At 33.1% G+C, this 67,439-nt stretch overlaps 1 protein-coding gene across 1 annotated transcript; it reads right to left on the reverse strand.

Annotated features, from left to right (window-relative positions):
* Window positions 1-34,052: 34,052 nt before the first annotated feature.
* LOC108459064 (receptor-like protein 9DC3) lies at window positions 34,053-40,326 on the reverse strand. Its single transcript, XM_017758428.1, has 2 exons — window positions 39,788-40,326; window positions 34,053-34,143 (listed from the first exon to the last, which is right to left on the reverse strand). Exons 1-2 carry the CDS (start codon window positions 40,324-40,326, stop codon window positions 34,053-34,055), a joined length of 630 nt encoding a protein of 209 aa, XP_017613917.1.
* Window positions 40,327-67,439: the final 27,113 nt, after the last annotated feature.

Genomic DNA, 67,439 nt, shown 5'->3' on the forward strand with positions numbered 1-67,439 from the left:
TTTTTACCAAAAACCGCTAAAAAGAAGAATAGTGGCGTTTTTGGTAAAACGCCACTAAAATAAGAGAATTAGCGGCGCTTTTGGTAAAACGCCGCTAAAAATAAGAGAATTAGCGGAGCTTTTGGTAAAACGCCGCTAAAAAGTTTAGGGTTTACGATTTAGGTTGTATGATTTAAGGTTTAAAGTTTACGAGTTACTATTTTAAGGTTTATGTATTATGGTTTAAGGGTTGGGGTTTATGATTTAAGGGTTAGGGGTTAGGGGTTAGGGGTTAATACTTAGGGGTTTTTATTTTTTGGTTTAAGGTTTAGGGGATATAGTTTAGGTTGGTACTTTAGTAGGGGATATAGTTTGATGGTTTAAGGTTCAGAGTATTGATTAATTAGTGTTATTATTTTGTGGTTTAAGGATCAAGAGATATAGTTTAAGGTTGTGATTAATCTATACATTTTGTGGTTAAGGGTTAGGGGTTATTATTTTGTGGTTTATGGTTAGGGGATATAGTTTAGGGTTTAAGGGATATACTTTAGGGATTAAGGTTATAGGGATATAGTTTAATGGTTTAAGGTATAGAGTTTTGATTAATTAGTGTTAATAATATTAAGTATTTTGATTAATTAATAATATTATAAAAATATAAAGGCTAAATGATATTAAAATTTACTCGGCGTTTTATTGAAAAGCATACAATTATCCATGGAAGTAAAATGTCATCGTTTTATACTTTGTTGTTATTTTTATTAGTGGCGTTTTATGAAAACATACAAAATCTAAATTTTTAACTAAAAAATATCGTTTCTATGTGGCCCGAAATTGCTTTACTCTCTGCCAAAATCAATTTCCCCGATTTCCCCCAAATTTCCCCTAACTTCTTCTCTCCCAAATTTCCCCCAACTTCTTCTCCCCCAAAATTTTTACCCTAGTTTCCCAATATCCGGCGTATCTTCTCGGTTTTAGAAGGAAACAAATCAACTGTCTCTATAGATGAGTGGGGGCATCTTCTTGGATTTAGCTTTTTCCATGGATTCCCAATGACAGCCAAATTTTACAAGGTATGTTTTAACGTCTTCCTGCTTTCTGGGTCTTTCTGCTTTTCTTGTTTCAATCTTCCTTTCTCTCCTTGTTTTATTTTGCTAACATAGGCAAAACCTTATCAAGCTTGTATATTTCTGATATTTTATTATTGTTTTGAACAGGACCACAACCCACTGTTAAGGAAAAGATTAATGCGGCCTGATGGTACTTGAATGTTTCTAACTTGCTAAATGCTTGTTTATTTAACTATGTCAATGGTGCTTCTAGTTTTGAGATGCTTTCTTTTGTTTTTGCCCCCTTGATCTACTCATCGTCTAGGTAGTCATGTTTTGGTTGTGTAATATTAATTAATTGTTTTATATAAATTTTGATGTCAGTTGTTAAATCTCTATTAATGAAAGTCTTAGCACAGTTGGTAAGAGAGGAGGCTTGAGTTTTAAGTATCTAGATTCAAAATTCAGTATATAGGGTATCTGAATCCCACTATGAGTTGCAAGTTTTAGTTCATTTACTCAGTTGTAATTTAGATTATTCCAGTTTTTAGTTTGTTTGTGCTGCACTGTAAAAATTCGATTCTAAACTTTGTGATTATTAAGACATATTTGTATTGGTATCGTTGTGATTTTAAAAAAATTGGTTAAATCTAGTACGGTATACTTGTGTGTCATGTGAGGCTTAGATTTAAACATGATTCTTCAAATGTTGGTTTCATGGTATTGTTTCTTGATGTGCCCATTCTTTATGCTATGGCATTTAAAGAGATACTATTCTTCTTCCCTCAATAATTTGATGTTTATTCACTAACTGCATGCAAACCTAGTTTAAGAAGCAGCTATTTGGATGAAGTGACACCATGTGTTTTATGATATAAATAGCATCATGCATCATGGGATACAACTTGTAAGACATTAGTATCATCTGAATTTCACATATTAACATAAGCATAATGGCAAATTGTGGAAAAAGTTCGATTCAACTTTCTATTAGTATAAGATCTAAAGGGATACTTGAAGAAGCTACAAAACAACTCTAACATCAAATTAAATTTATGGAAATCATATGTATATATATTTTACTTTTGTATACTCATGTAAAAATAGATTTAATTATTTTATTTATTTCAATAAAATTAAGTAAATGTGTTTATTGGGAATAGAATTTAATTTTTTTTTACTATGTAATGATTAGGAATGTGGGATATACATATGAATAGATTCAAAGTTTGTACAGTTTAATAACAAAAGTTACTTTTAACATTAACATAACATACTTTAAAAATTACCCAAGTTACCTCAAAATCAACCTGAATTGAAATAAAATACCAAATTCAAAATATTTAAACATATAAATATATATGATTATCAATGTTTGATGAAAATATATTTAAAATAATTAAATCTATTTTCATTTTTCTTGTTAGTATTGGGTGGATTAGTTCATTCATGTAGTAGATATTTGATACAATGGTTAACATAATTGAATCAATGCACTTAACAAGATATTGATTAAAATTTTAAACCCCATTTTAATGGTAAAATATCATGGTGTCATGGGGTTGCAAATGCTGGTCCTCATCCATTGTTCAAAGTTCATAAAGTTAGAAACGTCTAATGAAAATTTCTTGGCCAATCAGTTCTATTGGCTAGATGGTTTGACCCATATTATCAGATCTGTTTGTTTTTAGCCTATTGTCTGTAATGTCTGTCAATGAGTTTCTTCTTATAAACTTCTTTTGATTCTTAGGCTCAGATGTGAACGACTAAAACATTTGCTTCCCCCATTTTCTTTTTCGTTTTATATGATTTTTTTTAACACTTAACTTATGTTGGAAACTTCTCATATCACATTACTTGTTAAGGATAGAGGCCAAAGTTTACTTCTTGCTAATATCAACGATCTTTTACAACAAGATTTTGATGTGCTGCAACAATCTGTTAACCAATATTTTCATGATTAGCTTTTGCAAACACTGCAGCTTGTAAACTTTTACTTATGTCTAAATATGGATGTCATTTCTATCCCTTTTTCTATATCTAGGAAAACTGACATGAAGTTTATTTTGACTGGATTATAAATATATGTAATGTAAAAACATTTGCAACAACTGCTGCATATTTTTGGGCTGAGAAGTTTATTTTGACTGAATTATATCGCAAAACTGACATGAAGTTTTACTAAGGATTACTCACATTATGCCTTATATCAATTTTCAATTTAGATGGTTGTAGTTTGAAGATGATCTATTTTGGTACAAATCAGTTGGATTTTGTTGACATTTAATTTTTAAACTTTTTCAGGGTCATTCTTCTGTATCTGTTTCTGAGACGCAAGTAAGTTTTATTATTAATTAATTTTACATTTATGTTCTGTGTATTGAATCTAATTTGATAAATCAATGCATTCCAGGGAGCAAATGAAAAAATGATCAGCCATTCAGATTGATAATTTTTGTATCAGTTTGTTAGCATCCTTATCAAGTATCAAATGCCTATCTCATTACTTCTTGTACACCGCAAGTTGGTTATATAATTCCTTCTTGTTTGGGTTATTCATCAAGATTTACTTAGTATTTGAATTAATTTTGTACAAAAATATTTTTTTGACCGCTTTTAACCAACACCTAATTTTTCTTCCCTATTTTTGTACAATGACGATTGTTAATAAATTTAATTATTACTATAATAATTATATGAAGTAATATATATGAAGTAAAATTATATTGTATACTAAATATGGTACATATACTTTAATTCCTTGTGTTTTGACTTTTAGGATATAGTTCCATGTGTCTATATTAGTGAATTAATGTTGTATATGTTTCGATTCTTCTTCTGCTCCTCCTGCAACTATTGGTTCAACTGAAGTCGCCATTTAATCTTCAAATTAATATTTGGTACTCGATATAGATAAAGTTTTCATATTTGCTTAAACTGAAATATATTTGGTGCTACTCTTATAATCTTACATGTGTCGTATTAGTGAATTAATGTTGTATGTATTTGATTCATCGCTTCTGCTCCTCCTGCAGCTATTGGTTCAACTGAAGCTACCATTTAATCTTCGAATTAATATTTGGTACTGATATAGATAAAGTTTTTATATTTGCTTAAACTGAAATATATTTGGTGCTACTCTTATAATCTTACATCTGTTCTAGGTACTATCGAGCACCTGAATTAATATTTGGTGCAACTAAATACACCACAGTCATTGACATTTGTTCTAGGTACGTATAGGTTTCGTTGCTAAATTTTTTTCCTTATTTCTATGCATTTTCACTTTAAATTACTTAACAAATATTACTTTTTGACTCCAACCTCTGTTTCTTTGGTGAGAGTGGAGTAGACCAGTGCGTTTTATTAAGGTGCGTTTTATTTCAAAATTCTAATCAATAATAGTTTTATCATGATGATTTTGGAAAAATATTATATTTTGGGGTTGCGATTTTGTAAAGATTTAATTGCTGGTTCTGTTGGAGCGAGAACTATTTTGTTACCAAATTAATTTTAAATATTTGGTTCAACTTAATTATTATTTGATTCAGCTTAAGTATGAATAAGTATGAATTAATTTTATTACCGTGTAGCTTGCTTGTCCATTAAAATTACAACAATGGATGACCTTCTCTCCAACCTTATTTTAAATATTTTAAAGATTCAAAGTATATAGGCTGGAAACCTGACGGGTTGCCTTATATCGAGCTGCAAGATATAATGGATCCTCCCTAGGTGTAACAACGCCACGTATGATGAATCTTACAAAATTCAAAAAAGAATTGAAAAAAGTTCTATCGCTATTGAATATTTATATAACCTTAATTTATATTATTATATTCAAATTACTATTTTTTTTATATTAATAATGTTTTATTTTAATATTTAATATTTTTAAATTTCTTTAAAAGTTATAACTACTTTTTATCAAAATTACAACAATAGCTGACCTTCTCTCCAACCTTATTTTAAATATTTTAAAGATTCAAAGTATATAGGTTGGAAACTTGACGGGTTGCCTTATATCGAGTGCAAGATATAATGGATCCTCCTAGGTGTAACAACGCCACGTATGATGAATCTTACAAAATTCAAAAAGAATTGAAAAAGTTCTATCGCTATTGAATATTTACATAACCTTAATTTATATTATTATATTCAAATTACTATTTTTATATTAATAATGTTTTATTTTAATATTTAATATTTTTAAATTTATTTAAAAGTTATAACTACTTTTATCAAAATTACAACAATAGTGACCTTCTCTCCAATCTTATTTTAAATATTTTAAAGATTCAAAGTATATAGGTTTGAAACTCCGACGGGTTGCCTTATATCGAGTGCAAGATATAATGGATCCTCCTAGGTGTAACAACGCCACGTATGATGAATCTTACAAAATTCAAAAAGAATTGAAAAAGTTCTATCGCTATTGAATATTTATATAACCTTAATTTATATTATTATATTCAAATTACTATTTTTTATATTAATAATGTTTTATTTTAATATTTAATATTTTTAAATTTCTTTAAAAGTTATAACTACTTTTTATCAAAATTACAACAATAGTGACCTTCTCTCCAACCTTATTTTAAATATTTTAAAGATTCAAAGTATATAGGTTGGAAACTTTGACGAGTTGCCTTATATCGAGTGCAAGATATAATGGATCCTCCTAGGTGTAACAACGCCACGTATGATGAATCTTAAAAATTTGTATGTTTCAATTTAATATGTCCCATCTAATATACAAATATTTAATAAAATATTTTATATAGTTTTTAACTTAAATTTAAATTATTATTGAAATATTCTCGTCTGCTTTTATCACAAATATTATTCTCCGTTTTATCACAAATATTATCGTCTGCTTTTACCGTTTAAGTTAAACTTTTATTCAAACTAAATCATAGCTTTTAAGCTAAATACGGATGTCCACACGATTGCTTTAATATGTACTTAAGAAAAGATGACTTGTAAAACATAAATTAAATTAAGTGTGGACTATTTTAACTGCACATGTGATTTGTCAAATAAAAGCGGACATGTATATTATTTAATTAAAATAATTTTTATAAATATTATTTAATCCCGCTACTTACCTGTAGATACTTGATATTTGATATGTATTATCCATGTGATTTTCCACATCGTGAAATAAAAACTTACATAATACATAAATATATTTGATATCATAATTTACATAACTTATATAACTTATATAACATACATAACTTATATAACATACATAACTTATATAACATACATAACTTATATAACTTATATAACTTAGATAAATATATAACTTACATAACTTACATAATACTTAAATATATTTTATATCATAATTTACATAACTTACATAACTTATATAACTTAGATAAATATATAATTTACATAAATATATATCATATCATAAATTACATAACTTACATAATACTTAAATATATATCATATCATACATAACTAGTTTACTTAAATTTACTTAACTTACATAATACATAAATCTATAGTCGAAAATCACGCAACTTGCCTAAATTAGTTTATACCCATTAGAGACTTGATATTTAGTATAATGATATGATTTAAATCAATTGAGAACATTTAAGTAACTGTAATATGTTGTCAACTTTAGATTTCAAGAACTACAAAATGGATAGGAGTTGGATGAAATTGTCAAGGGTAACCAATGCCTATCAAAATGGAGTACAAACTTTTCTAAATTTTGCATTTCAAAATGCAAGCCAAGAGAATATGATTCTTTGCCCGTGTAAGAAGTGTGGCAACATCTACGGCATTTTCGTGAAGTTGTCACTAACATCTAATTGTTGATGGCTTTATTCGGGGTATAAAAATGGATTTTCCATGGAGAGTGTACATCTAGTGGAACTTCTTCAACGATTAATCCGACTTATCCTGATACTGATTACCATCAGTATGTTAGACAAGATGACATGGAAGATATGTTGCGGTGAGCAATCGTTTCCACCTGACTTTATTATATCTGAGGATTGTAATATTGGTGGAAATGTTTTTTGCGAAACGGGAACAAGTGCACCTAATGAGGAGCCAAATGAAGAAGCGGCTAAGTTCTACAATTTACTTAATGAAATGAATGAAGAACTTTACGAGGGATCAAAATATTTGAAATTGTCCTTCTGCATTCGTCTATTTCATTTAAAATGTTTGGGAGGGTGGACCGGAAACTCTTTTACAATGCTGCTAGAGTTTCTAAGAGAGATGTTTCCGTTTGCAAAAATTCCCCAGTCTTGTCAAGACATGAAGAAACTAATAAAAGATTTGTGCCTTGGGTACGATAAAATTCATAGTTGCCCAAATGACTGCATGTTGTACTGGGGTGATAAAAAAAACCAACAATCTTGTCATGTTTGCGGTAAGTCTCGTTGGATGAATAGTAATCTGAAGATGTGAATACGGATGAAGGTGGGGCACGATTAAGAAAGAAGCCACCAAGGTCTTGCGATATTTTCCCTAATACCAAGACTTCAAAGGCTTTTCATGTCCTCAAAGACAGCCGAATCTATGACGTGGCATAATGATCAACGGACCGATGATGGATTATTAAGACATCCTGCGGATTCTTTAGCTTGGAAATCATTTGACAGTAAATTTCCAAGCTTTGCAAGCAATCCTCGGAATGTGAGGCTTGGGCTAGCAGCTGATGGCTTTAATCCATTTAAAATTATGAGTAGTTCGTACAGTACTTGGCCTGTAGTACTTGTTCCTTACAATTTGCCTCCATGGATTTGCATGAAGCAATCTTCATTTATTTTATCAATGATTATCCCTGGAGAGAAAGGTCCCAGAAATGATATTGACATCTATTTGCAGCCACTTATTGAAGAGTTAAAACAATTATGGTCGGGTGTTGAGACATATGATGTATTGAGAAAGGAGAACTTTAATTTACGTGCAGCTTTATTGTGGACAATTAATGATTTCCCGGCTTATGCTAATTTATCGGGTTGGAGTACTAAAGGACGTTATGCTGTCCTTGTTGTCTTCATAAACTTGTTCAAGTGGTTGTATAATGGGAAGAAGTTCTCTTACATGGGCCATCGTCGGTGGTTAGATGAAAATCATAAATTTAGATTTCAGAGGACTCTATTTGATCTTCAAGAGTACAGAGGAGCTCTGAAAGGCATCGTTGGATCTGAAATCTTGTTTATGTTAAAAGATATCAACTTTAGTTACGGAAGATGAATCAACCACCTATCACGCAAACAAGGAGAAGATCGAAGGATGAATCGATGATGAATCGACGAAGAGGATGATCCTAATGAGGCGAGTTGTGGAAGAAAAGGAGTATTTTTTGAGTTGCCTTATTGGGAGCACAACATTTTACGCCACAATCTTGATGTCATGCATATTGAGAAGAATGTCTGCGAGAACATAATTGGGACAATTTTAAATGTCGATGGAAAATCAAAAGACAATCTTCAAAGCCGACTTGATTTAGTTGACATGAGAATCCGGCGTGATCTTCATCCTCAAGTACTTCCGAATGGGAAATATCGGTTGCCGCTTTCTATTTTTTCAATGTCAAAGAAAGAGAAAGAAGTTTTGTAACATCCTGAATTTGGGGCCTAGAAGAGTTGGGTTTTGAGTCTGGGATTCGAATAGAAGAAAACCTAAATAATTAGGAAGTTTTAAATATTATCGTTTCGAAAAAAAAATTTATTTTATTAAATTACCACTAGAAAATTTTTACTGTATTTATTATTACGGATATTTTAAATTTTTATGAAATTTTAATTAGTATTATGAGATAAAATTATTATTATTAGAAAAATATTACTGTATGTATGTTTGAAAATTTTTATGAAAATTATTATTATTTATTGTATTATTGATATTTGAAATTTTTATTATTAGATATATTTATAAAATTATTATTATTATTGGAAAGGAAAAAATATTAGTTGTAACGCATACGATTTTCTGGGATTTTTTGGGTTTTGTGATTTTAGTAAATCTTGAAATTTTCATGTTCTAAATATTGGAATTATGTTTAAACATGTTAGTAGACCTTTAGAAGGCCCAAGACTAAGCTAAACACGGTAAAATATCAAGGTGGGATTTTTAAGTGAATAGGAGATTTGGTTAAGTGGGCTTTTAAGAAGAACTGCGTAAGTTATGACACAAATAAGGCCTTGGTAAAGTGGCAAGGTGACGCCACTAAGTTCCTAAAAAGTGGCGCTGGGAAGGAATTGGAGGTCCAGGGTTCAAGTTGTAAGGTAGGCATATTGTTTTTCTTTTAATTTTTAGGCATGTACTAGGCATGTGATCACACAAGTAAATTTCGACAAGGGCCTTAGAGAGATGGGTCGATTGCTCTAATTTAATATTAGGGTTAGGTTCTTTTCTTTTCTATCTTGGAGAATTAGGGTTAGCCACCTGAAAGCTTTCTTTCATCTTTTCTAAATTCTCACAAAAGCCGAAAACACAAGTCTATTTCTCATTGTGCCGAATTTTCTTCTTCTCTTTTCCTCCATGTTTTCTCTTCCTTTATGCTTCTCCTTCTATCCGAAACCTTCTGACCATCTTATTCACCTTCTTTGTCGATCCCATCTTCCATTAAACCTTCATCACCAATCGCCATTAAAAGGTCAAATCTCGAAAACTCACTACTTGTGCCGATTTCTCCAAAGCCAAATCCTTCAGTATTTTTGTTCCTTGTGATCAACATTCATCTTCTCTAAACCCTTAATATCTGTCGGCAACGTTACTCCAAGGTTATAGCCTCAAACCATCATCTTCTTCATCACCTAAAAAGTCGAAATACCATAGATTTAGGGACTTTTAGCCGAAACTTCAGATCTTCTAGATTTGAGTTCTACTATCATTTAAAGGATAAATCTACATCAGATCTGCGTAGAAATCAAAGAGGAACAAGTGGTAAGTGCTCATCACTTCAGATCAAGTCTTATTTTACAACTTCGAAAAAAGCCGAAGTCCCTAAAATCTAGGGAGGCTGTTGATTTGGGCATATGGCTCTAAGGGTCTTTAACTGATGTTTTCTTTCGGTGACTAGAGTCTTCTTAAGCGTTGAATTAAATGCGTGGTTCATTGGAGCAATCAGATTCGGAGCTAGCTATCGATTTTGGCAAAAAGGTAAGGTTTCAAAGGTTTTTAGGGATATGGTTCGATCATGGATAAGTAAGTTTTGGGGGTTTAGTGATTATGGTTTGTAAATAAGAACTGTGCTAATAAATTGTAGGACATCGAAAGGGATCTCAGAAGCAATCGTCGCGAATCAAGTGTGTAAACGACACCCACTCTAGACTAGATCGGTAAAAGCCGAAAAGCCGAAAAGCCGGCATTTAGGAACTTGCGAGCGTGCGAGTGCTTGTGAGGTGGTTTGGTTGTTAATTTTGATAATCGCAAACAGTATGATTGCAGAGTGCGTAATTTCGTGCACTTCGGTATATTTGGGCTTAATGGGCCGAAAACGGGTTAGTGGGCCAATGGGCCCAATTCGAAAAACGCTTCGTAAGTGCTTCATTAATGTGTTAATGGTTAGAATATGTATGTAAACCCTAAAATATTTAAATTACTAGAATACCCCTAAGTATGAAAATTACCATTTTACCCCTAGGTGCAAAATGACCGTTATACCCCTAGGGTTAATTTTGACTGAAATACATGATATTCTGATTCTGTTTGTTATATGCCATGACATGTATATCTCATTGCATGGGGTTGGGTTTTGTTATGGAGGAAGAACCTGCTCGGTGGTCGTGCCACATATTTCGATATAAGCGACTTTTGCGGATTATAGTTAGTCTTAAATCGGTGCTAACACCGTAAGTGTAGGGATGGCGTGGGTGATTTATTCTCTGTGAAGTGTAGGGATGGACGGAGGAAGTGCAGGTTGGATGGGGTTATCATGCATTAATCATATGAGACTGCTTTTATTATGGGCCAATCTGATTAAAATGGGCCCAATCGTGTTAATATGGGCAAGGCCCAATATATCTCGACTTGTAATAGGGCTACTACCCGATTGATCTTGATATGGGCTAGGCCCAGATACTCTGATATCGTAAGGGCTATGGCCCAGATTAATATTGATATGGGCTAAGGCCCAGTTAACACTAAATTCTAAATAGGGCTTAAGTAAAGCTTGAACTGATTTGGGCTCTGGTTGGGATACTTTACACACTGAGTTTTCCAAACTCACCCCCCTTTTTCCCATCTTTGCAGGCGAGCCTTAGATCGATGGACTTGGAGATGGGCGAGATTCAGAGTGGCCACAAAGATTAAGTTTCTGTTTTCTTTAAAATAAGTTTCGCATTTATTATTTTGATCATTTTTATTCTGGTTTAAGTTGTAATAAGGTCGCTTTTTTATTATTTTTAATATTTTGGGTTATTAAATTGGTTAGCTCTAAAGCGCGTTTTATAAAATTACTTACTTTCAAAATATCACGATTTCCGAGCAAAGCTTCCGCAACGTAAATGTTTTCAAAGGAAAGAAATATTTTAAATAGACTTAAACTTAATTTATTGTTCGTGGACAAGTAATAGGCTTAAAGTGTGGCAATGGATGTGTGCATGTCTAGGATTGGATCATGGAAGAGCTAGGTACTTAAGCAGTCTAATTGACTCACCTCCTCCTTTCTTGAATCCTACCTGGTGCGTAGTATCCATTCACTTTAAGCCATGACAAAGAAGGTTTGATACTTAACTGTTTTTTTAAAAATAACATGATTCTGCCACTACAAAGGTTTACAAGTTTTCAAAGCTTCCCATAAGATTTTACAAGGTTGTTAACAATGTTTTGATTATTACAATGAATCACGTTTTGGAAAAAAATAAGGCTAAGGTTTTATTCAAGTTTAAACGATGAAAGTTTCTAAACATCAAGAAGGGTTTTCAATGAAAACATGGTTTTCGAAAAACACTTCAATGTGACACGCCGGATTCGTTCGTAACGTCTGGGCCGGGTTTGGGGTGTTACATTTAGTGGTATCAGAGCCTGGTTGCAACAACTCGGCTGTGGATCGGGTCCAAAAAGGGTTTTCAAAACTTTATTCCAAAAAGGGTATTTTTGGAAAAACCTGACTTTTGAAAACAAATTTTTGTTTAAAGGAGATAATCTCCGAACTTGTTTTTTTTAAATAAAATGATTGAAAAATAGATTTCAAAAAGTTTAAATCTTTTGAGTTCATCTGAAAACTGAGGAGGTGGCACACTGAATCCCCGGCACCAAGTCTGTAAGTACTTCTTTTTCCTATACTGTAATGTACTGAATTAATACTGTAGTTAGAATCGAGCCTTCTGATATGAAACTGTAGATAGGGTAGAACTAAAAACCCTAAAAGATTGAAACCGTGACTAGGATATGATTCTATAAAAACAAAAACTTTAAAATACTCTCTCTGCATAAGACATATGAATAAATAGTAAAACTTTTTGAGATCTTTGTAGTTATTTGATATGTGTACTGGTAATGTAGAGAATTGATATGGATTCTGAGGGTAAGCAAAGTCTGCCAACTTCGGGTAGCGGTAACTCGGAGCTTGGTACTGAGGCACTGGCCGAGATAGTAAGGAAAGTGGTAGAGAAAGTATTGGATACTAAAATTAAGGAAATTAGGGAAACGCTTCAAATAGGGTGCTTGGAGTGTAAAAAGAGGAAGGATCCTAATTCTCAAAGAACAGAGCCTCGTTCTGTGAGACATGTTAAGACACAACCAAACTTTCCAACCTGCAAAGACTGCAACGGGCGTCATCCAGGTGAATGCCATAGGAAGACAGGAGCATGTCTTAGATGTGGGTCCAAGGAGCATCGAGCTCGAGATTGCCAAGTTTATTCTATTTGAGTGTGTGCTACGAATTGTATGCGTGCTTGATAAACGTTTCCTTATTTCGATAATTAGATGTTCTGGGTCGCATTAAAATTATATATATCAGAGTGCGCAGCGGTAGCATATTAGCATAGTGGTTTGACTTGAGTAATACAGTTAGTTGATAGTTGGAAATTTCGAGGACAAAATTTTTTTTTAGGGGGATAGAGTTGTAACATCCTGAATTTGGGGCCTAGAAGAGTTGGGTTTTGAGTGCAGGATTGAATAGAAGAAAACCCGAATAATTAGGAAGTTTTAAATATTATCGTTTAGGAAAAAATTTATTTTATTAAATTACCACTAGAAAATTTTTATTGTATTTATTATTACGGATATTTTAAATTTTATGAAATTTTAATTAGTATTATGAGATAAAATTATTATTATTAGAAAAATATTATCGTATGTATGTTTGAAAATTTTATGAAAATTATTATTATTTATCAGTATTATTGATATTTGAAATTTTAATTATTAGATATATTTATAAAATTATTATTATTATTGGAAAGGAAAAAAATATTAGTTGTAACGCCCTGATTTTCGGGATTTTTTGGGTTTTTGTGATTTTTAGTAAATCTTGAAATTTTCATGTTCTAAATATTGGAATTATGTTTAAATGTGTTAGTAGACCTTTAGAAGGCCCAAGACTAAGCTAAACACAGGAAAATATCAAGGTGGGATTTTTAAGTGAATAGGAGATTTGGTTAAGTGGGCTTTTAAGAAGAACTGCGTAAGTTATGACACAAATAAGGCCTTGGTGAAGTGGCAAGGTGACGCCACTAAGTTCCTAAAAAAAGTGGCGCCTGGGAAGGAATTGGAGGTCCAGGGTTCAAGTTGTAAGGTAGGCATATTGTTTTTCTTTTAATTTTTAGGCATGTACTAGGCATGTGATCACACAAGTAAATTTCGACAAGGGCCTTAGAGAGATGGGCTGATTGCTCTAATTTAATATTAGGGTTAGGTTCTTTTCTTTTCTATCTTGGAGAATTAGGGTTAGCCACCTGAAAGCTTTCTTTCATCTTTTCTGAATTCTCACAAAAGCCGAAAACACAAGTCTATTTCTCATTGTGCGAATTTTCTTCTTCTCTTTCCTCCATGTTTTCTCTTCCTTTATGCTTCTCCTTCTATCCAAACCTTCGACCATCTTATTCACCTTCTTTGTCAATCCCATCTTCCATTAAACCTTCATCACCAATCGCCATTAAAAGGCCGAAATCATGAAAACTCACTACTTGTGCCGATTTCTCCAAAGCCAAATCCTTCAGTATTTTTGTTCCTTGTGATCAACATTCATCTTCTCTAAACCCTTAATATCTGCTTCAGAACAGCGTTACTCCAAGGTTATAGCCTCAAACCATCATCTTCTTCATCACCTAAAAAGTCGAAATACCATAGATTTAGGGACTTTTAGCCGAAACTTCAGATCTTCTAGATTTGAGTTCTACTATCGTTTAGAGGATAAATCTGCATCAGATCTGCGTAGAAATCAAAGAGGAACAAGTGGTAAGTGCTCATCACTTCAGATCTAGTCTTATTTTACAACTTCGAAAAAAGCCGAAGTCCCTAAAATCTAGGGAGGCTGTTGATTTGGGCATATGGCTCTAAGGGTCTTTAACTGATGTTTTCTTTCGGTGACTAGAGTCTTCTTAAGCGTTGAATTAAAGGCGTGGTTCATTGGAGCAATTAGATTCGGAGCTAGCTATCGATTTTGGCAAAAAGGTAAGGTTTCAAAGGTTTTTAGGGATATGGTTCGATCATGGATAAGTAAGTTTTGGGGGTTTAGTGATTATGGTTTGTAAATAAGAACTGTGCTAATAAATTGTAGGACATCGAAAGGGATCTCAGAAGCAATCGTCGCGAATCAAGTGTGTAAACGACACCCACTCATAGACTAGATCGGTAAAAGCCGAAAAGCCGAAAAGCCAAGATTTAGGAACTTCTTGACGTCATGAGTGCTTGTGAGTGGTTTGGTTGTTAATTTTGATAATCGCAAACAGTATGATTGCAGAGTCGTAATTTCGCACTTGGTATATTTGGGCTTAATGGGCGAAAAGCAGTTAGTGGGCCAATGGGCCCAATTCGAAAAAAACGCTTCGGTAAGTGCTTCATTAATGTGTTAATGGTTAGAATATGTATGTAAACCTAAAATATTTAAATTACTAGAATACCCCTAAGTATGAAAATTACCATTTTACCCTAGGTGCAAAATGACCGTTATACCCCTAGGGTTAATTTTGACCGAAATACATGATATTCGATTACATTTGTTATATGCCATGACATGTATATCTGTTGCATGGGGTTGGGTTTTGTTATGGAGGAAGAACCTGCTCGGTGGTCGTGCCACATATTACGATATAAGCAACTTTCTTTGCGGATTATAGTTAGTGCATGCAATCGGTGCTAACACATGTAAGTGTAGGGATGGCGTGGGTGATTTATTCCCACGAAGTGTAAGGATGGACGGAGGAAGTGCGAGGTTGGATGGGGTTATCATGCATTAATCATATGAGATCTGTTTTATTATGGGCCAACGTATTAAAATGGGCCCAATCGTGTTAATATGGGCAAGGCCCAATATATCTCGACTTTTAATAGGGCTACGGCCCAGATTGATACTGATATGGGCTAGGCCCAGTATACTCTGTTACTGTAAGGGGCTATGGCCCAGATTAATATTGATATGGGCTAAGGCCCAGTTAACACTAAATTCTAAATAGGGCTTAAGTAAAGCTTGAACTGATTTGGGCTCTGGTTGGGATACTTTACACACTGAGTTTTCCAAACTCACCCCCTTTTTTCCCATCTTTGCAGGTGAGCCTTAGATCGATGGACTTGGAGTGGGCGAGATTCAGAGTGGCCACAAAGATTAAGTTTCGCTTCTTTAAAATAAGTTTCGCATTTATTATTTTGATCATTTTTATTCTGGTTTAAGTTGTAATAAGGCTGCTCTTTTTATTATTTTTAATATTTTGGGTTATTAAATTGGTTAGCTCTAAAGCGCGTTTTATAAAATTACTTACTTTCAAAATATCACGATTTCAGAGCAAAGCTTCCATAGCGTAAATGTTTTCAAAGGAAAGAAATATTTTAAATAGACTTAAACTTAATTTATTGTTCGTGGACAAGTAATAGGCTTAAAGTATGGCAATGGATGTGTGCATGTCTAGGATTGGATCATGGAAGAGCTAGGTACTTAAGCGGTCTAATTGACTCACCTCCTCCTTTCTTGAATCCTACAGTGCGTAGTATCCATTCACTTTAAGCCATGACAAAGAAGGTTTGATACTTAACTGCTTTTTTTAAAATAACATGATTACGCCACTACAAAGGTTTACAAGTTTTCAAAGTTTCCCATAAGATTTTACAAGGTTGTTAACAATGTTTTGATTATTACAATGAATCACGTTTTGGAAAAAAATAAGGCTAAGGTTTTATTCAAGTTTAAACGATGAAAGTTTCTAAACATCAAGAAGGGTTTTCAATGAAAACATGGTTTTCGAAAAACACTTCAATGTGACACGCCGGATTCGGTCGTAACGTCTGGGCCGGGTTTGGGGTGTTACAAGTTTTCTGTATGGTGTTGAAGGATATAAAGGTCCCAGATGCGTATGCGTCAAATATATCTCGATGTGTGAGTTTCAAAGATAGAAGATTATATTCATTAAAATCACATGATTACCACATCTTGATGCAAGATTTACTCCCAATTGCTTTACGGTCTTGTATGTCAAAAATGTAACGTCTGTATAATTGAACTATCCAATATAATGAAAGCTATCTGTGGCAAAGTTTTGAATGTCGAAGAACTTGAGAAAGTACAGATCGAGCGGCTTTGACTTTATGCAATTTAGAAGATCTTTCCACCTTCCTTCTTCACTATTATGGTGCACTTGGTAATCCATCTCCTCACGAAGCAATCCTTGGTGGACCGGTTTTTTATCGATGGATGTATCCTATAGAAAGGTGCTAATTTATTTCTCAAGTATTCATTCATTCACCTCTATACATTTAGTTACAGCTTTTGATAAATATTGTATATCGTGTTTAGGTTCCTAAGCAAATTGAAGTCATATTGTCGCAATAAGCGTTATCCAGAAGGATCAATTGCTGAAGGCTACTTGGCAAAAGAGTGCATGACCTTACATTCTAGATATTTAGAAGATCTTTGAAACACGATTGAATAGACCAAGTAGAAATGCTGGGCTCAATGATAATGACTTGGCCGAAACTTATTTATTTCAAAGTTATGGAGAACCAATCGGCAAAGTTGAAATTGTAGAATTAGATGATATATCGTGGATACAGGCACATCGATATGTACTTTTTAACCACGATTCAATTGAACCGTTACGCAAGTAAGTTATAAAATTGTCTTACATATTCGTTGTTTTGATTTGTTTATCTTCTAACCAATTAAACTTGTTTTTAATATAGTTAGTACAAACAAATTTTGAGATCTCGCACGCCTCAAGATTACAACATCGAGAGATTAATAAGTTATTCACGAATCTTTTCATGAATGGTTAAGTCAAGCGGTATGTAACTAAAGTTAATAAGTTACATATAATCGCGAATTTAGTTAATCAAATAAGAATGTTTTTACATAATACATTTATAATTATTTAATTTACTTTCGATTCAATAGGTTTGGAGTGGGAAGGACGTCAATAACGAAGTTAAATGGCTTTCCCAAGGTCCGAACAGAGTAATAAAAAGATATAGTGCCTTCCTCATCAATGGATACAGATTTCATACAAAGTATCGCGAGAGAATGAGGAGAACTCAAAATTGTGGAGTTGTTGTTAATTCTTCAATTACAAGTTATGCTAGTGCTAGGGATAGTAATCCGGTTGAGGGTAATGTGGAGTATTACGGACTTCTTACCGACATTATTGAGTTGGATTACTATGGCAGATGGAAAGTTATCTTATTTCGGTGTGATTGGGCAGATGTTAATACTGCTTGAGGAATTAAAAAAGATCAATTTGGTTTTACAATGGTGAATTTCTCTCGCTTGATTCACACTGGACAACAATTGATGGACGAGCCATATGTATTTTCCTCTCAAGTGAAACAAGTTTTTTATTCGAAAGATCCAACTGATGAGGGTTGGTATGTTGTACTCCGGAACACCCCTAGAGACTTGTTTGACATGGGTAATGGAAGTAGAGATGACATCGTCGAAAGATCAGAAACATTACCTTTTCCAGAACAAAACTTAGATGAAAATATCCCTAGTACTAATACACAACATCAATGGGTTCGACATGATGTGGATGAAGATATTTACGAATAATGATGTAGTAAGATTTTACAATTTTTAATTATATGTAATATTATAATTTTAATCTTTGTCATGTTATATAATTTAACTATTTTATATGTACTACTATTGTTGTAATTTGTTACTAAAACTTTAATTATTTTATGTGTATTGCAGGAAAAATGCGTAGAAGAAGAGTACGAGATTTAAGTATTGTCCGAATACTCCAAATTTGGAAGAAAGAAATAGTGAACAATGAGATGCTTGTTGGATCTTGAATGTGCCGGAGACACTTGATGAGCTGAAGAATTTCAAAGTAATATTATGTTCATTTTACATATGTTGACTTTTATTATTTAATTATTTGTCAATTTTACTATAATAATAGTATATCATTTTTAGCTGAAAGTGGTGGGACGCCTTGAGAGTTCGAGGACGTCGCTACTTAGAGATTTATCGACTTAGATCCCGTCGAGCGTGTTAAAGTAAGTAGAAATACTCATGGTCAGCCTGTTGGATCTGAAGCTCGACTTTTAGCAGGCTATTTGGGCATTTTAGCACGAAATGCAAATAAGTTGCCCATCAACTACTTAATCATGGCATCACATGCCCGATAGCAACAAAAACCGTGCTCTCGCTAATATTAAGGTAACAAAATGTGAATGCAATTAATAATACTTTGGTTTAAGTTTCATTTATATTTACATTCTAAACTTATGTTTTTTTAGGAGAGATTTACTTTAGAAGTCTCCGATGATTATATCAAGAAGGCATTAGGTAAAAGATGGAGAGACAATAAAAGCACTTTAAAGAAACAATATTTTAAGAAAGACATAAGCCTCGAGGAAAAACTGAGAAATGTTCCGCCAGGAATGCTGAGGTTTCAATGGGAAGATGCGGTTAGATTTTGGAATTCAAAGAAAGGAGAGGTATTGCGTATTTCCAAACTCTTATATATAGTGTTTACTATATACGTAATAATAATTTTATTATGTAGGATCGTGAACGAGTTGGAACAAGCAGTAGGCAAAAACAAAAATTCACGCATTACAGCGGGTCGAGAAGTTTTGCTTCTGTAGCTGAGGCCGAGGTATTATGAATTTATTAATTCTTTCAAATATTAATAACTTTCTATTATTAAATAATATTCTTACTACTATATTGTAGGAAGTCAAATCCGGACAGAAAGTTGGACGCCTTCAGCTTTTTGAGATTACGCATAGGAAGAAAGATGGATCTCCTATGACATCTGAAGCTGGAGAAATTATGGTATATTCACTTAATAATATTTGATTTATTCTAAATATTTATAATCTTTAATTATAATTGTTTAATTCAATTCATCATTAGTAGTTTTAAAAAATGTTAAGTTATGTTGCATTTCTTTTTATTATATATTTCGTTTCTAACTCTTTAATTGATTTTTAGGAGAAACTAAAGGAGAAGAAGGCGAATATGAAGCGATTGCTTGAGTAATAGTTCTGTTAATCTTGAGAACATTGATAATGAATTATCACTGAAGTTTTGGGTCTGAAAGGTACAGTCGGGTTCAATTTCAAGGATCTGGTGTTACCCAGACCCAATATTTTGGATCCGGCTCCCAACAATACATGCCTTCCTAAGTCAAGCTCAAGTCAAGTTCGAGAGGTTAAGAGACCAGATAGCTCGGATGCAAGCGAACACGGTTGAGCAAATTGCCGAGGTTCAACGAAAATATGAAGAACTCCAGCAACAACTTAAAGTAGAGGCAGAGAGAGGGAGGCAGCACTGCAGCGAGAGAGGCGAGGCACGGCGATGGTAGCGAGCGAGCAAAAATACGATGACCTCCACTCTGACTTCAGAGATGATGCATATGTTTCAACAATCGCAAAAGCCGCCGTCTTAGACATAGTTTTCCTATTGTAAGAATGTTTTTAAGTTTTGTCACGTTTAACATTATTGTAAAAATATTTTAAATTATACTTTATTTATTAATTATATCATATATCTTTAGTTAAATTTGAAGTATCATTTAGAATTAATATTTTTGGTTGTATTTTTTATGTTAAATTTGCTGTTTTTGGATGCATTTTATATTATATTTGTTGTATTTGGTTGGATTTTAACGCAGGAAGGGCTGGATATTGGTGAAAATTTTTTTTACAAATCTGCCAAATTTAGCGGCGTTTGTAAACAAAGCGCCGCTAAAAAGCCTTGACGTTTAGCGGCGCTTCTCCCACAAACGCCGCTAAAAGCCTTGACCTTTAGCGGCGCTTCTCCCACAAACGCCGCTAAAAAGCCTTGACCTTTAGCGGCGCTTCTCCCACAAACGCCGCTAAAAGAATTGACCTTTAGCGGCGCTTCTCCTGGCAAACGCCGCTAAAAGAATTGACCTTTAGCGGCGTTTTCCCAAACGCCGCTAAAAGCCTTGACCTTTAACGGCGCTTTTTTCCAATAAACGCCACAAATTTTTGTATGTTACATATAGCGCGTTTTTTGCGGCGTTTAGAAAGCGCCGCTAAAAGTTTTAGTGGCGCATAAAAGCGCTGCTAAAGGCTAAAAAAGTGCCGCTAAAAGTCTGCATTTCAGTAGTGTATATTATATATATATATTTAATACCATATTATGTATATATTATTATTATATCTATTTTACCCCTATTATATTTATTATTAATATTAGTATATATATTTTATTATACGTGTATATATATACTTTTATATATAGTATTATTTTTATATATCATTATATTTATTATTATACTTATTATTTTCACTATTGTTACTTAATATTTTATTTTAATATTATCATGCATTATTTGGTATACCTATATCTTTTTGTACATATTGTTATTTTTATTATACATATATAATTTTATTATGATATTAATACATTTTTTCTTTTTCTTTTTCTTTTATTGTAAATATTATTGATTATTACTCTAATATCCTAATATTATATTATAATATTTTTATTAATCACCTCATTATTTTGCATCGTTTATTTATTTATGAATTTGTGTTACAATAACATTGTCGGTTTTTATCATTATTTTAGAAACATTTTATTTTCATAAATAAGGCAACGTGTCGATTTTAACATTAAGTCTGTGATTTCATCGCTATGTTGTGTGAATCGTGTTAAAAACGGAACTTCCTTCTCAAAAGAAAACAAATAACTTGAAATTTCTCGTGTTTCAATCAGATCACGATTAAATGTTATATTGAATCGCATTTTTGAAAATCAAGACAACGCATGTTTAACAAGATACCAATTTTTGGGCGTCACAAGAGTGCTAATACATTCCTCATGTGTAACCGGCTCTCGAACCCTATTTTTTCTCTGTCTTTTGACATAGACCTAAACTCGGCCTTTTTCTTGTTTAAAAAATAAATTTTCTTTTAAAAAAAGGATTTATTAGGTGTCCGATCACACCTAGGAAAAAGGATCGGTGGTGACTCCCTTTTTAATAAAATCGAAAGTTGGTTTTCAAATTTTCAATAAATCACCTTAAACAGCAACCGAAAGCAAAATTTTACGTCGCTACAGCTGGCGACTCCTTGTTCAAATTAAACGTGTGTTGTCAAAATTTTCGAATTTCCTTGTTCAAATTAAATATTTAGTTGTGATTCTCAAATTTTGTTTAAAAAAAATAATGCATTTGCATCATGTTGTAAATATTTTTCTAACTTGTTTTATCTTTTGTCTTTCAGCTCTAAGTTTTTATAGTTTTAGTTTACTTTTAAATAAAACGAAAAGGTTTGTGAGTTTCTACCCACACACCGTGCACTTGCATTTTGCATAACATGAGCTCTCTACCCAGGCTCCGTTCGCTTAAGTGGAAGTAAACGCTATGCCTTCGTGAGTTAACTCGACCCTCCGCACAGGCTAGTGAATACTTCCAGGTTACATATAACTTATGCTTTAGTGAGTTAACTTGTCCCAGGAATAAGTGAATGTAATCCCTCGAATTGAACTCGTGAGCCTATGATGGGCTACGACCGAGGCTTCGTACTAGTCTTAGTAGACGATAGTACGAACAATTCGAGTACCTGTCTAGGACTAAAACCGCATATAGTGAACCGTACAAGCCACTTAATTAAAGTCATGCTGAACCTCTGTCCGTTAATAGTCACCAAAATAAGTACACAGGAGAAACGCCTCTTGCCTTTCATTTCCTTTACATTTACACTATTATGCAAAAGAATTAAACCGGGTAGCTTAATTTGTTGAAGTTTCCATAGTTTTTCAGTTCATATTTGTTGTGATTACTAACCAAGGTTGTTTGTCTTTATTTTTATTTTTCATCATGCATCATAGGCATATTGATTAGGAAGGTGTTTATTAAAGATCGGTTGCCAAAAATGGGTTTCTGATGGAAGAGTCAATTACACAAGCGACCGAGAATAATGCCGTGATTCGAGATTGGTCTTTGAAAACCCAAAAAGCAAAAGGTGACAGTTTAATGGAAGGGTGTATCTCCAATCTTCCCAAACATGTAACTTTGAACGTTCGTCAGAATAACCTCGAAGACTTGACTCGGATTTGGAAATAGTGGGATTCAGACACTAGGGGCATCTTCACTGAAAAGTACGGGGATATAGCTCACTTGATCACCGTCAACGTAGATGAACAACTGATTCAAGTCATGGTTCGATTCTGGGATCCAGCTTACCAATGTTTCACTTTCAATCAGAAAGATATGACTCCGACCATAAAAGATTACGCTGCCTTGCTTCTCATTGACAATGTACAATTCAGCAAGATATATGTGAAAGAGCCCAAACCAATGACCTTCAAGAAAAAGTTAGTGAGGTTGACGAGAATGATTGATATGTGGGCTGAAAAACAAATAAAGAAAAAGAACGAAGTTAGTTGTGTTCCGTGGTTTTCTCTGTGAGATTTAGTTCAAAACCATCTAGATATTGTGAAGAGGATTGATCTATTTGCTTTGGCCATTTACGGATTAATTTTTTTCCTAAAAGCTCTTGGGCATATAGAAGTCACGGTAGTGGATTTCTTTGAAAGATTAAAGTAAGTGATCAACCCCATCTCGGCTATCTTGGCCGAGACTTTTAGATCTCTAAGTTGTTATAGGAGGAAAGGGGAAGGACATTTTAGCAGATGCGCACAGTTACTTAATGTCTGGATTATAAGCCATTTCTGAAAAGTGGAGATTGAAAGCTTTGAGAAAGAGTGGCTAAAGGATGTCACTGAACAGCATTGGGTTTTAGTTTTTCAGAACCTTCGTACTGAAGATATAACATAGAGAGCACCATAGATCTGTCCTTTAGTTCTATTATACAAATGTGGAAGCCAAGATTGGGTGCCTTTACTTGGATTATGGGGAGGAATTGGATACGTTCCATTAATGGTTCAAAGACAATTTGCTTCATGACAGTTCATACCCGCTACCAGAGGATTGGTACAATCAGAGTTCACCTTTACGGGTGAAGGCTACATGAAAAGAGTCCGAGATACTCCAAATTCTTAGAAGGAAATTCACCTAATAGAGTTAGCCCTTTATGCTGATACTATCACTCAGGATTATGACTTATGGAGAAAACGGTGATTAAATAGTCAACAAATCTCACCGAAGAATTACACTTTCCAGAAACCTTTCTCAGAAGAAATGTCATCCGAGCGGGAAGTAGTGAGACATGAATTTGAACGTGAAAAGGCCAAGCTGTTATGGGATATTAGTTCTCTTCAAGAGGAAAATTACCAGTTGAAGATCGAGGTCCAAATTGAAGAATCCAAAACTATGAAAGTTTAAAAAGAAGCTGAGATTATGAAAAACGACTTAAGGGACCTTCATTTGGAAAATAAGAAATTAAGAAACACTACAAAAAATAGTGGTTTGGGCAAGTCATCAGCAGAATGGAAAGAAGAAATCAGCAACATCAAAGGTGGGATGGAATTCTGGAAAGGGAAGGCAAAGAAAGAAGAGGAAAAAGCTGTGCATGCTATGATAGAGTTAAAAAAGAAGAATACTGAGTATGAAACTGTAACTGCAGAATTTGTGACTAGTCAGTCCGAACGTCAAGAGCTAAGAAAGAAAATACGAGATCTAGAATATATACTGCAATCTCATCAGCAACAGTTAGATACTCTTCTAAAAGCTCTAGAAGAAAAGAATGATCAATACGACAGAGAGACTCGCACTTATGAAAGAGCTTTCCAAGAGAAAGAAATACAACTTGGCTTTTTGATCAATGAAATTCACAAGGCAGCTATGCAAGTTGTGCAGTTATCAGATGAAGCCGAAGCTCTCAGTTTTCAATTTCTTCTAAGTCAAAGATCAAGCATATCAAAATTCTTAGAACGAGTGAAGAAACAAGGCGATGTGGCTAGGAAATTTGTGTAACTGTTGAATAAAGAAAATGGCGAAACATTTTGTAATAAACTCTTTTGATAAATGAAATGCCTAAGTATAGGGCTATCTTGAAATCAACACCAAATTCTTGTCATGACTAACATTCATTCGTCATTTATTCAACATTCATTTGTCATTTATTCATTCATCCATTCATTGCATGTATATATCCCATAATCATTCACTGAGGTAAAAACCGTATAATCCGCAGTTGCGACACATCAAGTCTGGAATCGGCCATTCTTATAGAACGCGTCTAAAAACTAGAACCATGGAGGCCAAATTCAATGTGAGAATTGAAAGGAGGGAAAGAGGCCAAAGAGAATTGCAAGAACAATGACCAAGTCACAACAGGAAGCAAGAGATTTGATGTTAAGATCTCGAGAGGAATCACTCGAGCAAAGAGATCAGATGGCCAAAATGATGGAGATGATGACAGCTTTGGTCAAAGGAAAAGGACCTATGTAGAGCCCTGAAACTATGGAGCCTCAGCCAAGAACTAATCATGATTAGGATCCGTTCTATCCCCCAGAATTCACTCTACCTCATGCACATGTAATGTATAGAGAATGTTCTTGAGGAGAACCTGCAAGCTTGGAGTGACGACCCGTACCTCTTGCTCATCTAGAGTAAAGTATATTCGTATCAAACCTCAGAGCTAATCCTGCTGATCCCAATGTTCCAGATTTGGATGATCTGGTAGAAATAGCCAGGTTGAAAATGGATGATCATGATGTTCAAGATAAGTATAGGAGTTTGGAAGAAAGACTTAAAGCGATAGAAGGTACTGAAGCCTTCTCTGTATTGAGTGCCAAAGAGCTCAGTTTGGTGCCCGATCTGCTTTTTCCTCTGAAATTCAAAGTACCAAATTTCGAAAAATACGATGGCATGGGATGTCCAAAAGCGCATCTTGTCATGTTTTTTCAAAAAATGACGGGTTACATGAATAAAGTTAAGTTGCTTATACACTATTTTCAAGATGCTTGATCGGATCGGCTCTTCGATGGTACAATCAACTTAGTAGAGAAAGGATTCGACCATGGAAAGACTTTGCATCCGCATTTTATGAATAATACAAGCATGTATCTGACATGGTGCCTGATCGGCTAACTCTACAGATGATGGAAAAGAACCCGACGGAGACTTTTAGACAATACGCGCAAAGGTGGAGGGATAACTCGGCTCAAGTAGAACCCCCATTGACTAAAACTGAAATAACGATCCTCTTCATCAACACTTTGAAAGCACCATTTTATGATAAGTTGGTAGGAAGTGTCACAAAAGACTTCGCAGATATTGTAATATCCAGGGAACTTATAGAAAATACCATCAAGAGTGGAAGGATGGAAGGTTTTGAGAGCTCAAAAAGGATAGCACCTGTAAAGAAAAAATAGGCAGAAGCCCATATGGTGGGAACTGAGAGCCACTACACTTCTAATCCTTACCCAGTCCAGCCACAACCTCGATATCGCCTACCTCCAAACTTTTATTATCCTCCCCAAAGCCCTTACTATCAAGCACCTCCTCCTTACCCCGTCTACACCACAGATAACCAAAGACCATTTGCCATGTTCCCACCAAATATCATGCCTGCTCAAAACCAACCCAAAAATGAACAAAGACCGATAAGATCCAATCTTGAAAAACCCCAGTTCACCCCAATTCCCGTGTCATAAGGAGAGTTGTACCCAAAACTGTTGGAAAAATAATTAATATCCCCACATTATATGGCAGCCCTGAAACCCCCATACCCAAAATGGTACGATCCTAATGCCAGTTGCATGTACCACGCCGAAAATAGGGCCATTCTACAAAAAATTGTTTAGCCTTTAAAAGGAGGGTTCAAGGTCTTATTAATGCAGGCATTCTACAATTTGATGGTGCTGGCAATACGTCTAGAAACCCGCTCCCTAACCACACTGAAGGGAACGTGAGCATGGTGACAAAAGAAGATAAGTGGCATGCCAGAAGTTGTGTTTCTGAAATAAAGACACCGCTGCGAAAGTTTTGAGAGGTAATGGTTGACAATGGGCTGTTCTGTCATCACAACAGAATTTTCAAAGAAGGAAATACAAAAAGTCAATATTTTTGTGATTTCCATGGGATCGAGGGGCATAACATCCAGTCTTGTGAAGGATTCAGAAAACTACTTCAAGACATGATGGACAACAAAGAAGTTGAGATCTTTAATAAAATGAAAGAGGCTGATGAAAGAGAAGTATGCACTTCTAATAATCAATCATCAGGTTTCCCTTATAGTGCCGATCGACCATTGGTGATTTATTACGATGTAAAAAAGGAGCAAGTGAACCCAAAGATGATAATTGAAGTACCATCTCCTTTCCCTTACAAAGACAACAAGGCAGTACCATGCATGGAAATATGATGTCAACATTATTATACCTGAAAGTGAAAAATCCAAAGTCACGATCAGAAATGTTGGCGAAGTAGGACACTTCACCCGTAGCGGGAAGTGTTATTCTAAAGGGGTCGAACCAATGAAGAAGACTAATGACTTGAAGCAGAAAGGAAAGGCACCGATGCATGAGGCCGAGGTTGAACTTGAGACTCTGTCTGAACAAGAAGTTAAAAGGCCTATGAATGAAGATGAAGCACATGAATTCTTGAAGTTCATCAAGCATAGGAATATAACATTGTGGAATAGTTAAGTAAACAACCAACACGAATTTTGATATTATCCCTATTATTAAATTCAGAACCACATCAGAATGCTTTGCTGAAAGTGTTAAATCAAGCTTATGTGGCAAGCAATATATCTGTCAAAAAACTTGATAGGTGGGTGAATAATCTGAACACAGATAATTTTATTTCTTTCAGTGATGACGAAATACCGCCAAACGGTAGGGGCTCCGTAAAAGCATTACATATCACAACTCGTTGCAATGGTTATATAATACCGAATGTGCTCATTGATAACGGGTCAGCACTCAATGTCATACCCTTGGCCACACTTTTTAGAATTCCAATTGATATATCTTATTTAAGGCCTTGTCACTCTACAGTAAGAGCATTCGATGGGACAATACGAGAAGTCATGGGAAAGATCGATATCCTTCTAGAAGTGGGCCCATACATATATAATGTCGAGTTCCAGGTCATGGACATTACACCCTCATATAATTGCCTTTTAGGAAGGGCCTGGATCCATTCTACTGGGGAAGTTCCTTCATCTCTCCATCAAAAATTAAAGTTTATCATGGATGACTGTTTGGTCACTGTCGCAGGTGAAGAAGACATTGTCGCATCTATCTCTACTGATGCACCATACCTTGAAGTAAGCAAAGATACAGTAGAATGTTCCTTTCGATCCCTCAAATTTATCAATACTATGTTTGTTGCTGAAGGAAATAGAATTCACATGCCTAAGCTGTCAAGAAATACCAAGATGGGAATCAAGCTGACTGTGGGAAAGAGAGCCCGAGCGAGGAAAGGTTTGGGAAGATATCAGCAAGGGATAGTTAGAGCTCTCAAACCTGTGCCTCACAAGGCTCGATACTGTTTAGGGTTCCAACTGGATATATGATAGAGAAGAAAACAGTGGCAGAAAGACCAAGAAAGGAGGGTTTCAAGAGCCTTAGGTCGAGAATTAGAATGGGAGCCCATAATGTACCCTCTTTTGTCAAAAACATTTCATCTGCAGGAATGATATACCCCGGGCAAGATAATCCACGAAGCATGCTGTTATTAATTGAAAGGGGTCTTCAGAATGTCAGTATAAATGTCATTGACAAAGGAAATGATGCAATTAAAGATGTTTCAATGATACGCCCTTGTCCTCCTGGATTTATTTTGAACAATTGGACTGTTGTGGATCTCCTTGTAGTTTCTATGTCTTCTCCAGAGTAATGCTCAATGTTAATACTCCTCTTTTTGTGTATCCCTAAGTAATAGTAGGGATTCTTTTGTAAGAGCTTATGATTTTCTCTTTATCATTTAAATAAACATTAATGGAGATGCATTTTTTCATGGTCTTTTCATTCTCATAATTTTCCCTCTTCTCACAGCCTGTCATTGCATATATCTCACATCATGCCATTATGCTTGTTGGTCCCAATACTTTTAATACTCTTCTATAGTTTTCTTTTCCATTCAACTTTTAGGTGCTCATATATCAACGATATGAACAAACCCGTTACAAATCTCGAAATCAGTTTTGAGAAAGCTATTTGTTTAGGAGAGTTCGAAGCTGAAGAAAATATTGAAGACTATGTATCGTCTCCTGACTTACTAAGAATGGTAGAACAAGAAGATAAATAGATTCTACCTCATCAAGAATCTGTTGAGATAGTAAACTTGGAAATGAAGAAAAGAGGCAAGAAGTGAAGATTGGGACCTCCATTTCAGATAACACCAAACATGATCTGATCGCTTTGCTTCATAAGTACAAAGATGTATTTGCATGGTCATATCAGGACATGCCAGGATTGGATGAAGATGTAGTGGTCCATAGACTCCCACTGAAACCAGAATGCAAACCCATTCAACAGAAGCTAAGACGAATGAGACCTAAAATGTTGTTAAAGATAAAAGAAGAAGTCAAGAAATAATTTGGTGCTAGCTTCCTACAAGTCTCCAAGTACCTACAATGGGTAGCTAACATAGTCCCAGTACCGAAGAAAGACGACAAGGTACGAAGTGTGTGGATTTTCGCAATCTAAATCGAGCAAGTCCTAAAGATAACTTTCCTTTACCACACATCGATACATTGGTGGATAATACAGCCAAACATTCATTGTTTTTGTTCATGGATGGATTCTCGGGTTATAATCAGATAAAGATGGCTCCTGAGGATATGGAGAAAACTACTTTCGTAATGATGTGGGGAACATTTTGTTATAAAGTGATGCCGTTTGGATTAAAGAATGTTGGGGCAACATATCAGAGGGCCATAATGATGTTGTTTCATGACATGATGCACAAAGAAATAGAAGTCTACATCGATGATATGATTTCCAAATCCAAGGGAGAAAGAGAGCATGTTGGGAACCTTAGGAAGTTGTTCAAAAGACTGAGAAAGTTCCAGCTGAAGCTTAATCCAGCCAAGTGTACGTTTAGGGCTGCCTCAGGCAAATTGCTAGGCTTCATCGTCAGCGAGAGAGGCATTGAAGTTGATCCAGATAAGACAAAAGTCATACAAGAACTGTCACCTCTGCGCAAGCAAAAAGAAGTCAGAGGATTTTTGGGGAGATTGAACTACATCGCTCGGTTCATTGCTCAACTTACCAACCAGTGTGACCCAATTTTTTGACTCATTCGAAAACATAATCTGGGAGAATGGAATGAGGAGTGCCAAGTGGCTTTTAACAAGATAAAACAGTATTTGTCTAGTCCCCCGGTGCTAGTAACGCTAACTCCAGGAAGACCGTTAATATTGTATCTGACTGTGTTCGAAAATTCAATGGGTTGCGTACTAGGGCAACATGATGAGTCAGGAAAAAGAGAAAAAGTGATTTACTATCTCAGCAAAAAGTTCACAGAGTATGAGGCAAAGTACTCGTCAATTGAAAAATTCTGTTGTGCTTTGGTTTGGGTAGTTTGGAGGCTCAAGCAATATATGTTGTATCATACGACATGGTTAATTTCAAAGCTGGACCCAATAAAATACATGATGGAATCACCTGCACTTTTAGGAAAAATGGCACGATGGCAGATCCTACTATCAGAATACGACATCGTCTATGTGAGCCAAAAGTCGATAAAAGGGAGTGCAATAGCTGATTTCTTAGCAACTCGAACAACGGAGGAATACGAGCCATTAAGATTTGATTTTCTAGATGAAGACTTAATGTACATTACGGGAAAAGAATGTGAGTCATCCAAAGAGAAGTCATGGAAGGTGAGCTTTGATGGCGCATCGAATACATTGGGGTATGGGATTGGAGCAGTCTTAGTATCACCATAAGGGAATCATTATCCATTCACTGCCAGGCTGAATTTCTTCTGTACCAATAACATAGTGGAATATGAGGCCTGTATCATAGGACTTCGTGCAGTTATTGAATGAAACGTCGAAATCTTAGAGGTGTACGGGGACTCAGTGTTGGTGATATACCAAATTCGTGGAGATTGGGAAGTGAGAGATTTGAAATTAGTTAAGTACAGTGATCTGGTGGCAGGACTGATTAAAGAGTTTAAAGAAATAACTTTTGATTACTTCCCACGAGAAGAAAACCAATTGGCTGATGCCTTGGCCACTTTGGCTTCAATGTTCAAAGCGAACAGAGAAACAGAGATAATGCCTCTATAAATAAGCATATATGAAGTCCCTGCACATTGTTTCAGCATTGAAGAAGAGCCAGACGGACGACCATGGTTCCATGATATCTTAGAATATGCCAAGAACCAAAAGTATCCTGAACAAGCAAATGAGAACGATAAAAGAACAATCAGAAGAATGGCAGTAGGATTTGTTCTTAATGGGGACATTCTGTACAAAAGAGGAAAAGATCAAGTGCTCTTGAGATGCGTAGATGTTGTTGAAGCCAAAAAAAATACTTGAAGATGTCCATTAAGGAATTTGTGGGATGCATGCTAATGGTTTCACTATGGCCAGGAAGATTATGAGACTCGGTTACTACTAGCTGACAATGGAAAGCAACTGTATAAGTTATGCACGAAAGTGCCACAAATGTCAAATTTACGACGATAAAATTCATGCAGCCCCTTCGCCCCTTCATGTCATGACTTCTCCGTGGCCTTTTTCTATGTGGGGCATGGATGTTATAGGCCAATTTCCTCAAAAGCTTTTAATGGACACCGATTCATTTTTGTGGTTATTGACTACTTCACAAAATGGATAGAAGCAGCTTCGTTTGCCAATGTGACGAAGACTGCAGTTTGCAGGTTTTTGAAAAAGGAAATCATTTGTCGATATAATTTGCCTGAAAGAATCATTTCAGATAACGCCTTGAATTTGAACAACAAGATGATGAAGGAATTGTGTGAGCAATTTCAAATAAAGCATCATAACTCATCACCCTATCGCCCGAAAATAAAACGGAGCTGTTGAAGTAGCCAACAAGAATATTAAGAAGATTATTGGGAAAATGGCTGAGACATATAAAGACTGGCACGAGAAGCTACCATTTACTTTGTACGCATATTGCATATCTGTGCGGACATCTACGGGAGCAACTCCTTTCTCTCTGGTCTATGGAATGGAAGCTGTGCTACCTATTGAAGTTGAGATCCCTTCTCTACGAGTCTTAATAGAGTCGAAATTAGAGGAAGTAGAATGGGTTCGAGCTCGATATTGCCAGTTAAACCTTATTGAAGAAAAATGTTTGAAGGCAATCTGTCATGGACAGATGTACCAGAAGAGAATGATCGCAGCCCATGGCAAGAAAGTTCGGCCAAGAGAATTCCACGAAGGAGAACTCGTGCTGAGAAAGATTCTCCCAATACAAAAAGATTTCCGAGGAAAATGGGTACCAAATTGGGAAGGACCATATGTCGTAAAGAAGGCTTTCTCAAGCGGAGCTTTGATTCTCACTGAGATGGATGGGAAGGAGTTACCGAATTAAGTGAACTCAGATGTTGTGAAGAAATATTATGCTTGAAAAAAAGAAAAAAGAAGAGAGAAATCAAGATGAAAACCCGAAAAGGGTGTCTTAAAAAAATGATCAGGATGAAAACCCGAAAAGGGCGTCTTGATTAACACAAAAGATTAGGATGAAAACCCGAAAGGGCATTCTAATGAATCAAACACTGGGCTTAAAAAGCAAGGCATTTTGAACGGTGGGTCAAACAGCGAGACCACAGTATTGGAAGCATTTTTGAAAGCTCGAAATCTTCTATACAAGAAGCCACACTCGAAAGGATTCTTCATTAAGAAACGTGGAAGAATTCATGTGTTGAATATCTAGAGCATTTGTATCTGTTGAATACGATCCCCTTTCTCTTTATGATACTTTTTACTATCCTTGGTTAACTTTCTTTGTTTGCTACCTTTGAAATAAATAAATGTGAGATATCCTTTTTGTCCCTACTTGACCATTTTCATGCATCTCATTATGTGGTTTATTTAAATGATAAATAGTGAAATGACATACTCTAGACAAAAGAAATGTTGAGCATTAACCGGATGAGAATTTGCTAAGTACAAGAGCCTCAAAGAAAAGATAAAAGTTCAACTAGGGGCAAAGGAGTGATATCTAAGAAACGCAGATTGTTCGTGAAGCTTGAGGATGGGTATAGGCCTAAAGAGAAAGTCAAAAGCCGAAATAATGAATGCAGATCATCACAAAAATCGTGACGAAAAAGGTCATACGACAAACAAGCCCAAGGCACATAGCATAATCATGTAGGCATAAAGGCATTTAAGACAAACATGTGCATATCATGATAACATCATGCATGACATATATAGGTACTCCAGCAGAGCAGAAGGATGCGATGATAGCCGTACTGAATAAAGGAAAAGACACCTGAGTTCCACCGGATGACATGTTTTGGTATTCTGATGTTTTTTATTTCTGTTTTCAAAAATCAACTCATATTGCAAGAGGTGAGTTGAGCCTCGGGACACGCTGAGGTATTTTTAGTTTCTGTTTTTCAAATTCTATTTTTATAAAATCAACTCATATTGCGAGAGGTGAGTTGAGCCTCAGAACACGCTGAAGTATTTTCAATTTATATTTTTCAAAAATCAACTCATATTGCGAGAGGCGAGTTGAGCCTCAGTTCACATGCCGAGGTATTTTCAAATTCTGTTTTTCCAATTTATGTGTTCCAAAAAAATCAACTCATATTGCAAGAGGTGAGTTGAGCCTTGGCTCACACGCTGAGGTATTTTCAATTTCTGTTCGTCAAAAATCAACTTATATTGCGAGAGCGAGAGGAGAGTTGAGCCTCGGGACACGCTGAGAATAAAGATTGGAGCTGATTGAAGACACCAGATTTTGCCTCCTTGAAGTTACAGTGGAGCAGGTTGAAGTTACAAGTCCTATCTTCCTAAAGTTGCAGTGGAGCTGAGCGAGGATATCAGTTCTTACCTTTCTGAAGTTACAGAAGAATAGACCACAAACCTTATCCCATTGAAGCTGTAGAAGAGCAGATTGAAGTTGTAAATCTTATCTTCCTAAAGTTGCAGAGAAGATCGAAGCCATAAATCTCATATCTTTGAAGTTACATTGCATCAGATTGAAAGCTACAAGTCAAAATCTCTGAAGTGGCGGTGAAGTGAACCAAGGCAACAAGATGCGGTGGACTAGAAAGAGACTACCTGGATAAGAAGAGCACCAAAGAAGTCAATACTTGGCAAGACCGGGCAAAATTGGCCTTTCTTTGTGTCTTTGCTCTATTCCCATTACACGACAATCAGCAAAGAGGGGCAACTGTTGTAGGCCAATTTTGGCCCAATTTTAAACCCTTTTACAATTAAAACCCAATTTTTGACTACCCAAATCCCGCATATTAAAACCCAACAAATCCAAACCCTAAACCCAGAGTCCAAATGACCCAACTAGCCAAATTTAGGGTTTCAAAAAAGTTGAAACCCTAATCACCCAACTTGTGCCGCCATTGTCACCAAAGCCTGCAGCACCGGCCACTGCTCAGCACCACCCCACTGCCCTTGCACCTCAAGTGGTAACCTGCAAGCAATAAACAGGAAAAGACAGCAAAAATAATAGAAAAATAGCTTGTAAACAGGCTATAAAAGCCGAATGAACAAACCATTGTAAAGTTCAGTTTTTTTGACATCAATAGAAAAAAATAAAACCAGTTTCAAAATACAACGATAGTTTTCAATACAAATACTCATAAATCGTGATTCAAACATCACAAAGATCAAGAGAATATAATCTAAATAACAAAAACAATCCAAAAACAAAATCAAATCAGGAGCAAAAGGTGATTTTCATTTCTTTTTATATATTTTGAATACCTTTTTTTATAGTTCCTCTCATTTTTTACATTTGCGTATAGATAAATAAAAAGAAAAAAAAAATTTACTTTTTCCGGCCACCATGCACGGTGGCTGGTGCCAGCGCCGGCGATAGTGGACGGCGAGTAGGGTGAGGCCGAACTTCCCACCGAAAATCGCCCAGCTCTCCCTCTCTCTTTTTTTCTGATTTCAGTTACAAATGATTTTTTTCTGATTTTTGGGCTATTTATAGTGTTTAAAAACGACGCCGTTTTGGCACTTAAATCCAGGGCACAAAATGACGTCGTTTTGCCCTGGGTCGGGTTGACCCGACCCTACCCACTCAGGATCTGCGTGTTTTTCATCTTAGGGTTAATTACGTGCGTGGTCCTTTCGTTTTTTCTATGTTTTGCAATCGTATTTTTATTTCTTTTAAATTGGCCCTGAAATTGATCGCAGTTTGCGATTTCGTCCTCCCTTCAGCGATATCGTTTTAAGGGCTCGGGTAAATTGCTTATTTGGCCCCCCTATGTTTCACGCGAGTTCAAATAAGCCCTTTCTTTTTATTTTAATTTCGAATGTGCCTCAAAATTTTCATTTTTAATTCAATTTCATCCTTTTTTTTCACTTTTTCTCATTATTTTGTTGTTATTTATTAGCATTTCATTATTATTATTATTATTTTTACTTAATACTTATATATATATATTATAGTATTATTAATAGTTTTAATATTATTGTTTTTGTTAATATATTCGTATGTCATATATATATATATATATTCTTTTAATATATATATTATACTCTATTTTAACATATATATATATTAATATTATATTGTGCATATTATTTTTTTAATATTATATTTTTTATATATTATGTATATATTTTTAATATATATATATGTATATTTATGTAGTACTATTAATAGTTTTTTTAATATTATTATTATCATTTCTAATATATGTATATATTGTATATGTTTTATATATATTATGTATATATTTTATACTATCTTATGTATACATTCTTAAATACTATATTATATATATATATATATATATTTTAATACCATATTATGTACATATTATTATTATATCTATTTTACCCTATTATATTTATTATTAATATTAGTATATATATATATTATTATACGTGTATATATATACTTTTTATATATAGTATTATTTTTATATATCATTATATTTATTATTATACTTATTATTTTCACTATTGTTACTTAATATTTTATTTTAATATTATCATGCATTATTTGGTATAGATATATCTTTTGTACATATTGTTATTTTTATTATACATATATAATTTTCTTATGATATTAATACATTTTATTTTTTCTTTTATTGTAAATATTATTTATTATTACTCTAATATCCTAATATTATATTATAATATTTTTATTAATCACCTCATTATTTTGCATCGTTTATTTATTTATGAATTTTTGTTACAAGAACATCATCGCTTTTTATCATTATTTTAGAAACATTTTTATTTTAATAAATAAGGCAATGTACCGATTTTAACATTAAGTCTGTGATTTCATCGCTATGTTGGGTGAATATCAATCGGCTCGTGTTAAAAACGGAACGTCCTTCTCAAAAGAAGACAAAAAACTTGAAATTTCTCGTGTTTCAATCAGATCATTATTAAATGTTATATTGAACTCGCATTTTTGAAAATCAAGATGACACATGTTTAACAAGATACCAATTTTTGGGCGTCGCGAGAGTGCTAATAAGTTCCTCGTGCATAACCGGCTTCCGAACCCTATTTTTTCTCTGGCTTTTGACGTAGACCTAAACTCGGCCTTCTTTTTGTTTAAAAACATAAATTTTCTTTTAAAAAAAAGAATTTATTAGGTGTCCGATCACACCTAGGAAAAAGGATCGGTGGCGACTCCCTTTTTAATAAAACCTAAAATCGGTTTTCAAATTTTCAATAAATCACCTCAAATAGCGACCGAAAGCAAAGTTTTACGTCGCTACAATAATGCTTCGAACCAACATGCCACTGGATCTTTTTATCTCTTTTTCCACTAGTGCTTGTTGCGTTATTATAAAGGGCTTGATTGACAAAAGGTTAAATGAGTTTTGTTCGCATGATTGATTATGAATTTTTTTTTTTTTGTTGAATCAAGTGGTTTAAATTTTTTGAAGTGTTTGTTTTCTATTTATAGTGTTTTTGATTTAGGAGTATGAGCTTTTGATACTGATGAGCAAAAACTGGAAGTGAGACTTGATTGTGTTCATCAATTTTGGAGATAAAAGATATTTGGTTTTTGTTTAATTTTTTATTGTTTTTAACTGAGGTTAAAACTGAAAAAAACAACCAGCTTTCATTCATCAATTTTCAGTGTTTGGTGGAATCTAAGTAGTTTAAGATTTTTCAAACAATTTTTTTGTTCACTTTCAAACTTCATTCATTGATTTGAGGATTGACTTTTTTTTTTCTTTTTTTTCCTTTTTTGTTCACCGATAAAGCTTTTTGGAGGTAATGAAAAAAATGGTATTAATAATTGAGAAATTAAAACTTCAAAAAACATGATTGAGAAATTAAATAAAAGTAGTAAATTCAGAAAAAAAATAGTGAAAATTGGCTCATACAAACACTTTATAATTTTAGTGAAATATTATTTTATATTTTTAAGAAAGTTAAGAATTATTTTATATTTTATATAAATTTTAGGATCAAATTGATAGAATATGTAAATTTTAGAGGACTAAATTTGTTATTAGACCAATAGAAAAACACATGTAAGTACTTCCATCAAATTTCAAACGCTATTAATTTTCGGTGTTAAAAAAATTGATTTCGAATAGTTTAGTGACTAAATCGAAAAAAATTAAAAGTTCAGTAACTAAAATAGAGTGCGTGCAATAGTTTAGTGGCATTCCTATACTTCACCCTTTTTAAATGGGAAATAATTTTTGACATAATGACTTGTTTGGCACTCCAGCTTTATAAAAAAAAAAGTCATTTTAGCCCTCGATTTAATTTTTCACATTTTTAGCCCTCAAACTTGTGTTTTTTGTCAAGTCACCCCAAAATGGATGAAAAAGTTAACATTTTTAACTTCGTCAATGTGGCATACACGTGGATGACACTAGGGGTGTTCATTCGGTTAACCGACCGAAATATCATTAACCGAATTAACAGACCCTTCAAAATTTTTAACCATTAACCGAACCGAATTTTTTTTCCAAAAAATTAACCAACCCCAAATTTTATCGGTTAATTCGGTCGGTTAACCGAATTAACTGAAAATTATATTTTTTTTAATTTTTGGTTAAAATAAGTATAAAATTAACCGAATTAATCGAATTAACCGAATTACCCGAATTAACCGAATTAACCGAATTATTTGTATAAAATTATATGTTTTTTATTTTTATTTTTAGTTTTAGATTTTTATTTTTATTTATTAAATTATTTGTAATTTTTATGATTGGGTTGGGTTGGGTTGGGTACTTGGATTAATATATATTAGATTGAGTATTTGGGTTTATGTTGGATTGGGTTTGAGTGAATAGTGGGCTATTTATATATTATAATTTTATTTATTAATTTTTTCGGTTAACCGAAAAAATTCGGTTAACCGATCGGTTTCGAACCGAATTAACAGTTAACCAAAAACTCAAAAAATTATTAAGCGACCCCCGACCGAATTAATTCGGTTTACCGACCGATTAACCGAATTTGGTCAGTTAACCGAATTTTTTCGATTTTACCTGAATTTTGCACACCCCTAGATGACACGTTAGCGTTTGTTTATTTTTAAATTTTAAAAATTCAAAAATTCAAAAAATTATTTTTAAAAATTTAAAATCATTAAAATTATTAAAATTTTATACAAAATATAAAAAATATTTTTAAATATTAAAAATTAATTAAATCTGACATGTCATTCACATATATCGCCATGTGGGCAAAGTTAACAAAAGTCAACTTTTTCATCCATTTTTGATTGATTTCACAAAACATACAACTTTAAACAAATTTTCACCGCCATGAGCCTTTGCATGGTAGCTGTACAAACCAACTACAAAGGCAAAACAGGGGGCATTAAACAAAATTTCACCATGCCATGAGCCTTTCTGTCATTAGCCAATAATTCAGACACATCATTAATTTTTCATAAAAGCATGCAAATCAAAACCAGAACAGCAATAAATTCAGCCACCACATTAAATGGAAAGATGCATAATCAAAGCAAATGGAACATTTTCAATATATGAACCAAATCCATAGTGGCAAATAGGATTCAATTGAAGATAACCATAACTTGTTAGAAAAGTTGGTTATTTGAAAACATCGACTTTTCTCTTTTCAATTTGTTTTCAAAATTTCTGTAATATCTGAATTGGAACACTTTCTTAAAATATAAAATGAGTTTGATTTTGTTTCAAAGCTTCAATCGTTGTTAATATACTGAAAAGTTTGGAAGCTTTGAGTTATTTGTGATGGGGAAGTGTTGAAGCTAAATCCATGGGAGAATTTTGAATGAGTTTTGATTAGAGGCTGTGGGTACGAGGTAAAGTTTTGTTACTTCTCACTTTCTACTTATTTGACTTATATATATATATATATCTTCTTTTGATTTGGTTATTTGGGTTTTCTTTATTTGGGTCTGACGTAACTTTTCTTTTTATAATTATATCACATGGAAATGATATGTATTAAAACTAATTGTTAAAAATATAAATTATAAAGTTAACAGCAATCATTAAGTATTTAAGGGTTTTGAATTTTAAAAAATATAAAAGATAAATCGAATGAATATTTTATAATTTTTAAAATTAAATAACTTAACAAGAATATTTTTAATAGTAGGACCTATCCAAAATATATAGTAATTTGAGATTTTTGAAACGTGGTAATAAAATCATGATTGATCAAATTCAGTACAAAAGTTTTGTAGATTATAGTTGTGTTATTTTACCTCCCTCTTTTTTGTTTTTTTTCTTTTTTTCTTTTTTTCTTTTTTTGCCAACTCTATCTTTGGAAGAAATTAATCTCTCTTGGAGTATCTATTTCTTATTGCAAATAAAATTAATTTGTTTTCATTTTTAAAAATAAATTCTAAGTAGCGACGTCAATTTGGTTAAAAAGATGTGAAAACACATAGAAGGCGCCAATTAAGACAGTATTTATAATCTAGTGCATCACCAGAAACACCAGGAAAACATATTGCAAACAACACAACATACAATAAAGCAGAAGGTCAACACAATTATAAAACAACTATAGAAAATGGCTTGCATACCACCAAGCAATGAAGTTTTCTACTCTGTCCGCAACTTATTTTGCAAAAGAAAAGAAAAAAGGCACTAAAGAGTTCGCTTCTCTACCTTTTTACAAATCTTTGTTGAGCTCTCTCGATGATCGTAACCAGCCACCATGGTTTTCCAGTTGTGAGTACAATGTATCCCAAGCTCACTCCCAGCACCAACCCACATCCGTATCCCATCAATAAAGAAAATCTCCAATCCAATTCTTCATCATCATCTCCATCAAATTTGGGTGGAGTGTTCTCATCATTATCACATCTATTTGATAATGGCAACCCACATAAACCCAAGTTTCCTATGTAGGAATCATTAGTGAAAGTATTAAATTGTTTTCCTTGAGGAATGGGTCCCGTTAAATTATTTTGAGAAAGGTTTAACACCTCTAAGAATCCAAGATTTGTTAATTCCGTCGGAATGCTTCCATGGAGCTTGTTTGAGGAGAGATCTAATGATTCAAGCTCTACCAAATCACCTAATGATGATGGGGTAGGACCTGTTAAGCTATTATGAGAGAGGTTTAGGATAATAAGTGAATGAAGTTCACCAAGTGTTTTAGGAATTTCTCCCAAGAATTTGTTGTTCGAAAAGTCAACTACCATCCAGCCGGCCGGTTAATAGTGATTCAAACTCCATTTCCAATCCTTTAGCTATAAAAGATAAACCTTTCTCATAATACCACGTTCCATCAAATAGTGTTTTCATCATGTATTCTGGTTTACCTTTCTTTTCATACCCTTTTCTAATATCATGCAAATTCTCAAAAAAAATTGATAGGTAAGTAGCCACTGAAGTTATTGTGAGAAAGATCAAAGACATGCACATGAGTGAAGGAAACAAGAACATTAGAGTTAACTACTTGGCCATAGAATTTATTCCATCTCAAGATAAGAACTTGTAGATGATCCAAATTTCCTAACCAGTCTGGGAAAGTATCATTTAAATAGTTGTTTCCAACATCGAGAAGCTCCAAATCTTTGCAATTAGTAAAAGATCGTGGTAGTGGCCCTTCTAATTGGTTGTTGTTGATTTGAAAGTATTGTAACGCGCAACCTTGAACAAAATTTTTTGGTACTTTACCATAAAAATAACTATTCAAAAAAGAACTCCAATCTCCAATGCACTTCGGAATTTTTCCATGCAAACTATTCTTATATAAAGAGAGAATTGTAAGGGAACTCGAATTGCATATTGAGGAAGGGATTTCTCCTACTAAGTTATTCTTTGAAAGGAGGCACCATTGCAATGAAGATGGTAGAGTTGGAATTCGCCCTTGGAGAAAATTCGGAATAGAGTTAGGAGTTTGAAAAATCTTTGAAACAATAAATGTAAATGAATTGTATTTGTAGCGTAATATATGCATTGTATAGCCAATAAAAATGGTAGGATAATTTACTATACTACTTCTAACAATTTTTAGATGCATCAGGACAGCTCTAAGATTGTAATCTATCAAATGAAAACTACTACTACCTTCTAAACACATATCTAAAGTAACTTTTATTTTGATTTCGTCATAGTAAGATGGAATTGCATAAAAGAAACATCAAAAGGAGAAAAAAGAAATATTAAATTATACCTAACAATTTTTTATGGAAGAGATAAAGTATGTGAGAGAAGTAAGTTTTCACTAACCGCAAGAATTTCGCTTAAAATATATAATTAAATATATCGAGATTAACTAACACAGATAGAAAAATCAAGGTAAGTTTGACTAAGATCATTTTGAGTTGAAAAAAATAAAATATTTCAATTGATGTTATGCTTTGTTGAGTGTAGTGGTGTGGAGTATCTTTGATGTATGGCCTATAGTCATAGTTACAACTCATGTACTCTGTTTCTCTCTTATTCAATTGATTGAGAACAAAAATACTTAATCAAATAAATAATAAGGCAAATTAAAATGGCAGAAATAGATAGGTAGAAGCCTAATGGTAATTAATATACTTTCAATGGTTTCTCTCATATCCATCTTCTGACTTATCTTTTGGGTAAGAAATACGTACTATTGAATGGTTAAGGCATTGAATTGTAGGACAACAATACAATGATGCATTTTTAAGGTTAACTTCTTTTTATCAGTAAATAAATTTGCATAATAAATACTTTTAATCAAATTTGAATAGCATGGTCAAATTGTACTTTAACCCTCAAATATTTATATTTCAATTCTATCTCTTCAAAATAGAAAATTTTTAATTTAATCTTTTAGAAATTGTAAAATTTAAAGTTAATATAATGATAAAATTATATTTGGACCCATTCAAAATGTTATAATTCGATTCTTCCCCCTAGAACCCCTTCATTTTGTGAACATTTTTCCACCCAATATTAGCAGTAGTGGTTGTGTTATAAAGTGGACTGGGAGGTAATGTCATTGCAAAGGCAATGGCCAAAGCTAGAAGTGAGATATCAAGCTTCTTCTAGGCATGGTGGTAGTATACTTAATACTTCATTATTTTTTTCATTGGCGTCCTGTAATTTTGTCTACTGCATTGGGTAGGCAGGTTATGGACATGTGATTCTCTGCATCATTCATGTTGTAAATGTTTTTAATAAAATCTAATATGGTTTAGCAAAAAGAAAGAGTTTAAAAGAATAAAATATTTCGATTCTGAGTTCAGGTTTCATTCATTTGGGTTTAACTTTCAAGTTTTTAAATCATTGAATTTAAGTAAATTTTACTTCAAATTATTGATTCTTTTTCTTGTACCAATATTTCCTACATTTTCTAATGTTAAAGTAGTTGAAATATTGAATGCACCTTTAACGAAAGTATTATATTAAGAAACTAAAAGATTGTGAAGCTAATTAATAATAGATAACAAAATTCTATTGCAACTAGAAGAGATTGCTTAATTGTAACACTAAAAGGAGAAGAAAAATATATAATACCTGTTAAGCAATTATTTAAAAAATCAATGACCTCAAGAAATGTAAAGTTTCCAATAACAGAAAGAATTTCACCTGAAACATATAATTAAATTTGTCAGTCAAATTTTTTTATAACAGGAGAAGACTGATGATCATGAGAGAAGTAAGGCTTCCAATAACCGATGGAATTTCACCAAAAACATATAATTAAAATCGTTAAAATTTATTATTATTTTTTTATAACAGATCGATACTGGTTGAGGGTTGTATTTTGCAAGGCTGTGGGGGTTGTGTGAAGAAGAGAAAGAGGGAATGGCAGTGGGTGGTGTTATCCATGCGGGTAGGTATAAGTCTGAAACATATAATACCAACTATGTACTCTGTAATCAAAGCTAAGAGAAATCATGTACTCTATTTCTTTCCTATTCAATAATATCAAAACATAAATAATAAGGCAAATCTAAAGGGTAGAAGAAATAGCTAGTTACGAGTCTTGTGTGATTCAAAAGGGTATAAAATACGGCCAAATTAAAAATCAAATCTTAATTTAATTTAATGTTCTTATCACCAAATAAATTTACTTTTAGAGAAATTAGAAGTTTTAATAAAATACTTGAAGTAACTGATTGCTTATGACTAGGTGAAAAATAGATTAAAAAAAAACATAAAATTAATAATTTATATATTCTATTTCTCTCATATTATGAACTATGGTTGAGCAAAAATTAATTAAAAAATCAAACCGATAGAAATAGCTTAGTTACAAGTTTGATGTTAATTCAATAATTTTTTTTTTAAAAATTGTTCCCAAAAGGGTGAGAAATATTATGTCCAAATTATAATTCAGAACATAAATTAATTTAATGTAAAATTTAAATAAAATTTAAAATTTTGTTATTATCAAATAAATTTTCTTAATAAAATACTTTTAGTGAAATTAGAATTCTTACTTATAAATGATAATTTTATTAATAATAATAATAATTATTTATCTACACCACATAGATCATAAAAGAAAAAACTAAAACATCAAAAAAAAAAAATATGTCAAGCACTAAATACAAAAATATCAAATCACAAAATTCATAGTTGTAGAGCAAGATTAGATACTTCGACCTACACTGGTCCCATAATATGTCACTCAAAATCTCAAAATCATCCAAGAAAAAGAAATCATCACCTCAGTTAATTAAAGCAAGAACAAATAAAGCTATGGATGAACAAATATGGGAACCAAAGAAAAATGATGGATCAAAAGGGACGAATAAGCTAATTTCTGCTATAAGGTAGATGGTGAACTTAGGATGTGGAGTTCTAATAAATACCTAAACATACCTAAACTTTTGGCAATTCAAATAGTTTCTTGATAAAAATTTGTAAATTTAAGATGAGATTATACTATTTTTTTCATGAATCAAGTTCTCGTGTTTAAAAGTATCAAATGAGTAATTATTATTTTTACATAAAAAGATTAGTATATAAAGAAAATAAAAACTTAAAATGTAGAGCAATATAAAAAGAAGTTTAAAGGTAAGTAGCTTTCTTATTTTTAAGAATATTAGTAAAGCAGGACATTTGGTTTTGTTTATATAAGAAGTTGTTCCATGCAATGGAGAAATGCATAGGGAAGTCATTTGTGATTTCTGAAAGCCATAGTCCTCACCAAATGATTATTACCCATGTTTGAATTTAAATATTTGAAACTTATTTGCATTAAGAAATATATTATTTGAAAGAGTTTAATAATTTTAAGCTGTCAAATAATGAAAATATTAAACTAAAACTTTAGTAGAGTTTAATTATATATTATATTTTAATATTTTAATAAAATTACATATTTTAATTCAAAAATATTTTAATCAATCATTTTATTAGTTTTGAAGTTGAGGCTTACATATATATAGAATACATATTGATTGAGTTAGAAATACTACAAAAAGTTGACATTTTTTAAAAGTATGATGAGGTGATATAATTTGAATAGAAGTAACATATGCTAATGTGAAGTAATTGTTCCATATAATCCTTTTTATGATGAAATGATTGGTTGATTTACTTCATAACATCTTATATTTTCTAAATGCATAATAATGTCTCTAAGGTTTTAAAAGGTAACTTTTATTTTAATTACTTAAAAGATTGCATAAATTTAATAACAAAAGGAGAATAAAAGAAACATAAAATTATACTTGTCAATTTGTTATTGCTATAAAGTGATAGTTTCCAATAACAAGAAGGATTTTACTGAAACATATAATTAAATCAATAAAAATTGCAAATATTTTCCTAGCAAACCCTTAATTTATTTGTTGAGCATATTAGTGTCTGTTTCATTTACCTATTTTTAAATATGCAAGTTTTGTTTAGTTTTATAGTACTTATGAGAACTCAAAATATTTTAATTATAATACTCAAATTTATAGCTCAAATGATGACAAAAATTAGATGGAATAAAATAATTCATGCTTAATATTTTTGTTCAAATATAGGATACATATCGAAGCTGAATATATATTTTAGAAACTTTTATTAGTTAGCAGTGATTAGCTAATGTCAAACAACTGATATTATTGCATACAATATGTTTCCCTAAACTGCATGGTATTTATCTCTCACCACAAATTATCAAAAATACATGTGCATTTTAAGCCAAACATTTATAATAGTAATAAGCGCCGTATTGATATAATTTTTTGCTAAGGAATCGGCAAACAAACACATATATCTGCATATATAGATACACACATATATCTGCACATATAGACTACTAGGAACCCAAAAATGTCACTAGACCCTAGATATAGTCTAGGTGAAAAGGGACTGAGGAGTTGAACAGTAAAGAAACTAGTAAGAACTCACATGATAATGAGCTTGTAGTAACCAAAATACAAAGATTGGGGCATAGTCAAGTTTCCAATTTCTATAGGCATAATTCTCTCCAAAGAGTTGTTATGCAATGATAAATACATCAACTCTTTACACTTGAAAAAGCTGTAACGCCCCGAATTTTGGGCCTAGAAGTTCTGGGTTTTGAGTGTAGTGACAGTGAGAAGGGTGCACACATAAGTTAAATTGTGCGTTTAAGTGAAATAATGGGCCTGCTAGTTTGGTGGTCGTGTGAGTGTTAGTTAAGTTCAAGGTTCTGGGGTTCGAGTAGCTGGATGTGCATTTTTGGAGGCCTTTGGTTTCATTTATTTTATCTATTTTATTTTGGTTGGTTTTAATTAATAAATATTAGTTACTATATTTCTATTTGGTTATTATTTTTATATTTTTATTTTGTTTTGGACGTCCCTCTGTTTTCTTTTTGTTGTTGTTTCCCTTGCTTTTCTCTTTGGGGATTATTCTGTTTGCTTTTGAAAGTGATTTGTCTACGGATTTTGGATTTGCGCTCCTCCTTTGGCTTATTTGTCGTCGGCTCCAATCACAACACAAGTGTGGGATTCGAACTGTAACTACGCTCTTTCCATTTGTTTATTTAATTTACAAACTCTCTGTTCAGCTTTTCTTGATTGTAGGCCAACCTGTTGCTTTTGGGTTTTTAGTCGATGAAAGTGATGGGAATCGTCACTTTTTGATGTATGTTGATAGGGTAAAGGTTAGGGATAGTTCTGATGGCTGAAATAGCATATTTAGGGCTGGTTTAGGGTGGTTTCATGATCACCCCAATGGCCACACAGGCGTGTGCCGAGGCACACGGCCATGTGGATTTGGGAACTAGGGTTTTCAGGTCAAATTGTGTGCCACACGGCTGTGTGGCTGATTCGGGGATTTTGTCAGAATTCACATGGTCGCGCCCATTGGGCACAAAGGTGTATGAGTTTGGGAATTAGGGTTTCAGAGTTTTGTGATCACACAGCCTAGCCACACGATCGTGTGACTGACTTGGGGATTAAGGATTCCACACGGTCGTGTGTTTCGAGACACACGATAGTGGTTGGTTGGCACACGGGCGTGTGAGATCTTCACACGGTCGTGTTTACCCTGCAACTTGTTTCTGCAAAACTGGACAGTGAGTTACACGGCCTGTTCACACGGCTATCTCCCTACTCCACATTGGTGTGTGCCTCTGTCACATGGCTGTGTGCTACCCTTCACATGGGCGTTTGGATCCCCATACGGCCTGGATTGCTCCACACGGCTAGAGCACATGGGCGTGTGGCCCTATCTCGCCAAATCCTAATTTTAGGTTAAAATTTAAGTGTAATCGCAACTTTGTGTTTTCCAGCCCTCGACTGAGCTTTACTGAGGGTAATTATGACTCTGATCTGGGATTGAAATGTGTTTCATTTGTGATTGGTTGTGTGATAAGCTTGATATGTAATTCGAGTTATGTGTGTGCACGTGTATAATTCTGTAATTGATTGATTGGATGTGAATGTCTGCTTCTGATTAATTATCTGAGACTGGTATTCTAATCATGTACATCTGACTGTCTGAATATGTGTCACTGAGATGTGTGATTATTTTGTAATTGATACTGAACTCAAGTAACGAGTGTGTACATTTCTGATTTTGATTGCCCGAATATGAGTGGTTGTCTTTAATTGACTATCTGGAAATCGGTATTCTGAGTTTGTGCATCTGTCTGCATGCATACATTTGCATGAAAATATTTTGGGAGAGTTTTTAAGGAGAAGGAAGATTGACTGAAATAAACTTGCAGCTTATCTGTTGGTTATTAGCCTCTAATACCCAGAGGGTCATGGGCGGTCCCAATACCCTGAGGGTCGTGGACAATTTGACTGTACTGTGGACTACCGTATTGCACTGTACAGTACATACGTCAGCATGACTGTGTATCATTGACTGAACTGGCAATTTCACTATAACCTAACGGTATAGCGGTTTACCGCATTGCACTGTCCCACATGTACGTTAGCTACGCTACATACCACTATATGATCTGGCAGTTTATACTGCATGTCTATACCACCATTTACCACATTGCATAGTACAACTTATACACTAGATTTGCTGCATAATATACGTGACTGGCAGTTTATTTGCATACTATTAGCCCTAATACCCAGAGGGTCATGGGCAGTCCTAATTCCCTAAGGGTCGAGGACAATGCTGATGTCCATCATTGCCGGGCAACTTGGGATGACATCATATGGAGTGTAGGGTTAGATGGGCCTTTCTAGGTCCTATATAGAGTGATTGGTTGGATGAGCTTAATAGCTCTATTGAGGAGTGATGGGGGACGGAGAGGTATGTTGGCTAGATAGGTGGGTTTTTCCTTAATTGCATTCATATGCATCATATTGACTGACTGTCTGAAATGTCTGATTGACTATTCAACTGAAAGGCACTTGTGCCTATGAGGATGTTGTAGACTTTGACTGCAACTGTCTGACTAGTTAGCTACTGTGTTTGAATGGTATGTGAGACTGTGTGTGTCTGATTGACCCATATGACTGTAAAGTACATATGGTGAGTGTTTGTTTTTGGGTGAATTCGCTCAACTGTCATCTGTCTGTAAGTATGTTCTGCTTCTGAACTGCTTCTAGTTCCCTGTTTTCATTCCTATAGTTTAACTGGTTTGATCTCACACTGAGCTCGAGTAGCTTACCCCCTCTCATGTTTCCCTTTCAAGTACATTTCAAAATTATGTTGGACTCAATACACGGAGGTCTCGAACAGTCTTAGCGCAATGGAATGTCAGCTTTTATTTTCTATTACAACTTTATTATTTGTTTAAATGTCGAATTGTAAGGTTCTATAAAACTGTGGTACAAATTCTGATTTAAGTTTTATTCATTTTAATTCTGAATTTATATACTAAACTCAACTGAAATTTTACTGTTCAAGTTTTATATGGTTAAACATTTTGATATGACGTAATAACTTATTTTTGTAAAAATTTACCTACAATCACCTTGGTAATCAATGTAGCATCTTGGATTCGGTCTAGACTTCTAGGCTAGGTTTGGGGTGTTACATAAGCTATTTGAAATTCTATTGAAATTTGATTATGTGTCGGCTTAATAATTTCAATTTAGAAATGTTATCAAACATCTTGATAGTAGATGGCTTGTAATGAGATGACTAGTTTTGAAACTAATTTTTTACTGGTGAAAATATATTTAAGATTTACACATGTAAGGAACTTGAATAAGAATTATTATGAAAATATAACGAAATGAAGCTTGAAAAATTCCTAGCTATAATACGAATCTACGCTTCTAAATCATTGTTATATAATATCAACTATTATAAGAAATGATATGATACTTGTTATGTTGTTATTAGAAAGATTTATGATCTCGAGAGTAGTCAAACTATTAATAGCCGAAAGGCTTTCACCTAAACCATATAATTAAATTTGTCAAAATAGCTTGATGATAGAACCCATGAACTTTATTTTTTTCTGTAATTAGAGAGAGAAGTCATGTACTTTATTTCTCTTATATTGAACTTATAGATGAAAAAGTTTAGATTGTTTTCTCAAAAATACCAACTTATATTCTTTGACTTATCTTTAGATTGTTTGTATTGTTATCCCCTTCTTCACAATACTCATCATCATCTTTCTTGATAAGTCAATCTCTAAGTTTTGAAATATATAAAACAAACAATGGTGACCATCAATATATCACCCAAAATCTCAAAATCATTTAACACAAAAAAATCATTACTTTGATTAATTCATGTTAAGTATGACTCCTATTTCAGTCAAATTTAAGAAATAATCTTCTAGTTAAACTCTGTTTATTTGTTTCAACCAAACTCTGATTAGTCTAGATTATTTTTTTATTATTTGACATATGAATTTAGCTTATAAATAGGATCTTTTACAACCTTATAAAATACACCCATTAGAGATTAGAACTCATAACACATTTAGAAAATTTTGTGTTTATATTTTGAGGGTTTTTTGTTTTCGGGTTTTTGGGGTTTAATTTTTATCTTCATCTTTTGTACTATTTGTTCTTTTGCCATTATAGTAAAATTATCTTTGCTCATAGTTTTTTATCCTCTTTGGAGGAGTTTTTCCATGTTAAATTTTTGTATTCAATTTCTTAATTTCTCAATTTCTTTCACTATTTTTACTTGTACTAAATCGGGTCGATCCCCAACAAGTGGTATTAGAGCTAGTTCAATTTTCATAGATAAGCCCGTTTAGAGATGGCAGTAACAAGGTTTGAAATTGAGAAGTTCAATGGTGAGACAAATTTCAATCTATGGCAAGTTCGGATGATGGTAATTCTAGTTCAAACCGATTTAAAAAAGGTTGTTATCGGGAAAAGGCCTGAGAATCTAAATCAAGTATAATGGGAAGAGCTTGATGAAAAGGCCTTGTTTGCAATCCAGTTGTGCCTCACAAATATGGTATTGTAGGAGGTATTGATGGAGAAGACCTCATCCGCATTATGGAAAGGGTTAGAAACTCTTTATGCGACTAAGTCTCTGGCTAACCATTTGTGTTGAAACAACGTCTATTTACATTTCGCATGAACGAATGTGAGCTTCTTAGAGATCACATCAGTCAATTCATTACTCTTTTAAATGATTTAAAGAATGTTGAGGTTTATATTGATGATGAAGATCAAATTATACTATTATTGTGCTCTTTACCCCCTTCATACAAGTCTTTCAGGGAGACCTTGGTTTATGGCAAAGACAAACTCTCATTTGAAAATGTGATGGGTCATTTGTTAAGTAAATACAAACTCGACAGTGAGTTCGATTTGGATAGTAAGACAGATAGGCAAGCTTCCGTTTTGGTAGCATCAAAGAAACAAGACAAAAGGTGTCGCTATTGTAAAAAGTTAGGTCATGTCAAAGCAGATTATTATAAACTACGAAATAAAAGAGCTGCTAAGAGTAATGAAGAAGATATTGTTGTTAATAATTTGGCTGATGAAAGTGTTGATGATTTCTTGTTAGTGTTAACGAGCAATAACTCTAAGCTCACGTCTGAATGGATCCTAGATTCAGAATGTTCTTTCCACATGTGTCCCAATAGAGAATTGTTCTCCACATATAGTTCGATTGACGATGGAGTTGTGCGCATGGGAAACGATTCATCTAGTAAGGTAATTCGTATTGGTACTGTGAAAATTAGGATACATGATCGGACGATTAGGACATTCTCAGATGTCAAGTATGTACCTGGTTTATGAAAGAATCTCATCTCTTTGAGTATTTTAGATTTGAAAAGATGCAGAATCAATATCGATTCGAGTGACATTAAAGTATCTCGTGGAGCTCTCATTTTGTTAAAAGGTAAAAGAATCGACAGTCTTTATATTCTAGAAGGTTTTACAGTGACCGGTGAAATCGGACGTCCCTCGTCTGTTATAGAGTTGAAGTCAAATCGTTTGGAGCAGAGGCAACTTGGTCATAGGAAGGAAAAATGTATGATCATTTTGTTGAAGAGAGGTTCTCTTTTGGATGCAGGTTTTGAAAAGTTAGGGCACTGTGTTTGTGAAAATTAGACCTGGGTTAGTTTTAATTTGGCAATGTACAAGTCGAAGGCTAGAAGTCTTCCATTTTCTAAGCACAGATTCGACCTAGTTAATTCCCTGCATAGTTCAAAATAGGCTCGTGGCGAGTTTTGGCAAAAATGGCGTTGTGAAAATATGAGTCAAGGTGGAGATTTGTTAAGTATGACTCCTATTTTAGTCAAAATTAAGAAATAATCTTCTAGTTAAACTCTGTTTATTTGTTTCAATCAAACTCTAATTAGTCTAGATTATTTTATTATTGTTTGTCCTATGAATTTATCCTATAAATAGACTCTTTTACAACCTTATAAAATAGACCCATTATAGATTAGAACTCATAACAAATTTAGAGAATTTTGTGTTTACATTTTGAGGGTTCTTTCTTTTCGGGTTTTTAGGGTTTAGTTTTTATCTCCATCTTATTTACTCTTCGTTCTTTTATGGTTATAGTAAAATTATCTTTGCCCGTTGTTTTTTATCCTCTTTGGAGGAGTTTTTTCACGTTAAATTTGTGTGTTCAATTTCTCAATTTCTTCCACTATTTTTACGTGTTTGCTACTTAATCAGGTCGATCCCCAACAATTCAAGCCGAGAACAAACAACAGTTGTGGATGAACCCAAAGAAAAATGATAGATCAAAAGCCAAGATGAAGAAGCCAATTTCTACTATAAGGTTTTGTGTGGGTATAGGGCAAATCATAAGGAGAGGAATAATTGAATTTAATAAATTTTAATCATTCTTCAATATATTTAAAATTTTCATTCTAAGGATGTAGGCACAACATCCCTTGATTATAATGTAAAATTTCCAATTTCCATAAGGATACTTCTATCCAAAAAGTTGTTATACAATGATAAAAATGTCAACTTTTTGCACTTGATTAAACTATTTGGAATTCTACCTGAAATCTTATTGCCTCTCAACTTTAAGACTTGCAATTTAGATATGTTATCAAATATTTCTAACGGTAGATAACCTACAACGATAATATTGTTACCTAGTTTTGACATTTTTAGTATTGAGAAATTGGTTAGGCTAGATAGGGATAACACTAGTGAAGTTGTTACTATACAAATACAAGCTTTTAAATTTCAAAAATTATTGTTACCAAAGTTGAAATGTTCTAACCGATGCAAATTAGTTTACTTAGTGGGTAAACAAACATAGAAACTATTGTTACAAATGTTGAGTTTGGCAAGGAAAGAAGATTTCCAATTAAGATTGTATGCTGTTTGTGAAATCCATACCTAATGCATCAAGAGTTGTAATGTTTGAATTTATAAGTTACCTCAATTTAATTGCAAACATAAGTAAAAGTAATCTTTGAGATTTTAGTGCTACAAGGTTGATTTGATTAATGGTGAAATAGTTGAGCGTAATACTTATATAATGTTCAAAATTCTACAAATACTTTGATTCTATGGATTAAGGCATAAATTTTGACCATTTGAGTAAGAAATTGTAACGCCCCAAATTTTGTGCCTAGATATTGGATCTTGAGCATAGGGACAGTGATGAGGCAGCACATATGTGTTTAGTTGTGCGTTTAAGTGACAGAATAGGCTTGCTGGTTTGGTGGTTAAGTGGAGTGTTAGTTTGGCTTAAGGTTCCGGGTTCGAGTCCTTGTGTGTACTTTTTGAGTGAAATTTTCTTTTTGGTTTATTATGCTACTTATTTTATTTTATTTAGTTTTAATTCTTAATGATTAATGAGTTATTTAATTCTTAATGATTAATGAGTTATCTTTTATTTTTTTATTTTCTTAGCTGGACGTTCTTCTCTTCTCTTCTCGCAACTCTTTTCTTTTCAGGTTCTTTTACCTTTGCTATTGTATCTCAACCGGTTTCAACATTTTGGTTTCAAGAAATCTGCTCTTTTGTCATCATCGCTGTTCACGAATTAGGTGTGGGATTCGTATTGTAACTGCGATATTTTTATTTATTTGTTTTAATCGCATATTCTTTGTTTGACTTTTCATGACGGTAGCTAACCTGTTGGTTTTGGGTTTTTAGTCAATGAAAGTAAGGGGAAAACATCGTTTGTTGATATATGTTGATAAGGCAAAGTTTAGGGATTGTTATGGTGGCTTAAATTGCGATTTTGGAGCTGATTTGGGGTGGTTTCGTAGCCTCCCTGTCGGCCACACAGCCATGTGGATTTGGGAACTAGGGTTTTGGGTTAATTTTGGGTGCCACATGGGCGTGTGGCCTATTTGGGGATTTTTTTCAATTGTCACACTGTCGTGTCCTTTGGGCACACGGGCATGTAAGGTTGAAAATTAGGGATTTAGAGTTTAGGTGTCACACGGCCTGGCCACATAGCCGTGTGACTGATTTGGGGATTAGGGATTCCACACGGGCATGTGTTTTGGAACACATGGTCGTGTCTCGTGGGCACACGGGCGTGTGAGACCCTCACATGGCTGTGTCTGCTCTGCACTTGATTTTAGTGAAATTGGAAAGTGTGTTACACGGCCTGTTCACACGGCTGTGTCCCTGCACCACACGGGCATGTGTCTCTGTCACACGACTGTGTGCTGCCCTTCACATGAGCGTTTGGACCCCCACACGGCCTGGATTGCTCCATACGGTCGGAGCACACGGGCGTGTTGCCCTAACTCGCCAAATTCTGATTTTAGGGAAATTCAAGTACAATCGCAATTTTAAGTGTTCCAACCCTCGACTAAGCTTACTGAGGGTAGATTTGACTCTGTTCTGACTTCGAATTATGTATTGCTTGGGATTGAATGTGTGCTATGTTAGGTACCAAATCTGAATATATAGGTATGCATGTTTCTGTAACTGATTGTCTAATTGCAAGTGATTACTTCAGAATTACTGTCTAAAATTGTGTTCGGGATTGGTGCATTTGCATTTATACATTTGCACACATCCATTTGCATAAACCATTTTGGGTTGGGATGTTGAAGAGAAGGGAAATTTACGATTTGGCAGTTTATCTGCATACTGAAGCCCTAATACCTAGAGGATCGTGAGCAGTCCCAATACCTAAAGGGTCGTGGGCGATTTGACTAATTTGGCAGTTTTACTGCAACTCGTCAGTATAGTGGTTTACCGTATTACACTGTACCACACGTACGTTAGCTACGCTACATACTGTTATCTGATCTGGCAGTTCATACTGCATGTCTGTACTACGGTCACCGCATTTCACAGTATAGCTCATATGCTAGCATGGTTGCATAACATATGAGACTGGCAGTCTATCTGCACATTGATAGCCTCAATTTCCAGAGGGTCGAGGATGGTCCCAATCCCTTGAGGGTCAAGGACAATGTTAATGATCATCGTTGCCGGGCAACCCGAGATGACATCCTATGGAGTATAAGGTTGGATGGGCCTTTCGTGGTCCTACTCAGAGTGTAAGGATGGGTGGGTTGATTAAATCCCCACAAGGAAGTGTAGGGTTGGACGGAGATGGTGTGTTGGCTGGATGGGTGGGTTAATTCATAACTCATTCGCACTCATATGTATCGGATTGTATCTGTATGAGTGAATGTGACCGTATTGTTTGTCTGAAATATCTGGTTGACTGATCAATGGAAATATTTAAATGTCTGATGGACTGAAATGTCTTAGTGTAATATTCGACTGAAAGACTCTTGTGCCTAAGAGGACCTTGTAGGTTTGTCTACGACTGTCTAACTAGATAGCTGATGTGATGGGCTAAGTCCCAAACTAATACTGATTCTAGAAAGGGTTTAGGCCCAGTCTGTAACTTTTTGGAATTTCTGCTACTGTGCCTGACAGAACCATATGACTGTAAAGTTACATATGGTCTGTAGTTTGTTTTAAACAGTCTATAAGAATGTTCTGTTTCTGTTTCTGTAATTTTACTGGTTTAGATCTCACACTGAGCTCGAGTAGCTCACCCCCTTTTCTGTTTCCCTTTTCAGGTACAGTTCTGGATTCTGGATGCCGGACATAGTACGTGGAGGTCTCAGACAGGCTTAAAGGAATTGAACTATAAGTTTCATTTCAGTATTATTTATTATTCAATTTAAGTTGAACTGTAAGAATTTTGTAAACATTGTGGTACTAGTTTGATTTGATTTCTGTTTCTGTTTAATAATGAATTGGTAATTAAGTAATTGATTTGTAAAATTTTCTCACGGTCACCTCGGTGATCAATGTAGCATCCGAAATTCAGTCTAGACTTCTAGGCCGGGTTTGGGGTGTTACAGAAATAGCCAGAATTATTGGGCTACAACCCCAAAACAGGGAAAGCCTTAAAATACCCACAACTAATGTTCAATATTCTATAAATACAAAAAAAAAACTTCAATCTTTTTTTTTTTTTGCTCGATCAAATTATTACATATTTTAAGCATTTGCAAATAATGTTACAATCTGCAAAATGCAACAATCCCTCATGAAAGTGTCCCCTCCCAAGTACAAAACACCAAAATCTCAAACTGATAACGTCATAATTTCATATCACTAGACCCCCAAAATCCCCACTCTATTATTTTGCCCTTTAAAAAAAATTGTGCAAGCAACCAAAACATAAGCCCCATATAACCTAGAATCCTTTAGACATTAACAACTAACCAATTCTTCAGAAGAAACACAGCAACATCACTCAAGATATATTCACCACCATGCCTTAAACATTCTAGGCTGTTTTAATCTAGCTAATGCCAGAGCATAAGCCATCTCATTACCGTGCTTTCCAGCTTTCGAGAAGGAAACATTACCTACTCTAACCAATCTGTTTTTGATATCCTTGAAGATAGATTGCAGCAACCACGGTCTCAATATTTTATTCTCAAACCAACTAAACACCTCATTTGATCCAATCTCAATGATTAGTGAACTTTTACCTTTCCACCTCATTGCTAAATACACATCCAAAGCAATGATGATCGCTCCAACCTCGGCTGTAGTAGAGTCTTTTGCTGCAACTGGACCCGAAAATAATGCCCTTGCCACCCCATCCGAGTCTCTTAACACCCCTTCACACCCAACTTTATCCTCGTTCACCACTCCATTTACATTAAATTTTACCCAATCATACTTCGGAGGACACCAAAACATGTCACCCATCCCAGATTTTTTTAAATCACACCAGCTTCTAAACGAGCAAATCCACCATGATCTCTCTTGCACTTTTAATTCTTCTTGAACAGACCTAACCCACATCAATGCCCGCATCTTGGAGTGAAATAAAAAACTATTCATTGTAGACCACTTCCTTTCAAACACCAACTCGTTCCTTGCCAGCCACACGGACTAGCATGCTGCTGTCACCGATATCAACCATAGGCTTTTGCACACACTTGTAAACTTTACATTATTACATAAAGAGAAAAAACCTAAGAACCCATCGACTGGATTCCATTCAACATCCCACCACTCGAAAATTTTTCTCCAAAACCCTTCAATGAATTTGCATTGAAAAAAAAATGCTTCATTTTCTTCGGTTCTCTACTGCACCAAGGGCAACCTCTTTCCAATTGACAAATCTGCACATCTCTTCTGATCAGGAACTCTTTAATAGGTAGCCTATCAATTGAAATCATCTAGAGGAAGCTTCTCACTCTAGGAGTCACCTTTAACTTCCAAATCTTATCAAAGTTGAAACTAATGTCGTCCACTCCTTTGATCAATAATTCTATTAATTTCTTCACCAAGAACACCCCTTTATTATCATGTATCCATATTAATCGATCCTCCTCTTCTGGCACCAACACCTTACTACTGACTACTTCCCTCAAATGATTGAGCATATCCAATTCCCTATCCAATAATGGTCGTATAAAGAAATCAACCCAATTCACCTCGTTAAACCCATTCGAGTTTGAAAAGTCTTTCACCATCCCTTTCTTGTTGTTGACTAAACGAAACAGCCTTGGAAATTCCACTCTCAAAGGCCGTTCTCCACACCAAATATCCTCCCAGAACATTATCATATTACCATTCCCAATCAGCCAACGAAAAGATTCTTTCCCCATCCATTTAGCGACTTTTGAGTCTTTAGCATTCTTCACGATACCCTTCCAAACCACCGACATATCTTTTGTGTTGCTCGTTCTAATTCGCCATTGTTGCGCAAGGGATCCGTACTTCGCAACTATAATTTTTCTCCACAAAGCTTCTCTTTCTACTACAAATCTCCAACTCTCTTCTTTTACAAGTAAAAGACGGTCATAGTCTCCAAGAGAAAGAGACAAGTAACGAGGGTGAAGGCAAAGTGGCAAACAATACATTCATTACACATTTATTTTTGCATATCTTATTTTATTTACTGTCACTAGACATTATTTATATATATATAAATTATTTAATATTAAATTTCATATATAAAAAATCCACATATTACTTATTTTATTAATACATGAACAGTAAATCGTTTAGATGATTTCAAGTTAAAAAACAATATATTCTAGATTTTATGTTGATTCTTTTAAGTTGAATATCAAATTATTCAGATTTCCATCATTAAAGTTCAGTAGTTTGTAATTCAAATTATTGCTCTCTTTTACTTGTACCAATATTTCCTATATTTTTTTTATGTTAAAATAGTTAAAAGTATTGAAATGTATAATAATTTTTTAAGCCAAAAGCTAATTAATAATATATAACAACTAAAAACGGATTGCATAAATGTAACAACAAAAAGGAAAAAATGATATTGTACCTGATAAGTTGTTATTATGAAGATCAATAACCTTGAGAGTGGTCAAGTTTTTAATAGTTGATGGAATTTCACCTAAAAATATAAATAAATTGGTCAAAATAGCTTGGTGCTAGAATTATGTTATCTTTTGTGTGTACTTTTTAAATTTATGTTTAATGTAGATAGCTAACTTAGAAGTAACTCAAGATGTAGAGAAATTTTAATAAATACTCGAACATAGTTGAACTTTTGACAATTTAAATAGTTTTAGAGGTCTTTAGAAAAATTTCTAAATTTAAGGTGAAATTGTAAAATTTTTCTCACAGACCAAGTTCTAGTAGCCAAAGTATCAAATGTTTTTAAGAGTCAAAAGTATTATTATAGTAAGAAACCAAAAACTAAACAAGCTTAAATAAACTACACCAATATAAATAAAAAAGTTCTAAGAAAAAGAGACAAGTGAGGAGGGCCAAAGCAAAGTGGCAAAAAATATATTAATTACAAACGGAAAGCCTTAAAATAGAAGACTGAATTTGGGAAACACTGGTGATCCTTGATTGGTTCGTTGGTCCATACATCTGATTGCAAGTCAGATTTCTACTTTTATGGAAGTAACTCGCTTTAAAATATTATAAAAGCAAGATTTGTGATTTAGAGAAGTTGCCTTAATTTTTTTTCTGGACCAAATAAAATATTTAACCAAAGCGGTTAGTAAAACATGAGATACTAAATACAGAGGCATGTCAAAATAGGAAAGAAAATTACAAACGAACTCCTAAAGCAAGCAGCCTTTAATTTTACATCAAATAATTGGTTGATGGCTCAATTAACATAAAACGAATAAAGATTTATACTACAACTAAGTTTCGTTCTGCTAGCATTCAATTTCATGATTATTGTTTAAAGTCATGTTTCAATATTTAAAACAATTGTTCATAGAAATTAGATAAGATAAAGTGAACGAACAAATATGAGAACCAAAGAAAAATGATGGAACAAAAGAGACCAATAAACTAATTTCTGAAAGCCATAGTCCTCACCAAATGATTATTACCCATGTTTGAATTTAAATATTTGAATCTTATTTGTATTAAGAAATAAATTATTTGAAAGAGTTTAATAATGAAAATATTAAACTAAAACTTTAGTAGAGAAATTATATATATATATATATATATATTATATTTTAATAAAATTACATATTTTAATTCAAAAGATATTTTAATCAATCATTTTATTAGTTTTGGAGTTGAGGCTTATATATATAATATATATATTGGTTGAGTTAAAAATACTACAAAAGTTGACATTTTTAAAAGTATGATTAGGTGATATAACTTGAATAGAAGTAACATATGATAATGTGAAGTAATTGTTCCATATAATCTTTTTATTAATTATATTTTTGACAAACATGCGGATTAACTAGATAGATGATGAAATGATTGGTTAATTTACTTCCTAACATCTTATCTTTCTAAATGCATAATAATGACTTTAAAGTTTTAATCTTTTAAGGTAACTTTTATTTTAATTACTATAATTTTAATAACAATAAAGAGAAGAAAAGATACATGAAATTATACCTGTCAATTTGTTATGGTCAAGATAAAGTTCTTGAGAGAACTCAAGTTTTCAATAACAAGAGGAATTTCACCTGAAATATATAATTAAATCAGTCAAAATTTACAAATATTTTCCTAGCAAACCCTTAATTTATTTGTTGAGCATACCTATTTTTTAAACATGTAAGTTTTTTTGTTTTATAATAGTTATGACAAGTACAAATGATTTTAATTATAATTTTCAAATTTATAGCTTAAATGATGATGAAAATTAGATGTAATAAAACAGTTCACGCTTAATTTTTTTGTTCAAATATAGAATAAACCTTCAAGTTTGAACGAGAAATTAGAAACTTTTATTTTTATCTATCTAGTTAGCAGTGATTTGTTATGGTCAAACAACAGATACTATTGCATACAATATGTTTTCCTAAACTGCTTGCTATTTATCTCTCGCCACAAATTATCAAAAACACATGTGCATTCTAAGCGCAGTATTGATACAACTTTTTGCTAAGGAATCAGCAAACACACCCATATATCTACACATATAGAAGACTAGGAACCCAAAAATGTCGCTAGACCCCAGATATAGTCTAGGTGAAAAGGGACTGAGGAGTTGAACAGTAAAGAACCTAGTAAGAGCTCACATGATAATGAGCTTGTTGTAACCAAAATACAAAGATTGGGGCATAGTCAAGTTTCCAATTTCTATAGGCATAATTCCCTCCAAAGAGTTGTTATGCAATGATATTATACCTGATATAACAACTAAAAAGGGATTGCATAAATGTAACAACAAAAAGAAAAAAAAAAGATACTATACCTGATAAGTTGTTATTCAATAACTTCAAGAGTGGTCAAGTTTTCAATAGTTGATGGGATTTCACCTAAAAATATAAATAAATTGGTCCAAATAGCTTGGTGTTAAATTTATGTTTAATGTAGATAGCTAACTTAGAAGTAAGTCAGAATGTAGAGAAATTTTGATAAATACTCAATTATAGTTGAACTTTTGACAATTTAAATAGTTTGAGGTTTTTAGAAAAAATTGTAAATTTAAGGTGAAATTATAAGATTTTTCTCATGTACCTAGTAGCCAAAGTATCAAATGTTTTTTCAGAGTCAGAAGTATTATTATAGTAAGAAACTAAAAACTAAACAAGCTTAAATAAACTACACCAATATAAAAAAAAAAGTTCTAAGAGAAAGAGACAAGTGAGGAGGGCCAAAGCAAAGTGGCAAAAAATATATTAATTACAAAGGGAAAGCATTAAAATACAAGACTGAATTTGGGAAACACTGGTCATCTTTGATTGGTTCATTGGTCCATGCATCTGATTGCAAGTCATATTTCTACTTTTACGGAAGTAACTTGCTTTAGAATATTATAAAAGCAAGATTTGTAATTTAGAGATGTTGCCTTTTTTTTTTTATCGACCAAATAAAATATTTAACCAAAGCGGTTAGTAAAACATGAGATACTAAATACAGAGGCATGTCAAAATAGGAAAGAAAATTACAAACGAACTCTAAAGCAAGCATCCTTTAATTTTACATCAAGTAATTGGTTGATGGCTCAATTAACATAAAACGAATAAAGATTTACACTACAAATAAGTTTCGTGATAATGAGGATTTATTTACCTATGACGTTGTTGTAACCAAGAAACAACTGTTGTAGAACAGTCAAATTCCCAATTTCTAAAGGCAAACTTCCCCCTAAAGAGTTGTTATACAATGATAAAGCCCACAATTCTTAAAACTTGAATATACTATTTGGAATTTTACCGGAATTTGATTCGATTTTAAAAAGAATACTTGTAATTTAAAAAGGTTATCAAATATTCCTGATAAAAAATTACTTGCAATGAGAACATTATTAGTTATAATCAAATATTTTATTAATAAGAATATAATCTACATCAAGAAAGATAAATAACCTGAAAGAGATCTATTGCCAAGATGTAACTCTTTCAAGTTTGAAAGATTTCCCATCGTTACAGGAAACTTCCCTTCTAAATTGTTGCTAACCAAGTTCAACTTTTCTAGTTTTGACAAATTGCCTATTGTAGATGGGATAACACCAATGAAGTTGTTAAGGTATAAAAATAAGCCTTCAAGTTCAGTGAAGCAACCAAACCATGATGGGATTTCTCCATTGAAGCTATAGTTACCAAAGTTCAAATATTTAATCCGATGCAAATTTGTTAACTGAACGAGTAAAGAACCATAGAAATTATTGTGACGAATGTCAAGCCAAGTAAGGAAAGATAGATTATCCAACTGAGATGGGATGGTGCCTGTGAGCTCCATACTCGAAAAATTCAAATTAATGACTCTGCTGTGTCTGGATCCACATGTGATACCAATCTAATTACAAATAGAGGTAGAAGTGGACCAATTGATTTTTAAGAGGTTGTGTGGATCATGACTTATATGAGATTTTAAAGCTAGAAGGGCCGATTGATTAGTGATGATGTTGAGTGAACTCGGTGACAAGAAAGCTCCGAATGTTGCAAATAGTAGCAAAAACATAAAGAGAGAAATAGCTAAGTAAATACTTTTTGTAGTGCTAGCTCAATATTAATTAAATACTCTTGGTCCTATGGATTTAGGCACAGCATCCTTTGACTTCTGAGGATTGAGCTCCAACCAAAATACACGACAGAAAAGGATAGCCTAAAATGTAAGACTTAGTCACAAGTTTCTGTGGTTATCTATGATTGGTTCAATGGTCCATACACAGAGGTGAATCTAGGGACTGGCAAAGGTCTCAATCCCACTAAAATAAAAAATTATTATTTAGACCCTTTAAAATTTTTTAATATTTTAAATTAGTAAATATAAAATTACACTTTGACCCCTTAAAATTATAAAAATTTTATTTAATTTTTTAAACTATAAAAAATTAAAATTTTATTCAGCCTCCTAAAAAATTGTTCTGGCTTTGCCCCTCTTCATACATCAAAAAAAAAGACAAGTAATTTCAAGAAAAATAATTAATTGGAAACATGAACTGAAAAGAATGGCCACCCTTTCAACCTTCCATTTCAATTATACGTGGTTTAGTATATTAATCAAACCATGGACCGTAAAACTGTACCACAAATATTGTTTCTCAACGTATCAATTAAGCAGTAAGTACTTTGACAAAAACTCTTAAAATTTAGTTTGTTTATTCTCAAGTTTTATTTTGAAAGTTGAATTATATAATATCTTAATATACAATTCAAATAGTTACTGAGTTTAATCAAGTTTTCTATTTTAATATAAATATATTTATTTTTAATTATTATTGAAAATATCTCAACTCTAATTTCTTGAACTTTTGAAAAAATTACATATTAATTTACTTTTTGTTGAAGCCCTTTTGCAGATGCTAAAATATACAAAATTTTTAAAGAAACTATTAACAAATAAAAGAAAGTTAGACGACTTGTCAACTATGGAGCTCAATGAAGATGCTAGGTCATTCTCCAAAACAAATTATCCACCAAACTTAAAGATCTAAGAAGTTTTAATATTTCTTGTCTTATTGGTAGCTTAAATGTTGAAAAAACTTTGGCTGATTTGGGGGTTAGTATAAATATTATGCCTTATATAATGTTCGAACAACTTGTTCTCGAGGAACCAAAACCCACTAGGATGAATACTCAATTAACTGATAGATTAATTAAGTATCCTAGAGGTATTATTGAAGATGTCCTTGTTACAGTCGATAAATTTATATTCACTATTAATTTTGTTATATTTGACATGGATGAAAATATTGGGGTACCCATGATTTTACGTCGACCCTTTTTAGCCACTGCTAGAACTGTTATTGATGTAGATAGTGGTGAACTTGTGCTGAGGGTAGGTGATTAAAAATGTTACTCTTCAAGCACAAGATTTTGTGAGAATTCCTAGTGAGCGAGATAATACTAGTTATTCTGTTAATGTTAGTAATCATGCGACTCAATGTGTTAGAATCATATCGTGTTCAAAGTGATAGAACTCGAGGGACCAGTGAATAATGAATGGTGCAGCTCGATGAATTTCTAAAAATTAACTATGGCTGAGCAAAAATTAATTTCTAAACATAGGTGAAATTTCATTATAAAACATATAATGAACTATGGATGAGCAAAAATTAATTTAAAAAAAAAGGTAAATTAACGAAAAGAAATTTAATCTAATAAAAAATGAGTAAACTGATTGAAAGATTAATATGACATCTATCAGGTCTAATTGGAGGAGATGCTTTGTATTGAGCATCAGAGCAAATGACTCCTAGAAGATAGAGACATATGTGATTGAATGAAAAATCAAATCATGATAGTTAGAATATCTTATATGAAATCTTGAGGCATTTGGACAATGGAGTATAGTTTAGTTATCACTACTAATAAAAAAGGAAGTTTAGGAATCAACTTGGGAAAATGGCATGGTTTAAGTATTAATTTGTGGGTTAAAGTATTTTTATAAAGTAATAAATATTAATTTGAGGGTATTTTTATCGTTTTATATTTTTAGACAAAATATTTTATTAAAAAATAATATAATGATGTTTACACATAAGACACAATAATATTCATAATTTTTTAATGAAATAATATTCATAACTTCAATTTTATTTGGAAGAAAACTTATTTGCTATGTATACACCTGAATGGAGTGTATAAAATGAATGATTAATTTAATTCGCAACATCTAACCCTTTGTTAGTTGCATGAGAATGACTAATTCGTTCTTATAGTGTTGTGCAATTCTTAGTTGAAAATTTAAATTTAAAATGAAAAATATAAAAATATAAATAGATATAAATTTTAGTCTAAATCTTGACATTTTCTTATGAGTTAACATTTTGAAACCTAAATTATAGCATAATGTATAGTTTTTCTATCATTATAAATTATGTTAAATTTTGTTGAATGTAATGCTGCCAACGAGTTTAATATTTATATCATCATATTTGATATACTGAATTTAAGCAATTTGCAAATTATTGATATTTTTCTTATTCTTATATTTTTCTAATTTTAAAGTAGTTAAAGGATTGAATGTGTAATTAATTGTTTTTAAGCCAAAAGTATTATAGTAAAATGTTAAAAGATTGTAAAATTATTTAGTAATATATAGCACGATTCTATTATAAGTGTTATAGCAGTAACAACAAAAGGAAAATAAAGATGATATTATACCTGTTAAGTTGTTATTAGTAATACCGATGAACACGAGAGAAATAAGGTTTCCAATAATCGACGGAATTTCACCTAAAACATATAATTAAAATCATTAAAATTTACTAATTTTTTTTTAAAACAGATCTTAAAATCATCAAAAATCAAAGCTGATTGAGGGTTGTATTTTGTGAGGCTGTAGGAGATCTGTGAAGAAGAGAACGAGGGAATGGCAATGGGTGGTGTTATCAATACGGGTAGGTATAAGTCTGAAACATATAATATCAACTATGTACCCTGTAATCAAAGTTAAGAGAAATCGTGTACTCTATTTATTTCTCAATCAATAATATCAACACATAAATAATAAGGCAAATCTAAAGGGTAGAAGAAATAGGTAGTTACAAGTCTTGTGTGATTCAAAAGGGTATAAAGTAGGTCCAAATTAAAAATCAAATTTTAATTTAGTTTAATGTAAAATTTAACTCTTTTCTTATCACCAAATAAATTTACTTTTAGTGAAATTAGAAGTAAAAAGTTATTTTTTTAAGAATATTATAAAAGCAAGATATGTCATTTAAAGAAGTTTATGTAAGTATTTTTTGACGAGACCATTTTTAAATCGAGTTTTCGAAAATGGGAATCGACTTTAAGAAAAACAAAAATGGGAGTCGCCACCAATCTTTTTAGGTGTGATTGGATCACCTTATAAAATGTTTTGTTTTAAAACATTAATTTTGGTCTATGAAAGTCGAGAAAACGGATTCAGGAGTCGGTTACGTACGAGGAAGGGTTAGCACCCTTGTAACGCCTAAAAATTGGTACCTAATTGATTATCGAGTGTCTTTAATGTCAGAAATTTAAAATTTTTAAGACACAATCCTCTTTTTTAATTAGAGTGTTTTAATTTGAAAAATTAAGGCTCACTTATTTCAAACGAGTCAAAACATCACATCCAGTAAGTTAGGACGCAACATTTTAAAACCTTCGAAACTAAGCTCGTCTTTCGAAAATTTCTATCTCGAAACAGAAAAACTCCATATCCAGTAAGTTAGGACACTATGTTTTGAAATCTCGAAATAATTGTTCAAGTTTTGAAAACTCAAAATCACTAAGAAGGATGCTTGACTATTCGAATTCAACGAGAAAAGTCGCAACCCAGTAAGTTAGGGCACTACCTTTCTTGAAGTTTCCAAACATCAAGCATTGCCTTTTATTTTTTTTTAAAAAAAAACCTTGGAATATTATTTTAAATGACGTTTTAGGATGACATATTAATGCATCATGAAGCATAGATGTACAAAATATTCTAACATTTCCATACAAACATAAATAATATCATTAAGACAAAACTAAATAACATGAACATACGTTTAATGAAAAAAAATCATACTAAGGCAAATATAAGATAATAAACAAATAAAAACATGAGTAAACTAAAAGAAAAACATAATAGATGCAAAAATTATACAACAATATATATCATAAAATAGCACAATAAAGAAATAATTAAACATAGCATATAAAAAAAATGAAACTATGCACAAATAAGATAAATGACATATACTTTTAAAAAATGAATAAATAGAACATTTACAAATTATAAAAATATAATGCAATAGTTCAAAATACATGAAATAAAAATATAATATATATACATGCATAGAAAATATATATTTGAAAATAAACTATATAAAAGGTTAAATATTATAATATATAAAATACATAATCAAATGTATAAAAGATAGGAATAAATATACATATTTGAAAAATGAAGAAATTAAAATAAAAAAAAGGTTGAAAAACTAAGATAGATGAAGAATAAAATAAGAACAAACCATAGAAAGTACGAACGCAAGAGGGAGAGAAATTTGAGTGAATGCTCTCAAGAATTCTTATTGCTTCCCAAAACTCAAGTGATTTACAATGAAGAGAGAGGCCTCTATTTATAGTTGAGCCTCCCCAAATCCAACGGTATAGATCAATTACATCAACGGTTAAGATTAAAGGATATCTACAAATTAAATCTCCAAGATTACAAAATCATATCTTCTAAGATTGTATATCATATCTAAGATTGCAATCATATCTAAGATTGTATCATATCTAAGATTGCAATCATATCTAAGATTGTATCATATCTAAGATTGCATATCATTGAAGATTATATTTTCATATGAGTCAAGCTTGTAGATGGACCTTAAATCTTTTAAAGTAATGGGCCATTCCGATCGGGCCAAATTATATTTGTAATTCTGGACTGAACTTGGTCTTCATTTTTTTTTTGGGTTTATTATTTTTGTTTTTGGACTTATTTCTAGGCCCGGGCAAAATTGAGTGTCTACAGCTGCCCCTCTTTGCTCATTGCTGTGTAACAGGAATAGAGCAAAGACTATAAAAAGACCAATTTTGCCTGGTCTTACCGAGTCTTAAGTTCTTGATCTTCTTTAAATGGCCTCTTGACGGCTTCAATCTACTTCTTGCAAACTCATGACTGTCATATTGATATCTTCGATCTGCTCTCCGTCAAACACAGAGACGCCAAATCTGCTTCTTCAATTTGTTCCCTGACAATAGAGGTGCCAAATCATCTTAGATTTGCTTCAGCGTAAACACGCGAAAGCCAAATCAGCTATGTCTTTGATTTGCTCCTTGTAAGCACAAGGATACCAAACCATCTTGGATTTGCTTCAGTCTAATCATCTGAAGGTTAGATCTGCTATATGTCTGTCCTCCGTCGAATATGGAGACGCTAAACTTCGATTTGTTCTCTGACAATACAGAGATGCCAAATCATCTTAGACTTGCTTCATCGTAAACACATGAAAGCCAAATTAGCTATGTCTTCGATTTGTTCCTTGTAAGCACAAGGATGCCAAACCATCTTGGATCTTGCTTTAGTATAAACATCTGAAGGCCAGATCTGCTATGTGTCTTCCCTCCGTCGAATATGGAGACACCAAACTTCAATTTGTTCTTTGACAATACAGAGATGCCAAATCATCTTAGACTTGCTTC

This window comes from Gossypium arboreum, chromosome 11 (assembly GCF_025698485.1).
Source record: "Gossypium arboreum isolate Shixiya-1 chromosome 11, ASM2569848v2, whole genome shotgun sequence".
Taxonomy (NCBI): domain Eukaryota; kingdom Viridiplantae; phylum Streptophyta; class Magnoliopsida; order Malvales; family Malvaceae; genus Gossypium; species Gossypium arboreum.

What these genes read in the sequence shown, in the direction of transcription:
- LOC108459064 (XM_017758428.1), bottom strand. Translation starts at nt 40,326, where the DNA reads ATGGTAGTTGACTTTTCGAACAACAAATTCTTGGGAGAAATTCCTAAA. An exon ending in CAACAAAGATTTGTAAAAAG is followed by an intron (nt 34,144 to 39,787) that starts GTAGAGAAGCGA and finishes TATTGCTTGCAG; the next exon opens with GTTACCACTTGAGGTGCAAG.